This window comes from Puma concolor, chromosome D2 (assembly GCF_028749965.1).
Source record: "Puma concolor isolate L17-30 chromosome D2, mPumCon1.1.hap2, whole genome shotgun sequence".
NCBI classification, from domain to species: Eukaryota; Metazoa; Chordata; class Mammalia; order Carnivora; family Felidae; genus Puma; species Puma concolor.
Window position 1 is genome coordinate 76881148 of NC_141677.1, and position 71390 is coordinate 76952537.

The following is a 71390-nucleotide window of genomic DNA, read 5'->3' on the forward strand; positions in this document are numbered from 1 at the left end:
TAGGCTGTCAGTGATGAATTTTCTTTTCCCAGCACTGAACTCGTTCCCGAGAAGTATTTAACCACAAAGGTACCTGACCACCAACACCCCCGGGGGCCTGAGTTTGTCAGATCAATTCCTTCTTGAGCTGATTTGCCCAAGTGAATCTGTGGACATGCATGACCCTTCCCACAGAGGCCGGGCAATGACTTAAAATGTAAGAGGTGGCTCCAAGTTCACCTGGTGGCCTCGCAGGACGTTTAATCAAGATGCTCAAGGTGTCCGGTGTTTAAGGATTCTTCTGCGTGTGTGTGTGTGTGTGTGTGTGTGTGTGTGTGTGTGTATGTGAACTAAAACTTCAAAGCTATTTGTTTTTTTATGTAAGATTAGCCATCATGCAAAACTTACTGGTCAAGCAGTTAATAAAATACACATATCCCACGGAGGGGTTTTGCGCATTTCAGTCCTTACAGATAACAAAGCAATTATAAACCCTGCATGGTCCTGAGAGCAAGTTCCTTCGCTTCTGAAAGCCAGTCCTGCCAGCTCTTCGGGGACTCATGTGTTATAAATTCTCGAAGCCCTTTTAGCTGCAGTTTGGGCATCAGGCGGATCTTCTTCCTCTTCCTCGGTTCGCTTGTGTTTTAAAAACAAGTCAGACTTCAAGAAGCGGCTGTAGCTGTCATACTTCATGAGGTTGAAGATCTAAGGGGAAAATGAAAAAGAGTCTAAAGGAGGAGGCCAATCGGGCCGCGAATCATCCTATCAAGTGTTTATTTCGTACCTATCGGGTGCCAAAGAAGACACATTCGTACAAGACGCACAAAGCAAGTAAGTCGTGTCCTAGACCAGGAGGATTTCCGGGGTGGTTTCGGTCATTTTCAAATAGTCTCAATGGACGCTTAAATAACCACACGAACAAATCTACCCTTATTTTCCACGGAAGTGTAAATGCACACAGCATTGACTCACACCCTCGTAGCAGGAGGTCCGTTAAGAACTTCCACTTTATTTGGATAGGTAACACAGGGATGCCTTTTTCCAGAAACCTGAGATGGCAGAGCACCAACCGTTTCTGTAGAGATGGTCACATCGTAAAGGCCGCTGTCCTGTCAGATGATGCCAATATGGCAAGACCCCCAGAAGTCTGGAATCCAGGATCTCAAACAAACCTATTACTGTGCCAAGAAGCAAAATGGGGCTTGTTTAATGCAAGCAGGGGAGTGAAACCACAGCCCTAGCAAGGAGAGGCTCTGGGAAAAGGCTCTAATTTAAAAAAGCAACAGCTGGCTGCAGCCTGCGGCCACCTGCACACTCACACAGGCCCAGGAGCCTGTCTCTGGGAAAGAAACAACTCTCAGGACCCCTGATAGAGCCTAAGTCCTCGGATTAGAGTGCTGCCTCCTGCACCCCAGGGCAGAAAGTTGCCCCCTCTTCTTAGCCACGGCCCCTACTCCTGGTATCCGCTCTCCCACCCTCCCACCTGATCTTTCCCCATCCTCCACCCTTGCCCTACAAAAAAAGGCGGGGAAGAGAGAAGCAAACACAAAAGCATTTTCTGGCTGTCGAGGAGTACAGTCTCTTCAGAAATATCCCTCATCATCTCTCTCTCAAACCTTTCAACCGAATTTTCAGGACATTCTGCCGATGAAAAATCCACACCACGTACCCTGGTGTCTTCACTGACTGCACTACCATGGGCTCAACAAGTGGAAAGTTCCAGAGGCGTCTAGAATGTCGCTCACTGCCAAGCAGGGTTATAAAGTGGGTGGTAAAACCCTGACATCTTTTAAATTCGACCTCCCCACACACACACACACACACACACACACACACACACACACACGCACACACACACACACACACACACATGCACACACACACACACACACACACGAACTATTCTGAAAACTAAATGTCTGATGGAGTCTCAGGACTCAGAACATCTGCCTGGGGATGGGAGAACTGGACCCTTCCACCTTTACACGTTCATTTTCCCAAGATGGCTTCGCTCACAGGAGAAGCGCCTAAATCATTTTTGCTATCCTCAGAGGCCACGACTCGGGCAAGATTTAGGACTTTGTGTTTTCCTGAAACTCTTACACTATTGCCTGCCCTTCCCTGGGTGTCCCCTCTGGTCTTGCCTCGGATCTGCAGCTGTTGAGGAAGAGCACGCCTCCCGTAGGTCCCCACCTGGTGCCTCTCCATAGCCGTCACCTATTTTAGAGCAATCTTGCAACCCTGGACTGATTTTGCCAAGGTTTGGAGAAATTACTCGTTTTAAAACAACGACAACAAAATAGCTCCCAGAAAACATAAAAATCATAGCCAAGGGCAAGGCAGGGGATGAGGAATGCCGCTATCTATTCGTGGCCTCTCACAAAGGCGCCAAGCAGGTGTTACCATCCCTCACAACCAGCATTATTCAGCTTTTCCAGGCACGGAGCTCCCAGAGGGAACCCTGTCATGCCCACCTTGCTGGAATTCTGGAATGAGGCTCAGAGTGACTAGCGAGAACCCCTTCGTGAGTACCTCTCCTGGCACCCAGCCCTGCACCCCCTCCCACACCAGGTCCGCGGCAGATGGGACCCACCACTGCCAGCAGGATGCGGTTCGACCCAAGTGTCTCGTCTGAAGTCTCTGCGTGTGGGAGGGGAGCATCCTGTTTGCCTGTGGTGCCTCTGAGGCTCACACTTCAAAGAAGAGAAGAAAAAAGGCCAAGGCTGGAGGCACCCAGGGATGGAGGAGGCGGGGGCAGAGGGCAGGAGGTCGCTGCAGCTGAGGGGAGTGCTCAGGGGCTGGCAGGACTCAGCCTCCAGGAGAGGCTGCAGGCTCCTGGCACTCCACCGGTGCCCACAAGCTCGAGGGGAGGGGAGGCCGCAAACTATTTAACAGGAGCATAATGGCCACTCCCTGACATGGGCAGGTGTGAAATGCCCCTGAAGGCTCTCGGGTGAGGGCTTCCTCTGCCAAGAGCCTCCGCCTGCCTCCTGGTGCCGCTCCGGGTGCCGGAAAGTCACCAGGTGGCGGCTGCGGCCATCAGACCCTGGACGGGTTTGAAAAAGGAAAGGGACGTCGCTCCCAATGACAACATTTTCCGGGCGTGTGAGCTGCCTAATGGTTCATCACTGCCACCGGCAAATGGGTCCCCTGGGCACTGGCCTAGGAGCGCATGGCAACAGGCTGCTCCCATCACAGGGCCCCCCATGGGAGGTGCTCAGTGAAAATAGCTTGGAGGATAGAGCAAGCACCTAAAAATCCCTTCCAGGGGCACCTGGGTGGCTCAGTCAGTGGAGCGTCTCTTGGTTTCATCTCAGGTCATGATCTCAAGGTCTTTGAGATCGAGCCCCACGTCGGGCTCTGCATGGCACACAGAGCCTGCTTGGGACTCTCTCTGTCTCTCCCTCTGCCCCTCCCCTGCTCACACTCTCTCTGTCTCTCTCAAAATAAATAAATAAACGTTAAAAAAAAAATCCTTCCCAAGAAAGTAGCCAAAAACAGTGTGCTCAGCTGCTGACCACAGGCCACAGCCTCATTTATCACAGGGCAAATGGCCGTGACCGGGGTCCAGTAAATATTCGCCCCGTGCATGGACAGACAGCACCCAACATGCAACCACAGAGGGCGGGCAAAATCGACCAGGGCGGTACCAACTCTGCCTGGAGCACCTTCCAACCAGCCCCAGGGAGCACACAGAGTATTCTCTCATTTACTCCTCACGAGCCCCTAGGAGGACCTGACTGTAGAGAGAAGGAAAGAGGCCTCAGAGGTTCGGGGTTTTGCCCCAGCAGTCAGGGTACCCATCTGCCAGGGCTGTGACGCAGACCGTGGGGCTGAAACAACAGAATTTTCTCTCCTCACGGTTCTGGAGGCCAGGAGTTTAGACGACCTCTCTAGATGGCCTCAACTCAATGATTTTTTGACTTCACACGCTGGGCAGTGGCCACCACAGCTTGCAGTCATGCCCGGGACCACGAGAGCCAACAGCTCCTACGCCGACAACCATCCTACAGCCGTGCAGCTGTCCTGTTTTCACTTTCGGCACAGTCTTCGATGCACAACATGTGATATCTAACACCGCATTGTAAAATAGGCTTTGTGTTCCATGATTTTGCCCAGCTGTCGGCTCCTGTAAGTGTTCAGAGCACGTTCAAGGGAGGCTGGGCCAAGCTACGAGGTTCGGTACGTTAGATGTACTAAATGCCATCTTCAACTTGCAATATTTTCATCTTACTGTCAGGAGGTACCTCCATATCGAGTCGAGGAAGATCTGTACACGGCCGTCTCTCCCCTGTGTCCCCACACAGCCTTCTCTCTGTGTGTGGCTGTGTCCTCGTCACCTCTTCTTAGAAGGACACCAGTCATATTGGATTAGGGCCCACCCAATGACCTCATTTCACATTAATTACCTCCCCATCGTTAAACACAGTCACATTCTGAGGTACTGGGGCTTAGGACTCCAACGTCGGATTCTGGAGGGGGCCGTAGCCCTTCACAGCCCAAGACAGATGTGGGGGATGCAAACGCTGGCCACCTCAATCTCCAGCCCGCACTCCTAACCACTAGGCTGTCCTGCCACTCACCTGGCAGACCAATAGGACAGTCACTGAAAATGAAGTCTGTAAAGAGTTAAACATGAAAAAAATGTAATAATATGTGAATGTTATGTGACTGAACACTGAATTTTAAAAATTTAATAAAACAAAACACAGTGACCCCAAATATGTTCTTCAAGAGTGAATTTGTGGGCGAGTGGGAGGCACATGGGTGGCTCTGTCAGTTAAGCATCCAACTTTGGCTCAGGTCACGGTCTCACGGCGTGTGAGTTCAAACCCCACATCAGGCTCTCTGTCCTCAGCACAAAGCCCACTTCAGATCCTCTGTCTCCCTCTCTCTCTGCCTATCCCCAGCTCATGCTCTCTCTCTCTCTGTCTCTGTCAAAAAATAAACATTTTTTAAAAAAGAGTATTTGTGGGGGCACCTGACTGGCTCAGTCAGAAGAGCATGTGACTCTTAATCTCAGGGTTATGAGTCCAAGCCCTATGCTGGGTGTAGAGATTACTTTAAAAAAATTAAAAATGTTTAAAAAAAGACATGTATTTGTGTATATAAATGGGAAACAAATATCCCTAAAAGTCAGTGCGGTGGGTTGAATGGTGTACCCCCAAAGTGTACATCCACCTGGAACCTCAGAATGTGACCTTACTTGGAATAAGGTTAGTTGAGGATCTTGAGATGACATCATCATTCAAGGAGTGGTATCTTCATGAGAAGGAAGGACACCACGGAGGGACACAGAGGGAAGAGACCATAGGTCTGAAGACAGAAGCATAGATCTGAGTGATGCTGCTATAAGCCAGGAACACCAAGGAATGCTAGCCCCCGCCAGGAGGAGGCAGGAAAAGATTCCTCCGTAGAACCTTCCAGAGGGGCACAGCCTTGCCGACACCTTGATTTTGGATTTCTGACCTCCTGAACTTAGAAAATAGATTTCTGTTGTTTTAAGTGACTCAGTTCGAGATAGCTTGTTAAGATGGCCCTTGGAAACTAACAGTTGGCTTACTGATTTCAGCTCACTCCTACTTGAGCACGGAAAAGGAGATGGCCCGAGGTGTTCCAGAAGGTTCTACAAAACAAGGACTCTCAGATGGGGAGAACCGGCCTCACCGGGCCTGAACTGACAGCACACCTCAAGTTGTCTACAGGGAAGAGAAAGGAAGAAGGTGGAGACAAATCGAGCAGGGGGGGTGGGGAGGGCTCCAGGTAGGCGGACGGCATCAGAGCAGAGCTGGACAGCAGACAGACGGTCCTTCTGAGAGACAGGCGGCCGATGAAGCAGAAAACTTGAGTTGGCAGCTAAACTGCATTCCGTCCTTTTTTTTTTTTTTTTTTGGCCAAGGCAGCTGTGGCTCAGCAGGTTTCAGGTTTTGGCTGCCCCACATCTGTAAGTGGCATGCCTGGACTGTAAACTATTTAGTGTCGTCGTCTTGGGATCCATTCCTGCAGGCGACTGGAGGTGGAACTCTCAGTGATAAAGGCAAGGGAGGCTTCCCACCCGTGGGCATCCTTGTACAAGGTCCAACTACACAGCCATGCCCCCCCCCCCCCGCCTCCAGATCCCAGGGCGATGACTGATTAGGATTTGCCTTTCTGCAAGGGAAAATATCCACGCGGTGCTCCAACTGGAGGTTGTGCCGAATCTGCGGCTCCAGGAAAGGACACATTCCCCGAGGCACCCTCATCTGTGCAGAAAATGGGACGCTTAAGTAGGCTTGAAGGCTTCTCGGTGAAGATTACGTCCCTGTGTCGATTAAGTGGGTTTCAAGCCTAATCTTTTAACGCTTCTCAGACGATAGGAACATTAAAAGACCAAAACAAGCATCCTCCCTCCTTTTCAAACCACTCTGCTGTGTTATTTCAACTGGGTCCTTTAATGCAGCAGAGAGTTTTAGTAATGAGTTTTCATGTTTGCTTCAGGAGCTGGGTTCAAGAAGGTGGCCAGTGCTACGGTCTCTGAGCAGCACTTCTAGAATGTGCTGTCTCCCCCCACACCCAGACCCTCAGACATGCCTTCATACCTACACGTACAAAGTGTGAAAAAAGCAAGCCCCCTCCCTCCAGCCCTCAAGCCATGAAACGATGCAGAATCAGCTGGGCGTTGCAGATGCTGTCAGGCAGGGCACACACAGAGATGTCCCACCCCCCAAGTTCAAGACCATCTCCCCATCTTCTGAGTGGGAATGGGGTGAAATCAAGAGAAGGTCTGAGGGCAGCCTGCAGACAGCAGCTCAGGTGAGCCCTCGTCCCAATGTGCCAGGCTGGGCCATGGAAGTTTCTTGTCACCCTGGACAGTGCTTCCTGGACAGGCTTCCAAAGACGGATGCCATGCTGGGTGGGATCAGAACTCCAGAAAGAGGGTGGACATGGACGGAAAAGGAGGGAGGCCTGCCCTCACAGGCCCACGGGGCTGTGCTGTCTCACTGAGCAGGGGACAATTGGTCAAATGCTCAAATCCCAGGCCCAAATGACATGCTTTCTACATGAGGTGAAAGTATTTCACTTTTGCCTTTTGCCATAAGGAAGAGAGTTAAAAGCTATTCTAGCACCCACCCACCTTCTTCCCCTAAATACCTTTTTTTTTTTAATTTTTTTTTCAACGTTTATTTATTTTTGGGACAGAGAGAGACAGAGCATGAATGGGGGAGGGGCAGAGAGAGAGGGAGACACAGAATCGGAAACAGGCTCCAGGCTCTGAGCCATCAGCCCAGAGCCCGACGCGGGGCTCGAACTCACGGACCGCGAGATCGTGACCTGGCTGAAGTCGGACGCTTAACCAACTGCGCCACCCAGGCGCCCCCCCTAAATACCTTTTTAAAGTTACTAAAAAAAAATTTTTTTTTAAATCTCAAAGTATTTAAATACTACCCTTCCTGCCCCTGCCCCGCCCCTCATAAGGCAAACGGCTGTGGTGGACGCAGGGAGCCAACTTTTCTTCCATTTGAATGAAAACCCACGACCTGCCCTCTCTGGCTTTGCACACTGGAAAATGCCGATTTCGGGAGTGGACAAATCTTAATCTTTGGGGGCAGAGGTCAGCTGGCACCCACAAGACGGAGGCGCCCAGAATCCCCGGCTCCAGCCACCACCGCAGACTTGGAGCCGCAGGGGGGTGGGGGAGGGAGCGGACCCCCTATGACCCCGGAGGCATGGCGGCCCCTCCCTCACTGCTGGGTCCCCACCAGCCGGTCCACCCCTTCTTCTTGATGTCTAAAAAGGAAGTGTTTCTCTCTACTTGGGTTCTGGGGAAACTCAAAGAAACGACACTGCTAAAAAGGCGCCAGACGCACACGGTTCCTTTCTCTGTCAAGGATGTGGCTGGGAGCACTGACATCTCGATGAAGCCTTTTCTACATTGTTTTTAAACATCAGAGGCTGAGGGCTTCCTTTTCCGTGGAGGAGGCTGCCTCCATTGTGCCTTCCCCAGACAGACTTAGCACCAAGCCTGGGCGAGATTTAAGGAAGAAGAATGAGCAGCCTTGCTCCCCACACCCCCCCCCCCAACCTCCTTCATGGTCCAAGAAAGCCATGGTCTCAAGTTGCCATGTGCAATGACCTTGGCCCTTCCATCATCTCCAGTCATGCTCTTCTGTGGAATTCAAACAAGAGGCTTCAGAGCAAGACAGGTATATCAATAAGGTGGCGCTGAGAAACTTACAGGAGCAGAGTTTTGTTTTAAATCACTGACATGGCGCAATCTCAAGTCACTGAGCAGATTTCAAAGCGTTCCATTCTTACACGTTCGGGGAAGGGTCTGGAAGGATCCGAAACATGCAAGAGTTCCCACCAGGGAGTGAGAGGGAAGGCACGCCCTGGGGGGTTTTAGCTTCTTACTTCAGACCCTCTGGGTTATGTGAATTTTCTTTTCTTCTCAGCAGTGTACATGCAGTTATTTAACAGTTAAAAATAATTTTTAAGATTAACCTGCTCAGCATCGTGAGTGACACGGTAACAGGGTATGCTCACGGCTAGTGCTGGCTCAGTGGGCCCCTGGGCCGGCCTTGCTCCCTGGAGTTCCTAGCCCTGCAGGCGAGCAGGACACGTGCATCCAGCCCACTGAGCTGACAAGGCCAGCACAGACGGACGTTGTCATTTCTTGTACAGAGATACGCTTGCTAGGCTGCTGTGACCGGTTTGATCCCTTCATGTTGTAACTGGCTCTGGGTACCTGAGTAACTGAGGTTACTAGGGAGGTTCTAGAATCAGCCAGGCTGGAGGTGCAAAAGAGCACAACTGAGCCAGGGAGACAAAGTGGGAATGGAGAAGGTGAGAGCCCTGGCAGGTCTTTCAATGCCAAAGGCAGTGTCGCTGTAAAGCAAGTGTGAAAGGAAAATGGCGGCCCAGACCAGGAGGAGCTAAGAACAAATACCACTGCTTTGCGTGAGGCGGGTTCCCATGGGGTGATGGGGAGGTGGGAAGGGTCCGGCTGAGCCAGAAGCCCTGAGCCCAAGCTGTTTCCCCCTCTCCCAGCACTGTGACCTCAGGCTAGTCACATCACCTTCCCATGGAGCAAACTCTCTCACTGGTAAACTGAGGTGCCGGGTGCCACCTTCCCCAAGACTCCTCCAGAGTCAAATGAGAGGTACCCACGAAAGCACTGTGTAAACTGTGTAAACTTAATGTTTTCCCAGAATTCCAGTGTAGAAACCAGACATATACATTACTTGCTGCTTTTTAGTTGGGGACCTGAGGCACGTTGAGGGGAAGGTTGCGTGAACTCTGCTATGGTTCTGGAAGTCACATTATATCAGGATTTTTCCACCTCAGCACCACTGATACCTTGGGCCAGAGAACTGTGTCCTGTGTGGGGCTGTCCTGTGCGCATATTTAGCAGCATCCTGGCCTCTACCCGCTAGTTGCCAATGGAGCCCCCACCCCAGTTGTGACAGCCAGAAAGGTCTCCACACACTACCCAGTATCCCTAGGGGGCAAAATCATCCCCAGTTAAGAACGACTGCATGAAATTAGAGGCGCCTGGGTGGCTCAGTCGGGTAAGTGTCCAGCTCTTGGTTTCGGCCCAGGTCATGACCTCATGGTTTGTGAGTTTGAGCCCCACGTCGGGCTCCGTGCTGTGTGGAGCCTGCTTGGGATTCTCTCTCCCTCTCTCTGTTGCTCCCATGCGCGCGTGCTCTTTCTCTCTCTAAATAAATAAATAAATAGACTTAAAAAAAAAAAAAGAACTGCCTGAAATTAAAGTTATCTTCATGTGACGTTCTAAAGGACACACGCAGTTAATACTTACGGAGTAAGTAAGCACTAAGTAAGCACTTCACGGATACGACTGCGTTTCATCCTCACAACTGCCTTATCATAACCTCTGTTTCAAAACAAATGAGGAAACTGAGGCATACAGAGGGATTGCATCTTGCCCAGTGTTTCACAGCTACTAAATTCTAAAGTCGAAGAAAAGGCGGACAAAATCAGGTCTAAGGAAATCAGGTGGTGGCTAGCAGGCAGCCACTTTTTAACATCAGGTTAAAAAGGTTTATGGACATTGAAGGTTTGTAGACTGCTTCGCTGTGCAGCTCCGAGAGGGAACAGAGCTTGCCAAAACCCCATGTTACAGACGAGGACACAGAGGCCACACTAAGAAAGGGACTCACCGGGGGCCAGACGGAGGCCAGACTGGAACATGAGCTCCCCCTTCCCCATCCTGGCTAACCCAACATACAGTGACAATGACAGTAAATCTGAGCTCAGCACCCAGGAAGCGATGGGCAGTGGGGGAGGGGAAGACGGCAAGTGTCAGGCCATCGGGGTACAGATGATGAGCCTCGGTGAGGAGGCTGCAGGTTCACAGCTGGTAGAGATGGCCCTGCACCGAGGTACCATCGCTCTCTTGCACGGGCTGGTGAGGGACAGGTACAGCTGGAGCCGGGGATCACAGCCAAGGTGCCCAGCCTTTAAGAGGCCCAAATCTTATTAGCCTAACTGGCACATTCTATAAATAGTGACCATTCAAGAGGCAGCTTGAATGGTTGGCTCAGTCGGTTAAGCCTTCAACTTCGGCTCAGTTCATGATCTCACGGTTTGTGGGTTCGAGCCCCATGTCAGGCTCTGTACTGACGGCTAAGAGCCTGGAGCCTGCTTCTGACTCTGTGTCTCCCTCTCCCTCTTACCCTCCCTGGGCTCATGCTCTGCCTGTCTGTCTCTCTCTCTCTCTCTCAAAAATAAATAAACATAAAAAAAAATTTTTTTTGAGGGGTGCCTGGGTGGCTCAGTCAGTTAAGCATCGGATCAGCTCAGGTCATGATCTCACAGTTTGTGGGTTCGAGTCCTGCATCGGGTTCTGTGCTAACAGCTCGGAGCCTGGAGCCAGCTTCACATTCTGTGTCTCCCTCTCCCTCTCTGCCCCTCCCCTGCTCACACTCTGTCTCTCTCTCTCTCTCTCTCTCTCTCTCCAAAAATGATTAAACTTAAAAAATTTTGTAAATAATTTTTTTAAATAAATAAATAAATAAATAAATAGTTACCATTCAAAATCCTTGGGAGTAAACTGGTTACCGCAGCCTCGGGGCCTAACCCCTGCCAGTCGCTCCTGACTTACTTCCAGCCACACTGACCTCCTCCAACACACCTAGTGGATCCCCACCCCAGGGCCTTTGTACTTGCTGTTGCCTCTCCTTGGAAGGTCCTGCCACCTTTTCACCTGTCTTCCCCTGACCACTCAGGTCTCAGTCACCTCTTCAGGGAGCCCTCCACTAGCTCCAAAGTAGGCCCCTCCCAGTCACTCTTAGCCCATCACCTGTAGTCTTTCCTTCATAGCACCTGTTCTCTGTCTTCACGGTCAGACGGGTGCCGATTTCCTTGCTGCACACACAGTTCCTAACACGGTGCCTGGCACATAGCGGGGCTCTCCCTCAATATTGCAGCATAAGGGAGTGAAGGAAAGAACAAATAACCAGCAAACCAACCACAACTGAAATAGACCTGCTAGTAGTGCATTTTTAAGAGAAAAAAAAAAAAAAAAAAAAGACACTGCAGGAAATAGCACTTCATTGAAAAAAACCAACTCTTTGTAAGGTTGCCTCCTCCTTCCTGCTTCCCACAACTTAAATTTGTCCAACAGCAGCCTTTGATTCTAGGCTGAGGTTCCAAGGAAACAGCCACAGAACTACCCCCATCTCTCCTGGCCTTACCAGCATGTTCTGAGTACACGACTGGGCCATGTTTGCAGAACTGAGTTAAATCAGAGAAGGAGGGGCACCTGGGTGGCTCAGTAGGTTTAATGTCCGACTCCTGGTTCCGGCTCAGGTCACGATCTCACAGTCTGTGAGTTCGAGCCCCATGTCAGGCTCCTTGCTGACGGCATGCAGTCTGCTTGGGATTTCTCTCTCCCTCTGCCCCTCCCTGGTTTGCTCTCTCTCTCTCAAAAAATAAATTAATAAACATTGAAAATAAATAAAATAAATCAGAGAAGGATCTCTCCACTTCCATAGGTTTTCAAAGTAACCGTTTAAAGTTTAATTGTTTGAGAAAGAGAGAGAGAGCACATTCGCAAGCAAGTGGGGGAGGGTAGAGAAAAAGACAGAGGGAGAGAATCCCAAGCAGGCTCTGCAGAATCCCAGCGCGGAGCACGATGTGGGGCTTGAAACCACAAATCTCGAGATCATGACCTAAGCCAAAGCTGGACATTCAACTGCTTGAGCCACCCACGCGCCCCTCAGAGTAAGAGTTTTATGCCCCAAACTTCTCTTAAGATCTCAAACTTAAGATATTAAAATGTCTATGGGGCGCCTGGGTGGCGCAGTCGGTTGAGCGTCCGACTTCAGCCAGGTCACGATCTCGCGGTCCGGGAGTTCGAGCCCCGCGTCAGGCTCTGGGCTGATGGCTCAGAGCCTGGAGCCTGTTTCCGATTCTATGTCTCCCTCTCTCTCTGCCCCTCCCCCGTTCATGCTCTGTCTCTCTCTGTCCCAAAAATAAATAAACGTTGAAAAAAAAAAAAAAAATTTAAAAAAAAAAAAAAGATATTAAAATGTCTAACCCGTTCTTCACAGAATACGCTGACCACAATTTAAGTTTTGCCTGACGCTCTGGGGTATCAGGATCACTCATGGTGTCACCATCCCGTAGCACAGGGATGCCCCCGGGGCGGTGCGTGGGGCTGAGGGCCCCCGCGCTTGGTGGCTCCAGATATCGCTGTGCTGTGGTTTTATGCTGACTTTCGCTTTTCTGTCTCCTCCCTGCCTGTCAGCTGTCGCCTCTTGCTGTCCAATCCGCTGTGACCTGAGGACCAGAGCCCGCTAGAACTGTGTGTAAACCAAGAGTAAATAGGACTTGAATGAAGACCCGAGAAGATGCACGGATGTCAGGTCTGCTCAGGGAGGATTTGCCCCCCTTCCAGGTTCCAGCTGCACCCTAAAGCCCACGCTGCCCTATCAGCACCTCCAGGGCTGGAGTGCTGCTGCCGTGACAAGGGGCTGAGGTTCCCTGGAGTCTTCCTGGTGAACGGGATGCCCGGGGGCACGAGGCAGGCTGCTCAGACGGCACTGCAATGAAGCCAACAGCGTGGAAGGAAGCCAGAGCCGCTGAGGGGATGGGGGGGGTTAAGTTAGGTGAAATCTTGTGGTTCCAAATGCGCTCCTCCCAGCTTCTAACTCCTTCACTCGGAAAAACAGGGCCTTCCTGGGGGCCTTCTAGGAGCAGAGAACCACAGGCCATGCTGAGCACACATGTTGAGGGTTACCAGCAAGGCCCCTGAGAGGCAGTTTTCTGAAGTGAAACAGAACCCAAAGCCCTTCCCAGGGACTCACTGTGGAATCAGCTCAGAGTCCAAATACTTTGTTTTCACCCCGCTGTACCTTTGGAAGATAGTTAATGCCTCTTTCTCCCTCTCAAATAAATAAAATTTTTTAATGTTTATTTTTCAACGTTTATTTGTTTTTGGGACAGAGAGAGACAGAGCATGAACGGGGAAGGGGCAGAGAGAGAGGGAGACACAGAATCGGAAACAGGCTCCAGGCTCTGAGCCATCAGCCCAGAGCCTGACGCGGGGCTCGAACACACGGACCGCGAGATCGTGACCTGGCTGAAGTCGGACGCTTAACCGACTGCGCCACCCAGGCACCCCTAATGTTTATTTTTGAGAGAGAGAGAGAGTGCGTGAGTGAGCACGAGTGGGGGAGGGGCAGAGAGAGAGGGAGACACAGAATTCAAAGCAGGATCCAGGCTCTGAGCCGTCAGCACGGAGCCTGACGCAGGGCTCGAACTCACAGACTGAGAGATCATGACCTGAGCCGAAGTGGGACGCTTAACCAACTGAGCCACCCAGACGCCCCTCAAATAAATGAATTTTAACAACAGCGTACAAAAATACTTTCTTTACATTAAGAACTCTGAGGGGCGCCTGGGTGGCGCAGTCGGTTAAGCGTCCGACTTCAGCCAGGTCACGATCTCGCGGTCCGTGAGTTCGAGCCCCGCGTCGGGCTCTGGGCTGATGGCTCAGAGCCTGGAGCCTGTTTCCAATTCTGTGTCTCCCTCTCTCTCTGCCCCTCCCCCGTTCATGCTCTGTCTCTCTCTGTCCCAAAAATAAATAAACGTTGAAAAAAAAAAAAAAAACTTAAAAAAAAAAAAAAAGAACTCTGAACTGCATTGTGGCACAACAGTTACATGCACGTGCATGTACGTACTTATAGGAAAGAAAAGGAGGGAAAAATCTAGAGATCAGATGTTATTTGTGGGTTTTTTCCCAGGTATGGAATTATGAATTTTTTTCATCTTTATATTTTGATTTCCCAAGCTTCTTTGGTTAAGCATGTATGCCTTTTATAGTTAAGTAAATAAAAGTAACCTTAAAACATCTTTTTGTCACTTAAAAAAATCTGCCTCTGTCCCTTGTGGCTCCTCCCAACGTATGCCCGGTTCGCAGAAGCCCAGCCCCATTTTGAGACGTGCTGCAGACCTAACTGTAGGAGGTCTGGGTCCTTGGGAGCCCGAGGTCCCACCGTGTGGAGGGACGCCAGCCTGGTGCATTCCTCACTGCTACCTTGGCTCCTGCAGTCCCAGGAAATGGGATTGTCTATTCACACAGCCTCCAATCTGTCTGCATCAGTTGGTCTGTTGGGGCTTTGAGGAGCTGGGAGAGCCCTCCAGGCTGTGAGCCCGCCACAGAGAGTGCGGTCTTTGAAGGCAGGTGGACCAGAATGAATCTGGCCTCCAGCACTTCCTGCTACCTGCGTGACTTTGGAATAACAAACCACTCAGTCTCCCTGAACCTCGCTTTTCGCATCATCAAAATGGGAATAATAATAATACTCACTGGAGATTAACGAGAGAATACATGCCAAGTTGGGCATCAGGCACTGACAGGCACCCCTGAACAGTAGATACTGTTAGTACTGACAATACCTAGAACATGGGGCGTTCAGCACAGGTTCTCAACCCTGGCTGTACTTTAAGGTTTATTTATTTATTTTGAGAGACAGAGAAAGAAAGTGCGGGCAGGGGCAGGGCAGAGAGAGAGAGGGTGAGAGAGAGAATCCCAAGCAGGCTCTGTAAGCACGGAGCCCAATTCGAGGCTTGAACTCATCAACCGTGAGATCATGACCCGAGCCAAAAGCAAGAGTCGGGTGCTCAACCGACTGAGCCACCCAGGCGCCCCTTTAGCTGTACTTTAAAGTATCCTAGGGAGCTTTAAAAGACTCTGAGGTCCAGGTAGGATAGATATCCTTAGACGGCTACAGCCACAAATTGCCTTTTCACTATATACTCTGCTTCCTTTCCCTCCATAAATCCATGTCCGTGGCATCCTTCCCATTGGTTCCAAACCACCACCTCCAGGAAGCCCTCAGCACGGCTACCACACTCACTGGAATTCCTTCAATGCCAAAATTTGATTCAGGATTCACGCGGAATTTGCACCTGCCACTGTGTCGGTTGGAAAACATTTGTCAAACCACTTGTCATATTTGTATTTTCTACCTGTATACTTGTTTCCTAATCTGATGCTGAGGAAAGATGGGGCGTCCTGGGTGCTGGGACATGCTCTGGGCTTGTGCACACTCCAGGCGATCACAAAAGGGCCAACCAATGCATTGCACGGTTCTTAGATTGCAGTCCCAGGACCTGGAGCATCAGAGACCTTGTTAGGAAGGCAAAGTCTCAGGCCACCTGGGAACCACGAAAGTTGAAGATTACCTCTGGGGGTGAGGCCCAGGGTCTGTTTTAGCAAGCCCTCCAGACGGGCTTGCTCACCTTTGAGGGCTGCTGAATTAAGCTAAAAGCTAATTTCCAACTGTGTGCCAAGGAAGGCCTTCGCCCCCTCAGTAAGGCTAGGGTCAGCAGAAGTTGGATGTTCGTCTGCGTTCCATCATCTACAAGTGTGCAGATAACATTTTATAAGAACAGAGCACCCTCTGAATAGTCACATCTGCAAATTCCCGTCTAAGAAATCTCTGGAGTGTATTTTCATCCCTTTTCCTATTACCACTGGCGTATCTCATAAAAAAAGCTTGCCAGAAAACTAATTTAGCCCTCAGAGGTCCATTTTTTAAACTCAATTTTTCCTGCTTTAAATGGAATAACGTGCCAAACATTAACCTTTTCATTATAACTCATTATGAACTAGCTTATGGTCTTGGGCCACCAGAAATAGGCGGCAATGTGTAGATATTTGCATAAAAACAGCCTCAGGTCCCCTACTGCTTTGAGTGTTGCTTTCTAGATTTTTCTGTCTGTTCCTACCTTCAGCAGTTACATGCTGCTTCCTCAGTGTGGGCTCCTCAGATAGCTCAACCTCCCTTCTAATCTGGGTTGAGAAGACAGATAACCCTGTTGGTTCAAACTATGTGTAGACCAAAAATAAGCAGGCCTGAGGGAGGTTCCTACGGATCAGATTCTGAGCCTGGCATTCTAGTCCCCTCTCGTTCACTGACCATGGCCCTTCAGTGTGCCTCAGTTTACCCAGCTGGAGGGGGCAGCTTCTGGGGTGTCTAACATTTAGTTTTAACTGAACTCTTCCAGCCTGGGAATAAATGTCAAATCAAGATGCAGGTAGGAAAGTTAGGTTACCTGGTCCTGGAGTTTCTGGAACATCAGTGGGTGTGGTTCTTCCAGTATCTTCTCATTGAGCCGGGACTGCCCCTCAACGTTGACTTGTGATGAGGCCTTACTGGACAGAAAGGTCATGTAGATCTCTTTTGCCTTTTCCTGCATCTGGAGGAGACACAGGGAGCCTGTTATCTGAGAGCCCAGCCCTTCCCACCTGAGCCCAGTTCTCTACTCTGGCCAGGCCCAGAAGTTGCCATTGCTGCAAGAGAAGCAGCTTCGTAGCCCCTGGGGGCTCTGGCTGCTGCCTCGGGGCTACGCTCTACCTGGGAGGGCTCATGCTTGGCCTAGCCCCTTCCCTCCCTCCTTCCATGCATCTGTACCCACACCTCCTGTCCGGAAATTGCTACACTATCCATTCGGAAATGAAGACAGAAAGAATCCTGGCCCAGAGTGAATGACAATTCTACACCATTCAGGACCGTCCTATGAAGTCTCCAAATTAAGGACTCAATCATTCATATATTGTTCAATCATAAAAAGAAATGAAGTTCTGATACAGGACACGGCACGGAATAACCTTGGAAACATTATGCCGAGTGAAAGAAGCCAGTGACTAAAGGCCATATACTACACGGTTCCATGTGTATTAAATAGCCGGAACAGGCAAATCCATAGGGACAGAAAGATGAGTGGTTGTCCAGGGCTGGGGGAAGGGGGAGATGGGAAGTGACTGCAAATGGGTAAGAGGTTTCTCTTTAGGGTGATAAAAAAGTTCTGGAACTGGAGGGTGGTGACGGCTCTACCACACTGAGAATGTACTTAATGCTGCTGAATGGTATACTTTAAGATGATTAAAACAGCAAAAACGAGAGCCCTAAAAAGCGATTAAGTGGTAAGATTTATGCTGTGTATATTTTACCACAATTTAAAAGCAAGTTAAACCATGCACACAGATACCAATCTAGCACCTACTATGCCCCAGACACATGCTAGGGGTTTTACATCCCTGAGCATCCAGCAGAGTGTCATTTCCTGTTGGAGCCACTTCCATGATGAGGACACAGAGGAGAGGTTATGTGGCTTATTCACACAGAGGGGAGGTTATGTGGCTTATTTGAGGAGACTGCAGGGAGACTGGGGGCTATTTGGCTCCAAAGCCTTGCATTCCCCCAATTCCACGCCTGGTGAGATACATCACCCCCTCCAGGTATACAGTCTGTCACATTCCAGGACACGGATTCTTTGGTACTGGGATGTGGGCATAAGCAAAGGGGAGAATGCTCGCTGCTCACACTGAGAGCAGTCCCGCTGGAAAGCATCAGTCCTAAGTAGATGCAGGCCCTTAAAAGGCTTGTGAGCACAGCTGGACGAGGGGCACCCATCGGCACTCACATTGCAATGAAAACCTATGTGGCTGGAGCAAACAAAAACACTCACGGTAAGTGCTCTGTCTTGAAAACAGCAGGGCATCCCCGGAGGGTTCTATTTTCTCCCAAAGAAAGGAGGCACCTCGCTGGCAGCAAAGATGGGGCTTGGTTCTCTGAACATTACAGCCTGACTAGTACTTCATCCCCCAGAGCTGGAAACAAATGCTTCGGACATGCAGCCAAGGAGCCATGATGGGGGTGGGGGAGGAGGGGCCACGGGGGCTTCGTGGGGCCTAAAAAACTGCCATTCTCTCCAGAGAGCCCATCTGGGATCCCACATAGGCTGCAGAGCTGGGATCAGAAAGCCCAGGCTCTGGAAACCTTTGGCCTTATAGAAACCACCAGAAGGCTTCACTGCCTGGTGCTTGAAAGGAGGGGGAAGGCAGTTCTGTAACCTATTTTGGTTCCAGGCACTAGTTGACAAAAGACGCCATGGGACCGAGGCCTGACCATCCTGTCCTCCAGAAAGAAAGTCTGGACCGTATATGCAGGAAGACTACCCATGTGGGGGCCAACGCCCAAGGCCATGGTGTCATTTCTCGATCAACTATTACTGTGAACAATTAATTGATGCCAAACTCAATGACGCAGCTTAAGTTAACCATGGCTATTCTGAGGGACAGGCCTGGAGATGATCAGAGACCCAGATAGGGCAGCACTTTGGAGTTGCTTGCCTTTCAAAGACCCCCCACTCCACAAAGTCGTGAGCTTCACTCCCACCCCACATTCTGTCAGGGAGGAACATTCTTGGAAAACCACTTCCTGCTTGAACAATACTTTGCGAAAGTACACGAAATTTCAGCTAGTCTGGTGAACTCCATGCAGAGCTCTGGAAACAGAAATCTCTTTGGGTCTCCCCTCCCCCTTGAACATTCACACACACACACACACACACACACATTTTCCAGATGAGTCCAGGCTATCCTGGGTCTTCTGCATAGGAGAAGTGCGATGAGTAGCCTGAGGCTCGGAGGGGCGGGGGGCGGGAGAGGTGGTGGAATTGGGAGAGGAGGCGGGTCGGGGGGGCCTGTAGGTATCCAAGCCTGTGGGTGGCTCAGCACCACCCTGAGGTCCCCAGCCACCCCTCCTGAGTCTGGCTGGGAACGATGTGGGGTCCCCGAGGCACCCAGCCCAGGGCTGACCCGGCCCATGGCTGCCCCCACCTCCGACTGAACACATACAGGGGACCGGCTGCAGTAGCAGAGCTTATCTGGGCCAGGATAGGAAGCGTGACTGAAAAGGGAAACCCTCAGACTGCAGACCACAAGCCAGTCACGGGAAGGCCTGGTGTCCATGCTGAGAATCTTAACAAAAAAGAAGAACCAGGTCTCTCGAGTTATTCTGGTAGATGTTCCATAGCTTTGTTAACCCTATCCTAGCTCCTGTTGGAACAGGAACAGAACATCCACCCCTGGGGAGCTGCCCGGGCCTACGGCTCTGGTTGTGATGGCCAGCTTCTCTTCTCCAGCCTTTACGGCCTCCGCCACAGCACCTGCCTTGCAGACAGCACCCCTGCCCAGCATCTGGCCCTGCCCCACCTGGGCCCCTCTGATGACTCCTGGCATCAACCTGAGGACTGCCTGTGGGCACGTCAATACTCACAGGAGCTTCTTCCAGCCACCCCGAGAGTCTGGGGCCCTTCTTCCTGCCTGGCAATGCGTCAGCCATAACAGTGCTCGGGCAGAAGTCAGCAGTCAAACGCCACTCCCCACAAATGCATGGTTAGGAGAAGCAAGTTCGCTTTAACGTCAGCCCCAGAAATCTAGCCAGAAGAAGGACAAGGCAGCAGCACTGCGAAGCTCAGAAGATTGTTGCTTCGTATGGTCTGGCTCCTCGTCCTCCTCCATTAAGTGAGCTGAAACTTTTTCCATTGGGAAAATAAAACAAAACCTCCTTCTACTCCACGTGCCCCTGGAGTCGATGACTTCCCCACTCATGACTTCTGGTTGAAACATCTCCAAGGAAGAGCGTGCATTTTGTGTCTCCATTTTCTCTGTGCCGCCCCTCCCTCCTCAACCCACTCAGCCTGGCTTCCTCCCACCTGCCAGCTGGGCCTCCCAGCAGCTCACTGATGGCACCGGTGCCTAAGCCCCTCAGACCTTCTTCTGGTTCGCTCTCTGGCCGCTGGCCACCCTCTCGGGATCCTCTAACACCTTCGTGTTTCTATCTGTCTCCTTTGTAGGCTCCTGTCTCTCTGTTCCCCCATAAATTCCAGGGTTCCCGGACTTCTGCCCTAGGAAGACTGCTTTCCTAACCACATGCTCTCCCAAGATTTCAGCCCACCCTCTCCCCTCAACCTCCTGACCATATAGAGCCAACTGACCTCTAGAAACGTGGGGCTGGATGTCCCGCAGACACCTCCAGCTTAACAGCAAGGAATGAAGTGGCCCATCCTGGCCAGCAGGTCCTGCAGTCTCTATTCCCAGAAGCTGGGACCCACGGTCCCCAACACCTGTCACCAAGATCTATTCGCTCTGCCTCATGCACATATCCACCTGGCCTGTTCTCCACTCCCGATGCTCTGCCAGAGAGGCAGACGACGGGAGAGGCCACCCGAGAGAAATAAAGGGTCGAGCCACTACCTTCAGTCATAGCAGCTTCAGACAAAGAATGAGGCGAAGAAAATATCAAGCAGATGATTCGAGAATATTTCCGAGAACTGGCTCAGGAAATGGAAAGCAGTTGGAGGGACAGCAGATGACTCTGCAGAAAGCAACAAGAACAAATCTTTACCTGCAGGCGTGGGGAGGGAGTGCCGGCAAGGAAGGTCTGAAAATGGCAGGAACTCAGGGCATCAGGTAACCCAGACGGAGGGATGAGGAGGACAGCAGAAAGAAGCCACTAAACTCCCAAGTCTCTGAGCCCCCAACCCTGAGCTGTTATCCCCGTCCCTTCTCCATGGGAGGCTAGACTTTTCTCCTCTACAGAAATTGACTCAGGGTGGGTGGGGGTTGGGGGGGGGGGTTGCCTGGGTGGCTCAGTCAGTTGAATGTCTGACTCTTGATATCAGCTCAGGTCTTGATCTCAGGGTTGTGTGTTCAAGCCCCCCCACTGGGCTCCACATCCAGCATGGAACCTACTGGAAAGAAGGAAGGAAGGAAGGAAGGAAGGAAAGGAGGGAGGAAGAAAGGAAGAAAGAAAAATATTGACTCAGGAAAGCTGCAGAACAGAGGCATGAAGAGGACGAAGATGAGACACCAAACAGTTAAATGGAATTCTACCATAGGCCTACCAGCAAAATCGTCCCAACCCAATGCATTGGAGATACATATGGTTTGTAAGCATATCAGGCTTGTGGCCACCAGGAAGAGACTACGGGGCCCCAGTCTAGAGAAAATAAAAGTAGAAAAAAAATTCTACAGAAGGATGTGGAAATGAAGTTGAAATCTCCAAAAGAGAAGTAGGAACAAAGAGCCAAAGAGATTAAAAAAAAAAAAAAAAAAAAAAATAGGAGGGGGGAAAAAAGATAAAATGAAGGGCTCAGTCCAGGCGGGGGAGAACCATCACTGGGAAAGAGGCCAAAGAAAGTGGAGGGAGAGGAGTCACAAAAGGTAACGATAAACATAATAACACAGCATTCCCCAGAACTGCACACTGCCAGATTAAAAGGCTCCACCAAGTACCCACACGGTAAAGGAACCCCACCCCATCCCCAAGCCTCTGACTGTACAGTTTTAGAATATTGGTGACGGGAGTGCCTGACTGGCTCAGTTGGTGGAGCACGTGACTCTTGATTTCAGGGTTCTGAGTTTGAGCCCCACGTTGGGTGTGGAGATTACTTAAAAATAAAATCTTAAAAAAAAAAAAAAAAAAAAAGAATATCAGTGATGAAAAGAACCTATACTATTCCCGAGGAGAGAAAAGCAAAAGAAAGCAAACAGGTTACATATAAAATTCTAATTCCTGACAAAAACGGAAGACAAAGGGACAGCGTTTTCGAAGTTCTGAGGGACTTTCAACCTAGATTCAATGCTGTGTTCTATCACATTATCAGTGAATGGGGAAAGTAGAAAAAAATTCACTCAACCGGATCTATAAATGTCCACCTGTCACGTCCCCTGTCTCAAGAAGCTACTGCTGGCCGTGCTGTACCAGCATGAGGGAGTGACTCAGGATGGAGGAGGGTCTGAGTCCCCAAAGCAGGCGAGGGGCCAGGGGATGCTGGTGGCGGCTGAGGAAGACCCAGGGATGCCTGGGTGGGAGCTGTGGTCAGAAGAGGATGGCCCTGGGTGAACTCCAGCTGCAGAGATAAACCAAGAGGCCCGAGCCCATGCAACACTGTTGAGAAGCGTTTCAGAGGCCTACTGGAGACTATGATGTTTTTCACGTTTATTTATTTTTGAGAGAGAGAGAGAGAGCGAGAGCATGAACAGGGGAGGGGCAGAGAGGGGAGGGACAGAACCCGAAGCAGGCTCCAGGCTCTAGGCTCTGAGCTGTCAGCACAGAGCCCCACGCAGGGCTCAAACCCACGAACCGTGAGATCATGACCTGAGCCCTTCGGCTCAGCAGCAGACAAGAAAGAATAGTCTTAACCGTGAAAATACAGTCAACAGCGATGTGAGTAAGTGAAAGCTTAGCTATAGCAAGAGGAAGCTGGTAGATAGCATCTAAAAGTGCTGAGTCAGCTCAGAAGGAACAGGGGCGCAGGGCAGGCCAACGCCAGACCTAAACCACACCGGGAGCAGCTGAGCTCCGGTCAGACCAGCCTGGACCCAGCCAAGTTCATGCTGAAAGGCACAGCCCGAACCACAGGGAGAATGAAATCTGGGGGGATGCTGTGGGGTAAAGGGAATCAGCCCATCTTACTCCTGAAGGAACACGGGTCACTTTTGAATTTTTATTTAGGTTTTTTTTTAAGTCTGTTTATTTATTTTGAGAGAGAGAGAGAGTAAGCAAGAGCAGGGGAGGGGAGAGAGACAGAGGGAGAAAGAGAATCCCAAGCAGGCTCCGTACTGTCAGCTCGGAGCCCAACTTGGGGCTTGATCCCATGAATCATGAGACCATGACCTGAGCTGAAACCAAGAGTTGGATGCTCAACCGCCTGAGCCAGCCAGGCGTCCCCACTTTTGGATTTTTAAATATTTTTTTAAAATTTTTTAATGTTTATTTATTTTTGAGAGAAAGAGAGAGACAGAGCATGAACAGGGGAGGGGCAGAGAGAGAGGGAGATACAGAATCTGAAGCAGGCTCCAGGCTCTGAGCTGTCAGCACAGAGCCTGATGCGGGGCTCAAACTCACGAGCCGTGAGATCATGCCCTGAGCCGAAGTCGGATGCCCAACCGACAGAGCCACCCAGGCGCCCCCAATAATTTCTTTTTTAATAAAGAATATGGCATTTAGCCTTTTAGAAAAACCTTCACTGGTACTTTAAATAAGAAGCTCAAACACTCTGAACCCTGGATCAAATTTTAGTGTTAAATAATATACGATAAAAATCATAAATACCATAGACCCCTCTCCCCATAACTCTGTAATTCTAAAACACTGTAAAAATGCAAGGTATCATTATACTTAATTGCCAGTGCAAGTTGCTCTTGGAGCAATGGCTTTTACAAATCTGTACAAACCGCCATATCCATCTCAATCTCTGTCAGTGAACAAGCCCAGTATGCACATGCTGCCAGATGAATGAATGAGTGAAGGAATGAATGAAGGAAGGAAGGAATTCAGGGATATCCAAAGAATGAACACTTGGTTGGAGCTCATAAATGCTGCCTGTTTTTTTTTAAATTTCTTTTTAATGTTCATTTATTTTTGAGAGAGAGAGAAAGACACAGAGTGTGAGCAGGGGAGGGTCAGAGAGAGAGGGAGACACAGAATCCGAAGCAGGCTCCAGGCTCTGAGCTGTCAGCACAGAGCCCGACGCGGGGCTCGAACTCACGAACTGCAAGATCATGACCTGAGCCAAAATCGGACGCTTAACCGACTGAGCCACCCAGGCGCCCCAGTGCTGCTTGGTTTTAGAAGACAGACCCATCTCTCATGATAATTCATGGGGAAGAGGCACTTGATAGAAAAATTTCAAGCCATAAAGACATTGGGAAGGGAGAGAAGTGCTTTAAACGCTGCCTGAGTATGAACACCCCAAAAGGTACAACCACCCCAGGAACCCCAAGGAGGGCAGCGGTGTGGGGCGTCACCCTCCCAACTTCCTAAAGCCCAGCATCCCTGCCACACATGCACAGTGTCAAGACCGTCCCGATCTAAGGGGCCTGCCAGGAGGCGAAGCACAGGCCAGGGAAGACAGGGGAGCACAGCACTGTTCCACTGTTTAGAGTTCTGAGAATACACGTCCGTCCCTAAGGCTGTAACTGCAGTGTGAGGGGAGGGGAGGGGGGTGGGCTCCCATCCCAGGTGGGTCCTCAGGTGCCAGCTGACCTGAGTGGGGAGAACCAGAAGTCCACACTGCACCAGGCTGCTCTGGGTACTTGGAGACAGTGGGGAGAAAACAGACAACCATCTCAGACCCACAGAGCCTGCATGATAGAGGGACGAGAAGACAGTATCGAAAGGAAATAAAGAAATAAAGATGCCAAATAAGTTGGTAACTGCTCTGGAGAGTTCTAGCTGGATAATCCTAGTAAAAGCATGAAACAACAAGCCAGCACAGGTCCTATTTAAAATAATGGGGCAGGGGCACCCGGGCGGCTCAGTCACTTGAACATCCAATTCTTGATTTCGGCTCAGGTCACGATCCTAGGGGCATGAGATCAAGCCCCACATTGGGCTGAACGTGGAGCCTGCTTGGGATTCTCCCTCCCTCTCTTTCTCTCTCCTCCTGCCCCTCACTCCAAGTTGTGCTCTCTCTCAAAATAAATACACATTAAAAAAAATAAATAAAATAACAGAGGCAAAGTAAGATTCGCATCCATCCTGCCACCACCTCGGCTCACTGTAGAGTTGCCCCCTCCACAGACTCCCCGCTGGACCAGACGTGACAAGTCTTGTGAAATTCGCTTGGGCCCACTTCCCACCCTCCACTTTTTAAAATTAGTGGTTTAGAGTTGACTCCTGGTTTTACTTCCCCTGTAGCCAGACGCACTAGAGAATACCCAGGCCCTGCAGTCGGAGACCTGGGTCTGCACCAAGCTGGGCAGCCTCGGCAACTTCTGTGTAACCTCCCAAACCACAGCCCACACATCTGGAAGGATGGGGCCAGTCATGAGGCTCAGTGTGATAACCCAGACTGACGACTGAGCCACACGGGCCTCACCGATGCTTCCTCTCTCCCTCCCTCCCTCCCTCCCTTCCTTCCTTCCCAACACCATCTGCATTCACTGCCCTAGACCAATCGCCAGGCACGTTCCAGGCTTAAGGACACTAAACCTCCAAGGGGTTTTAGGCTGGGCACCAGGAGAAGGAGTGTGGCGAGGGGCTCCCAGATTCTGGAAGCTCTGTCCGTAGGGTGTGGATGTGCAACCCGACACCGGGGCTTTCCAGTGTCCACCTTGGCCCCAGGCTCTCCAGGTGTGGGCTCCCCTCCCTCCCCAGCCTCACACAGCAGAACCACCCTGCCCCTCAAGCACCACTGTCCCGCCACCCATTCTTCCTTCGCCCTTCTCGCCAGGCCTTCCTCCTCACATGCTGGCCCCTCTTCCAGGAACACTACCCCCACCCCCAAAGTCCACTTCGGTGTTACCTTCCCCACCGACCCCCACCTGTGTTCCCACAGAACCCACACTTCCCATTTCTCTGCTCAGCACACTTGGCAAGGCTTATTTAACAAGTTGCTTCGCCAATCGATGCCTGTTCCCTAAAGTAGCTCATCTGTCTTGTCCCTGGGTGTCTCTTCACAAGGCCTGGCCCTGAGCAGGCATTCCACAAAGATCAGGTCAACTCGGCTGAACCAAAGGACAGACCAGCCCGGTGTGCAGGGAGAGCGGCTTGGGGGACCTCAGAATGCTGGTCCAAGTCCCAGCTCAGCTGCAGGGGGATCTCAGCCTCCTGATGAGGACAACGTGGCAGGGGGGCCAGGGGAGAGGGCTGGCTGATCTGTAGGCCCCCCTCACCCTCAACACACAAAGAATACGGCAGAAAAAATGAACATCATCTGTTTGCCTGCTTGACTGTCACCCCAGGTTTTAGACTGAGGCTGGGCAAATCAATTACACGGTGCAGCATTTATGAACAGTGGTACCTGGGCCCTGTCCTGGATATGGGGCCAAAGGGAAACTGAGTGCTTCTGTCTCCAGGGTGGCATCCTAGCTTTCCAAGGCAGGCCAGGCCATCTGCTCCCTTTTCCCCAGAGGCCATTCACTACCCGGGAGGCTCAGACAAAGTCATCCAAGGAGGAGAAGAAGCTTGAAAGAAGCAAATGCCAAGAGTCCTGCCTGGGAAGGCTTTCTAGGCTGACCTAAGAAATGTGAGCTAAAGAGAACAAATCTTAGCATCCGTCCTTGCCCCCACTGAGAGGAAAGCAGCAGAAAGAAGGCCCCTTTGCTCCATCTTGGGAGAAGTGTGTCTGAGTCAGGAAAAGGCTTTGTTTTTTTTTTTTTTTTTTTTTTTTTTTAAATTTTTTTTTTTCAACGTTTATTTATTTTTGGGACAGAGAGAGACAGAGCATGAACGGGGGAGGGGCAGAGAGAGAGGGAGACACAGAATCAGAAACAGGCTCCAGGCTCTGAGCTGTCAGCACAGAGCCTGACGCGGGGCTCGAACTCACGGACCGCGAGATCGTGACCTGGCTGAAGTCGGACGCTCAACCGACTGCGCCACCCAGGCGCCCCAGGAAAAGGCTTTGAATAAACCAATGATGAACACTTTCCAAGTTGTTGTCTACAAACACATAACGGCTGCCGGCCTCGTGGAGTCCGGCTTTTGGAGACAGAGGCTCAAGACCGGCAGCCCACAGGCTGCATCTGCCCAGGGATGTGTTTCATTTGGCAGGCAAGGTTTTCCATCTTTTGAAAATCAGTTCCAACATTTATAGAATCGAGTGGTTTCATAAGAATCCGAACGCCCAATTTCTCTGGAAAACCAGGCAGTACCGGGCTGAAGAAGGTAGGAGGGGCCTCAGGAAGAAAGGCCCGCCCCTCAGGGTTCTGGGGGCAAGGGTGGGCAAGTGAAAACGTAGGTGGGCAGAACTCGAAGCATGGGGAAGCCCAGAGAACCACAGACCCCCAAGCGCTCACTGCCAAAGTCAGCTACACTCAGCCGCAGCCGCTGGAGGCAATGCTGGCTGCCCACAGTGGCCCCAGTCCCCACTACTCCCTATAGCCTCACACCAAAAGCCTTGCGGATGCATGTTCCTCACCAGCCCCTGTAGGCATTTAGCTGGGAGCCTCTTAGACATACACAGGCACAGGCTTCACAAACACACCCGATCCACAGGCCTCCTTCCCCGTAATCTCCTCCACCTCCCCTCGCACTCAACCTTCAAGGACAGGAAATCCACTGACGTCAGAATTAAAGGCGACCTTCTGCAAAGAGCACACATATACCCAGGAGGACAGTCAGAAACTCTCTCTGTGGGACCCCTGCCAATGGCAGGATGTTTTGTAAAGATACGTTGAATAATTGACAATCTATCTGATTTGAGTAGCACTTTTATTGCCACAACATCTGCTTATCCTTTTACTACATCCGTACAAAATGCCAACACGTCAAACTCTGGGGAAGCATCCTCGTAACTTATTCGCGAAGAAAAAAATCGTGTGCGATGATGAACTTGAAACGACATAAATTGTCATTTTTGCTTTAAATATTTGTCCATCTGAACTGCTCCATTTAAAACTTAACACACTTTTTAAAACTATTAATATTTGATCCACCCAAAAGACCTAATCTGAAGCTTCAGTCTTTCCCCAAATCCAATATAGATCTGATTTCTTTAGGCAATTTCTTTTCTTTTTAAACAATTTTTTAATGTTTATTATTTTTGAGAGAGAGAGCATGTTGTGCGCGCATGTGTGCGCTCGAGTTGGGGAGGGGCAGAGAGAGAGGCAGAATCCGAAGCAGACTCCAGGCTCCGAGCTCTGAGCTGTCAGCACAGAGCCCAACACGGGGCTGGAACTCACGAACCATTAAGATCATGACCTGAGCTGAAGTTGGACACTTAACCGACTGAGCCACCCAGGCAGGCACCCCTCTTTAGGCAATTTCAAAGCCTATTGGCAAGGCAGCTGAACTATTTTTTTTTTTTTATTCTTTTTTAAAGTTTATTCATTTTTGAGAGACAGAGGGAAACAGAGCGCAAGCAGGGGAGGGGCAGAGAGAGAAGCAGACACAGAACCTGAAGCAGACTCCAGGCTCTGAACTATCAGCACAGAGCCCGACGCACGGTTTGAACCCATGAACCGTGAGATCATGACCTGAGCCAAAGTCGAATGCTTAACTGACTGAGCCACCCAGGCACCCCAAGGCAGCTGAACTTTATAAGGAGAGAAAAAATTATCAAGAATGTGATTACAGACTGGAAGAAATACCTGCTTCTTATCCTGTGTTTTCTTAAAATCTTCACACGCTAGCCAAAATAAAACATTTTCTTCACTGAATTCCTTTTTTAAAAATTCCTGTGAGTAAAAAGAAGAAACAACATCAAGCAGTATTCCACTTTAACAACAAACAAACAAACAAACGAGCAAACAAATAATGTGTTTCTCTCCAAGGACTGGTTTGGCAAAATTCAACAAATGACTATGGTGCAGTCACCCTGCGAAAAACTCCATCCTGAAAATCAAAGTGCATGTTTAATGTTAAAGCTAGAATTTCATACACATTTGAACTTAATGACTTTGACATTGTGAGGAAGAGTAAAAATGAAGCAAGAATCTACTCACTAAGGCTAAGCTGGCAATAAATTACCAAAGAGTAAATTAAAGTAGGAGATATATTAGTTCCTTCCAGACAATGTTTAAACAAAGTACATTCTTCTAAAATCAGCCCCATTTTTTTAAACAAAAGGAAAGAAAACCTATTAAGCATGTCTGAAAATGCCACGATGAAAACGATTTTAAGTTGGAGGTGAGTTTTCGTTTGGCAGACGCTGGGGAGTTAGCAGTACACCCTGTTATCCCGCTGTGCGCAGGAAAGCGTCCTCCGTGAGATCCAGACAGGGCTCGCAATGGCCTGGTGTCCGGGAATGGCAGTAGACCAGCCCGTCACCCCTCCCTCGGCACCAAAACAGGGACCGACAGCATCAGGGCTTGCCCTGACCTGGCCCAAGACTTAAAGACAGGAGTTGGTGGGACTCAGGCAGATACCGGGCATTCTCAGAAGTCACACGCGGTTCTTCTGACACCTGGGGTTTCTGCGAGCCAGAGCAGCTCTTTGTCGGCAGGACTGACACTTCCCATCCATCCACCCTCCTCTCTGGGTTCAACCTCACTTTTCTAGCTGGTGTCCACCCCTCTCACTCTATTAATAATGAGTCCTGGGAATCCCCAATGCACAAGGAACAAACCTTCACATCAGAGAGACCCAGACCACCCCCTCCCAGGTGTCACAGAGCTGGAAATTCTTTGTAGATTCTGCCAGCGAGCACGGTACCTCATCCCCATCACCCCTACCCACTCCCATCCAGCCAGATGAAAACCAGAAACAGTCTGTGTATGCCCCTCAGTTCTGGTCCATGGCCATCCAGGAAAGCCATCTTGGCCATGACAACTGAGAAGTCCTTATTCTCAGTGTTAAACAGTGTTTAACATTTTCAGTGTTAAAAAAAAAAAAAAACCATCCTGCGTTTCCCCCACAGACATCTAAACTTCTTCGTGGGTTGCATCAATCCCGGTCAACAATGAAAAAGGCAAACCCTAAATCTTTTCACGCCTTCTGGGTCTTCAAGCAGATTCTCCAGAGAGGCTGCCCATTTGGCTGTGCTCTTGGGGTTCTGGTGGCTGCTGCTGGGACTCCCATCACTGCTGTGGATGTCTGCAAAGCAAAGTTCAGGATGTGTTTGTGGCTCAAAGATACTTTCATTTTAAAATACCTGCATATAATGGTCATCAAAATCATCATCATCATCAAGATCATCATCATCAAATGTATATTATGTGCCAGGATAATTATATTCTAGGCACTTAACCCAGGGAAATCATTCCAGTCCTGATAATGACCTTATGAAGTAGGCACTGCCATTTTCTCCATGTTACAGGTTAGGGAAACTGAGGCTCAGAGCAATGACAAAAGGGCCTTGCCATTTTCTACCACTCTCCGCCCATCCTTCCTCCATCCACGTGACCACTGGCCAACCCTCAGGCAGCCCTCAAGTCTCATTCAAGCCATCTTCCCAGGGGCTCCAACTCAATGGCTACTCCTTCCCCATGACACCTTGTGCACAGTCTTGTGATTATCGTGCTGTGTTGTGATTATTTGTACGACTGACTCAATCGTCTGAAAGCTTCTGTATATCTTTACCTTGAATCTGCAACATGTGGCTCATTGCCTGACACATAAATAAAAGTATGTACCAGGGCTGGGATGGAGTGGGAAAAGGGAGCACTGGCTGCAGGTGCAAAATTTCAGGGGGTTGCCCCCCCCCAAAAAAAAAAACCTCAGGCATGAACATAAATGGTATCTTCATGCATGATTTTGAAAAATCAAAATTAATGGAAAGAATTCCATCATGAGCAAAATATCAAAATTTTATTTTATTTATTTTTTTTTTTTATAAAATTTTTTTTTCAACGTTTTTTATTTATTTTTGGGACAGAGAGAGACAGAGCATGAACAGGGGAGGGGCAGAGAGAGAGGGAGACACAGAATCGGAAACAAGCTCCAGGCTCTGAGCCATCAGCCCAGAGCCTGACGCGGGGCTCGAACTCACAGACCACGAGATCGTGACCTGGCTGAAGTCGGACGCTTAACCGACTGCGCCACCCAGGCGCCCCAATATCAAAATTTTAAATAAAGACAGGATGGGTATTACTGATTTTTCGTTTTGCCTCAGGCTCCAGTATGGCTCAGCATCACACTGTTCCTCTGTGTGTAGACTGAATGAATGAATGACTGCACCTGCACATCTGATGCATTCTCTTCCTCAAGACACCTGCAAAGTCCCTTGACTGAAGGAAAGGGGACAGGGGACCTCCAGCTAACACACTGTGGCTACTCGCCTGAGAGGAAGTGACAGCACAAACATGCCTCGTTCTCCAGAGTTTGGCCCCTTCCTGGAGTCAAGGAAAAACCATGGAATGCCACTTCGGATGGGCCCAGGTTCCAAACCCAGTTCGGCCAATTCAAACTGTGTGGTAAGGGGCAACATTCTGTGTGGAAGGTAAAGATAATCCTCCTATCTCTCCCATTATCCAAGGACTAAAAGAGGAAGCACACCAGCCATCTAGAAGCTCACACTGCACTCTCAACAAACGTTAGTTCCTCTCTCCTCTTCCCTAAAATAATGATCTATCAAGTGAACTATTTTTATACCTAATATTTTTTTCTCCATTGCCTTTTTGTTTTCAAAGTAGAAACATGTATCTATAAAGAAAAGTTTGAACGTAGGAGAAAATAAGCTTTTAACTAAAAAATCGGCAAAGCAAACCATTCGAAAAGGATAAATGAAATAAAGTCTTATGAATATTGATTGCTGCAAATAGCCAGGATGCCATACAGTTTAAAATGTTTTTGCTTTTGTTCTTGTTGTTGTTTTTAATGTTTATTTATTTATTTTGAGAAAGAGAGAGACAGACAGAGAGACAGAGAGAGCACAAGCAGGGGAAGGACAGAGAGAGAGGGAGACACATCTGAAGCAGGCCCCAGGTTCCAAGTTGTCAGCACAGAGCCTGAGGCGGGGCTCGAACTCACGGAGCTGTGAAATCATGACCTGAACGGAAGCTGGATGCTTAACCAACTGAGCCACCCAGGTGCCCCTCAAATGTTTTTGGAGGGAAGTCATATCATGATACATTGTACTTAATAGTAACTCAGCTTCCATGATCTTCCATGTTCTATTGGGGATCAACACACGTGTTAATTTCTCAAGCAGCTGACACTGTCTCCCAGCATCTGGGAAAACTACCTGGATTTATTTTATTTATTTATTTTTAAAGTTTATTTTTATTTATTTTAAGAGAAAGAGAGCAAACAGGGGAAGGTGTGGGGGCGGGGGGGTGGACAGACCCCAAGCAGGCTCCTCACTGTCGGTGCAGAGCCTGATGCAGGCCTTGAACTCACAAACTGTGAGATCATAACCTGAGCCGAAATCAAGAGTCAGATGCTTAACGACTAAGCCACCCAGGCGCCCAACCACCTGGATTTTAGACATTCACTGGCTGACTCCGGCTGAACAAAACAGAAGCCAGAAACCCCAGCTGGGCGCTGTGTTTCAATACGCATTGGTGATGGAGCACATAAGAGAATTATTTGGGACAAATCTATTCCTCTAATCGCGAAGCAAACTCACTCGAACACATCACAAATGGACCCGACGTTTCTCTAAAGTGAATCTTCAGTTCGTGGATATTAAATTAGTCCCCTGCTCTCTTTGCAAATGCTAGAATGGCAAGCTTCTAAACACCGAGTTTCTTCCCCACAAAGTATAAATCAAGTTAAAAGGTCATTATTATAAGAAAGTTCTGCAAGAGGGTTCATTCTGCCAAGCATTTCACCAATTTACGGTCCTGTCCTTGAATACAGCTTGACAATTTACTCCATTTCCTCAGCAGACCTTCTCTTAAGTAAATAAATGCAGAGACACAAGTGGGCTATTCCGGGAACAGTCTTAGGCAGCCACAAATTCCTCTCCGTGTCGCAGAACACCTACTTTGCCCATAAGTTTTCAACCTAGGTCTGAAAGGATTCCAAGACTCCTGGCATTCTTTTCAATAATAAACCAAACCACCCTTGGGCTTTCGCTGCCACACTGTCTTGAAAATAAATACACTTGGTGGATTCTCATGTAGCCAAAAGAGTTAACCAGATTGTCTGGTTAACTGAGAGAGAGGATATCTGGCCCCACCATGAGATAATTGTACCTTCCCTACCCTTTATTTCATACTCTAATCATTTGGCATATTAGGCTTCTGTGCCAGCTTTCACTTGAACAAAAAGTCTTAGAATTCAATGCCCACTAGTCTGGTCTAGTCCCCTTATTTTCCTTACTGGGAAATAAAGGTTCAGGGGGTAAAATGAACTAGAACTCCTTGATGGAACCAGTATTGGGACTTACGTGTGAAGGCGACTGTCCCTATAAGGACCACCTCCACAGAACCTCAGACTGCTCCAGAACCCGGGGACTTTGCAAAATAAATGGCCCTTCCTCTCAGTTCTCTGTGGGGCTACCACCTCCGTGCCACCAAGAGTAAAGGAATACATCTCCCACGACACTGTTACAGAAGGGCACGGAATTTCCAGAGCTGGCTCAGAAAGGACACCAAGATATAGCTCACTACTCTCCTTGGCCGTGGTTACTAGTGCCTGGCTTTGCTGCCCTGGACAGAGACAAAATCCGGGGCACCCGGGAGCTCAGTCAGTTAAGTGTCAGACTTCAGCTCAGGTCATGATCTCAAGATTTGTGGGTTCGAGCCCCGCGTCGGGCTCTGTGCTGACAGCTCGGAGCCTGGAGCCTGCTTCGGATTCTGTGTGTCTCCCTCTCTCTCTCTCTGCCCCTCCCCAACTCGTGCTGTCTCCCTCTCTGTCTCTCTGTCTCTCTCTCAAAAATAAACATACACTATGAAAACCAATTTGACAATAAATTATATTTTTAAAAAACAACAGGGGCGCCTGGGTGGCGCAGTCGGTTAAGCGTCCGACTTCAGCCAGGTCACGATCTCGCAGTCCGTGAGTTCGAGCCCCGCGTCGGGCTCTGGGCTAATGGCTCAGAGCCTGGAGCCTGTTTCCGATTCTGTGTCTCCCTCTCTCTCTGCTCCTCGCCCGTTCATGCTCTGTCTCTCTCTGTCCCAAAAATAAATAAACGTTGTTTAAAAAAAAAAAAAAAAAAAAAAAAAAAACAACAACAACAACAAAAAAGAAAAAAATAATAAACATGCATTAAAAAACAAACAAACAAACAAACAAACAAACAAGTTCCTTCTTGCCTTTCTGCCCACCTTCTGCCCCAACCACCCTGACCATAGCAATCTTCTACCCACACTGTCTGCCATGTTTTCTCACTTTCCCCAGAAATATTGGTTTGAATTTTTCCAAGACTTCCTGATTGTCTTTTAAAAGCCTGATGGAGGCTTCTGGCTACGCCTGTTTTTCTTAATCCTTCTTGATTGGTAGCAACATGCATAGATAGCTCTGGAGAGAGCAGCATTTGCATACTCCATTCATTTAATGATGTATCTCTTTTCCAAGTCATTATCCTGACCCTCCAGCGAGACTGAGCAGAGGCCCGCCCCATTTGGTACTACTCTAGAGATTGCCCCTTAACTCGGGGTATTTCTACTCAGGGTCCCCTGCTCAGGAGACTTTCACTACTTCCCAATGCACATATGTAAAGGCGTCCTAAGATAAGTTCACCTTCAATGTTACAATCCGTCCAATAATTATTTTTTTTTTTTTTAATTTTTTTTTTTCAACGTTTATTTATTTTTGGGACAGAGAGAGACAGAGCATGAACGGGGGAGGGGCAGAGAGGGAGGGAGACACAGAATCGGAAACAGGCTCCAGGCTCCAAGCCATCAGCCCAGAGCCTGACGCGGGGCTCGAACTCACAGACCGCGAGATCGTGACCTGGCTGAAGTCGGACACTTAACCGACTGCGCCACCCAGGCGCCCCTCGTCCAATAATTATAAGAAAAAGAAATAACCTCTCTCCATAGCAAGCAGGTTTACATCTGAACTTAAGAATAAAACAAAATCAAGAGTTCCCAGCTTCTCAACTCCCGGCACTTGGAGCCATAAAGATGTAATATTCCCCCTTTGCTTTTTCATTGACAAAAGTTGCCGGTTGGGGTGGATTACACAAGAAAGCAAGCTTGGAATGCACAGGTGGGAAAAAACAGTCAAACATATTTTTCTAGCAGCTTTAAGATCACTCAAGCTAGTAACGAATTATTGCTGATAACATTTGTTTGTTTCAATTTTGTCCAGATCTGTTTATCTTTTCTTATTGTTTTTAGTTCACCTATAAAACATTTTCGCAATAGAAAAAAATTTTTTTTAATTTTTTAAGCTTATTTATTTTTAGAAAGAGAGACAGAGAGCAAGAAGGGGAGGGACAGAGAGAGGGAGAGAGAGAGAATCCCAAATAGGCTCCAGGCCGTCAGTGTGGGGCTTGAACTCACAAACCGTGAGATCATGACCTGAGCTGAAATCAAGGGTCAGACACTTTACTGACTGGGCCACCCAGGCACCCCTGGAAAAAAATTTTTTTAATCTCCTGGGCTCTTTAAAGCATTTCAGATCGGGGCGCCTGGGTGGTTCAGTCAGTTGAGCATCCGGCTTCCACTCAGGTCACGATCTCACAGTTCGTGGGTTCAAGCCCTGCATCAGGCTCTCTGCAGACAGCTCAGAGCCTGAAGCCTGCTTCGGATTCTGTATCTCCCTCTCTCTCTGCCCCTCCCCTGCTCGCTCTCTGTCTCTTAAAAAAAAAAAAAAAAAAAAAAAAGTTAAAGCATTTTAAATCAAATTTTTGTAGGCATAATACTTATTTCTCAATAAATTTATCTTCACACTAATCTATCATCAGCTAATAACAACAGTGAACACTTATAAATTGCTTATAGTGCGCTGGGTACTGTTCCAAGCTTTTTCTGTGAGTTAAATCATCCACTTCTCACAAGGACCCTGTGGTGTGATTAATATTATCCCCACTTCACAGATGAGGAAACACAGATGAAGCGTGGTAACTTGCAAGGGTCACCCAGCTAGGAAAGGGGCGGGGGGTGGGGGTGTCAGGGTCCAAGCACGACCTTCACCATGAGACTCCAGTGCCATTTTTAGTTTTGACATCTGCTGGTCCTCACACTCACCAAGGCCAGAACATAGCAGCCTTGAAGAGAAAGATACCATCTGCACCGCGGGGAAAGCCTGAGAAAACTGAGAAGAAATTCTACGTAGACAAAAACCCACACGAGACCGGGCCAGCATCATCTAACACTCAAACACAGTGTCCATACACTCTCCATTTACATTTATGCGGTTCTATGTGGTTTCTGGCTTCAGTAAAAGCCAGTATTTCAAAGATACAGATGGCGGAGGCTGGTTGCTTGCAGCGTATTTCGTAATGCATTATTTATAGATGCTATAATGTCATATCTATCAGGGGCTTTCGCCAGACATTAACTCCTTGGAAATCCATACTCAAAAGGCATCCGTAACACTCATCGAAACTGAATGCTTGCAGCCTGGATTCCTGCTATTAGTCTGCAGGAAGGTCTGGGTAATTATCCTGCCTAGACAGTTTTCCCCAGTCAAATAATGTTCTAATAAAATCTCAATACCAACTTCCTCAAAGCAGAGTCAACGTCCAACATCAAAGAGTCTATCCTAAGTACCCCCCAAAACTTACAGCATCATTAAAGAAAACAAGCCAAATATTCAAGCCTAGGAAGAGGCAGAAATGTTCACTCCAAAATTCTAAAGTGGTTTGGTACAACACACACACACACACACACACACACACACACACACACGCACACTCACATGCCATACTCCCATAAATATTCAAGGAAAGTGCACCCCCAAGAAGCTTATTTAAAACTTCATATCAACTATGCCACATCAAACATATTACATTAAAAAAAAAAAAAAAAAGACTTTTTCTTTTTTCCAAACTTAGAAGCAGAGAATCAGTTTGTTACAACTGGTGATCTATGTAAGGCTCCAGAGAAACTGGGTCATAGAAACACTCTATCTAAATATTACTTAAGTGTTTTTCGGCTCCAGTATCTAACTTCTGAGAATAACTATCCTTCAAGCATGCAATTCCCTTGGTGCAGAGGTCTGTATGAATGGCAATTAGCAGAATATAATAACAAAAATGAAAAAGCTTAAAAATAATCCTACTAATAGCAAGCATCAAAGACCAGAGAGGGTGAGAGGGCTGCAGAGGGTTGGCTGGGCTCAGAAAAGGCATCATGGCATTTTTCACGTGAAGCCAGAGACCTCAGAGAAAGCTGACTGCTCAGGCAGTGCCTCCAAAGGTCACCTGTGCACCTGTGCCTGCACTCCTCGCTCCCCCCAGCCCCTGCCCTGCCCCGCTGTCACCCGGGCAACACACAAGCTGAGGTCATCACCAAAGGAGGTGGGGGTCACTCCTTACGTTCCATCCTCCAGGGTCCACTTGAGGAGCTTCACACAGCCCAAAAACCCACTGCCTTCTCAGAGACGCTTCATGGGAGACAGGCCAGGGGGCTGCGGGTCTCCTGAACACCCTTGGGTCTGGAGGAAAAACAAGCCTCCACATCCTCTTTTGAGTGGACTAAACAACAGATGGCCACTGGTTTCCAGTTTCTACCAGAGGGAAGGAAATAAGAACGCCAGACTGTTATTTGTAGACTCCCTAGAATCTTCACTTTCTAGGCAAAGACCCAGAAAAAATAAAATTACCCAGGAGCCCTATCCTGGGGGTGAAAATGAAGACCCTGTCATTATTTTCTTCACTTCCCAGAAGCCCCTGTGCTTCCCCTGAGGGCCTGACAGTCGTGCATAAATGTGCCCTCACTCCCCCGCCGCCCCCCGCCCCCGCTGCCCCCGGCCCCTATCGAGAGGCAAGTAAATGACATCACCCCCTCCAGGATCAGAGAGACTGTGCATTTCTTGAGTAAGAGCTGCGTCGTCCTCGGGGTCAGCAGTGCCTGGCGCTCATGGTCATGTTTACATTGATGAACGTTTTCTGATAGATTGGGGGCGAGACAGTGAGGATGACAGCTGTAAAAATAGCTGCTTGACTGAGCACTTACTATATCCTGTCTCAACTTCCCAGTGACCCGTAGAAGTCGGGCTCATCTTTGGCCCATTTTACAGAGAAGGAAACAGAGGCACAACGAGGTTCAATAAACCGGCTCCAAGGAGCAAGCGAAGAAGGAGACGAGGTAGGATTCAACCCCAAGTTGGCATCAGAGCCTGGAAAGGGAAGGGCAGTGACAGACGCAAGAAGTAAAAGGCGGGGCCCTCTTTCTCACGGAACTTAAAATTAATTGAGAAGGTGAGACCAGGAGTTCCCAGATGGCCGTCTGCCCACAATGCCACAGGCTGGCACGGAGTTTATTTCACTGGTTCGTGAAGAAATGAGAAGAAGGATAAGGAAATATTTACCAAGTGAGCTGTCTTGATGCAGTAAGGACAGCCCTGGGTTATTCTTAGGAAAGAGATCATTATATTTATTTACATGGTACAAAATTCAAGAGGCCGAAGAGGGAGCACAGTAGAACAGGGCTTCCTCTCAGCTCTGTCCCTTGCCTATCCAGGGCCTCTCCCTAGATGCAACAACTTCTAGAAGATTCCTATCAGGACATTTCTTTTTAAAGTTTATGTATGTAAGTATGTATGTATGTATGTATGTATGTATGTATGTATGTATTATGAGAGAGACAAAGAGAGTGTGAGCAGGGGAGGGGCAGAGAGAGAGAGAGGAGATGGAGAATCCCAAGCAGGCCCCATGCAATCAGTGCACACAGCCCAACACAGGGCTCGAACCTATGAACCGTGAGATCACGACCTGAACCAAAATCAAGAGTCGGATGCTCACCGGACTGAGTCACCCAGGCGTCCCCAGGACATTTCTTTACACAAGATTATATCTTTACTATTCAGGGCGTTAAAATGCCCTTTTGTTCATGGGATGATAAAGATGACTGATGATGGCTTTGTTTATAATGTCCTGACTGGAGAAAGGAAGAAAGGGAAAAAAGGAAGAAGGGAGATAGGAAAGAAAATTTAGCAGCTCCCCATTACATACATACATATATATATATATATATATATATATATATATACACACACATACATACATATTTCAGCTCTAAATATATATTTTTTAATGTTTACTTATTTTTGAGAGAGAGAGAGAGAGAGAGACAGAGTGTGAGCAGGTGAAGGGTAGAGAGAGGGAGACACAGGATCCGAAGCAGGCTCCAGGCTTCAAACTGTCAGCACAGAGCCCAATGCAGGGCTCGAACTCATGAACTATAAGATCATGACCTGAGCCCAATGCTTAACCGACGGAGTCACCCAGGTGCCCCACCCCAAATATATTTGAACAAAATGACCAAGTGGATCCTGAGCGAGGCCATGCAGATAGCTCCGGACTTGGGTCAGGGAGCTGAGTTCTCTGGTCTGTCCCCTCCTAAATGGGCTGCTTCTGTCAAGTGCCTGCCCCTTGGTGGCCTCCACAGCTGTCCAGGAAAAGACAAAGTGGACAGGCTGCATTTCGGGGGCAGAGAGGGAGGGAGGCATGAGGCTGGAGAGAGCGGCAGGGAGCAGGGAGACCCAGCTTTGGGAGAAGACTTAGGACAGAGGACACCCTCGGGAAGCAAAGGGGCAGAAGTGGGAATGCCCAGCCGCCCAAGGGCACAGCAAGAACGGGGAAACGGGGCCAGGAGAGAAGGCGGGCCAGATGAGGGGTCCCTGAGCACCGTGCAGAGAGGGCAGCACAGCTGACCCACGGGCACTCGGCAAGGCCTGGAGGGATGCGAACTGGCTTAGAAGGGAAATGAGTCCCCAGGAGCCTGCGTGGGGCTGTTTCCTCCCAGTGGACGCCTCCTGACAACTCTTATCAGGGAGCTGCTGCTGTCGCCTGCCCAGGCCCCCTCCGCCCCCACCGTCCCTCCCGGGGCCTGCTGCAGTGGAGAGCTATCTGAGGGAAGCAGAAGATACCAAGGAGAGTAAATTTAGTACAATTTAAACAGCAAGCTTCCGAGCCCAGTGCCTGAGGCGGAGGGCATTACTCAAGCCCAGCGGGGGAAGTGGCTCAGTTCATCCAGGAAGTCCCAGGAAATGGCCCCCCCAGGCACCTGCTTAGGTTCCCCAAATGCCTAACAGCGACAAAAGGAGACATCCGTCCCACACAAAGTCAATGAAGGCATAAAAAAAAAAAAAAAAAAAAAAAGAGCATCATTAGCACCTGACCCCCACCGTCTACAGGCTGCTCTTCTACAGGCTGCTCTTCGTGGCATTCAGAGCTGGCGCTGACCACGTGGCTGACCACACTGGTTTAAATCAACACCCCTCCCAGCCCCGCCACTCTGTCCCTGCGTTGCTCTCCCTGAACCCACAGTCCTGGGCCAGTGATGTTCTGCAAGGAAAGTTTCCCTGGGGGGCCAAGACTGCCCGGCTGCTGGGTTTTTAAAACAAAGACGTTAAATTGTGATGCTGACTGTCACCTCTAAGTGAAAACTTAAGCCCAGCAATAAATCTGAAACTGGTCCCAAGGGTTTAATGGGATCATGTACAACAGGCCCCCCACCCTGGGGAGGGCCATGGTCTGTCTGCCTGGCAGGGTGGGGATTCCCTCAACGGGTCACCCCTCAATCTGCTGGCAGACAGAAGGCTGTGGCTTTGGCTTTGCTTTTCAGGTGAGTAGCATCATCAACAGCATAAGTGGCTGTGAGGGGCAAAGGGTGGTCAGAGTCCCTCAAGGGGTCCTTGCACTTCGGTGGCATCAGAATCACTGGGGGCACTTGTTGAAATGCAGCCTCCTCTCCCTCCCACCTTGGGTTCCCACGACTGAACCAGTGGGCCCAGGGTGTGGCCTGGGAAGCTGCATTTTATTGATGCCCTCCCCACCCCCAGGTGGCTCACAAACACACTTTGAGAAATCTCAGAAAGCAGAATAAGGAACAGCATTTTGAGCCTCGGAATTAGGGGTTAGGAACTCCAAATCCTCAGCTTGAAGAGCCTGTCTCCAATACGGTTTTGCTGAAAAGCAGGAAAAGTCTATAGTAGATGGTTCTGGGAGGCAGGAGTGTAGCCGGGTCCATATCAGGGGTCTGCAGGAGTGGATCCAGCACTTGTGGGGCTGGAAGCTTATACAATTTGGAGAGCCACTTTAGGAAAAACAATTCAAAATGACCAAATAAAAATGTTGCACAGGGTCTCATGGATCACTTGGCTGGCTTCCCGGTACCTCCACCCCAGGCCCACAGTCCCCCCTTCTCACTTGACTCCTTCTTTTCTCACTGCTGGATGGTGATGCCCAAATGGCAGGGCCTCATTTGCCCTTTCCCATCAGTGGGGCATACTTTCAACCTAAAAATCCTAAGGACATTGGGCTCTTAGAGGTCAGGCATCAAATACCCATCCATGATGCTTAGCTACTAATCTTTGTATTTGTGACCGATCCCTATTTCATAAGGCTGAAAAGTTGCCTCCCTATAAGAGGTACACTCCACTGGTATCCCTAAAACTGCCCCAGTCTTTCTGGAGTGAACCTACACACATATAACACCCTCTCTCCAAAACCATGTATGCCCCCAAATGAGAGCAAAGTAATGAATAACTCAGGCAGAGAAGTTCAGAGCAGCTCTGTTTATCGTAGAAAAGGGGGAAGCTAACCATTATTATTCATTTATTACGTGCCAGGCAATGCACTGGGGACTTCATATGTTTTAGTGTGTTTGATCCCACAACTCTATGAAACCCACCTTACAGGCGGGAAAACAGACACAGAGGTGTGCTAGTAAACCGGCTCTCCTGCGGGGGGAGGGCAAGCTTGATTTTTAACATTTGTCGATTTCCATGGTATAAATACCCACCAACAGCCAATTTCAAGCTATCCATGACTTAGCAGCCAGTTCTCAGATTTCCCGATAATTTAGCAATTGGCTCAGAGGTCAAGTAACTTGCCCAAGATCACTAAATGATAGAGTCAGGGCGGGAACCAGGAGTTTAACTCCAGAGTCCAGGCTCTGACTACCACTCCCCAGGCCTGTGAATACTCAACAACAGGGATCGGCTGAAATGAACCCCCACAAAGGAATCCTCTGACCCTCAGACAACATGGCAAGATTTACGTGACCACTAACACTAATACAAGCTCTTTACCATGACCCTATGAAGTCCTACTTTATAAGGATTGTCCTGACTATGAATGCAATGATTTGCATAATGGACGGGAAACCAGCTCCATGTAAGTGCTCAAAGAGGGATAGCTATTTTATTCCCATTTTGCAGGTCGTTATCTGCACAGACACAAAGTTTCCACAGCAGTGGAGGTGGGATTTGGTCCCAGCCTGTCTGGTCCCAGTTCATCCTCTTACCTGCAATGTCCTTCATAAAATATGATAGTCAGTGAGAAGAGGACACGGACCAACCAGCACAGACTCTTAGCACCATGAAGAAGTCAGTTTGGGAGTGGAACACTGCAGAAAAGCCTCCCAACTCCAGAATCAGGCAAACCTGGGTTTCAGATTCTCCATCGCCTCCTAAGTGTGACTTGGGGCGAGTTACCTAACGACTCTTGGCTTCCGTTCCCTCCTCTGGAACGTGGCCAATACCAGGAGACAGTACCTGTCTCATGAGGTCGTCCTACGGGTGGAGAGACAACACAGAACTGGGTGAACAGAGACCCGGGCCCACATGATGAGCTCAGAGGGGCACAGCTATTATTCTGCACAAAAACGGTAAGATGGTTGGGATCAAAGGCATGGTCCCGTCTCCACCGTGGATTCTTTGTCCTATCAAATTGCTCCGAATTGTGGCTCAGGCTGGTCCGTTGGGACAGCCAAGCCCAGTGCACGGTAATGTCAGCGCTCCCCGGCGCCAACTACAGATGTGCATTCTCCACCCTGCTGTTCACCCTCCTCGGCGCGCCCACATTTGGGCTCCGCAGCGCAGAACTGAAGGCGCCGGGCAGCCCAGGCCCCGCTGCCAGTCCGGTGCCCCGGGGGTCCGGTCGTGCCTCCTCTGGGCGCCGCGCGGGCATCATTCGCAACGACGCCCGCAGCAGACAGAGAGGCAGAGCACTCCAGGGGAGAAGGGCCCCGCGCGACGTTCTGCTTTCGGATCTAGAGCCCACACTCCCTGCAAAGTTTGGGGTGTTTGGGATCTCCTTTCTCCTCGCAGACCATCACTAAAAAGAAAACTGCTGTTGTTCCCCCTTTTGTCCAAACTTCCTCCCCGCAGCGCCTCTGGGGGGGGGGGGTGGAAGGGGGGGGGGGGGACTTTGCGCTCCCGCAGCGACGGCGGCCGCAGGGACGCTGGAAGGAGCGAGGAGAAGTGGCGCGGTCCGCGGCGACTCTCGTCGGGTGGCATCGCCAAGCCGCGCCCGAACACAGGACGGAGGGAAGGATGCCCGGGACCCCGGGCGGGCAGCGGCGGCCGAGGCGGCTCCTCGGGGACCCCGAACCCCAGCCCGCCGGCCCGGGAGCCGCTTACCTGACGGCGGCCGCTTCCTGCTGAGCCGGCTCACGGCGCGGTTAAACATCGCCGCGGTCGCCCGGGGAGGAAGGAGGAGCGGCCGGGCGGCGCGGCGGCTGAGCCTGAGGACTGAGGGGAGGTGGAGGCCGAGGAGGAGGAGGAGCCGGCTCGGCACCGCCCCGGCGCGCCCGCCCCCGCCCCGCCGCCCTCCTCCCAGCCAGGCGCCGCGTGGCGCGCTCGGTGCGCCCTGCCCGCCCGCCCCGGTGGGGGCCCCGCGGTCCCGCCTCGGGGTCTCGGGCGGGCCAGGGCGGCCCCCGGGCGATCAAACGCCGGGATCCGACCCCGTGCGCGGGGTGGGGCTCACTGCCCCGAAGGGAGCCCGCGCCGCCCGTGGCTTAGGAGCTCTGTCCTGGCGCCCGTGCGCCCCGGGGCCCCCCGCCGCCCAGCGGAGCTCGCCGAGGAGGTCGCCCCGGGCCCCGCCCCGCCCGCCTCGCGACTCGGCGTCCAAACCGGTCTCCCGCCCTCTTCCTGCAGCCGCGGGAAACGGGCACGGCGGCGCGGGCGCACAGCGCTCCGCGGCTCCGCGCGCCTTGGCCGGGCGGTAGTCGGGGGTCCCCTCTCGCTACACGGACCCGGAAGCCTCGGCTTCACGGTTCTGCAAAACCCGGGCGCGGCCCACGGCCTTCGCCTTCTCGCCCCCGGGATCCAGGATCCCCGAGGGCCCGGGCCTGCCCGCCCCGCGACTCCGCGGGTGCCGGGCCCTCCCACGGCCGCGAAGCCGGTGGCGCGTCGCCAGGGTCCCGGCCGCCGGGCCGCGCGCGCAGCGAGCCCAGCCGAGCTGCGCTGCGCGGGCGCCGGAACTTGGGCGCCTTCTGCCCGTGGCCTGGAGGTTCCAGGAGCGGGCCTCGGCGGAATTCTGCAGGAACCCTCCGGGTTCCAGCGCCGCGTGATGCCTCTGCCCCCACAGCGCGGCCGGCCGGGGACACATCTCTAACTTTGGGGACACGTGCTGCAGCTTCCGGCAGGGCCTTTCGCTCAGCGTTCGGGATCACTCCGGTCCACGCTGCGCTCCGGTTCCGATTTCTCCTCTCCCACCACCAATCACCTGCTCAGCACCACCACCACCCCCCACCCCCCGCTCTATCTATTGTCTCCTTCCCCTGCAAAACAGCCCCAAAGGGAGTGTCGTTAGCCTCATTTTCTTGAGCGTTCCGTTTGCGAAGCACTGTCTTTCTGGAGAGTCTTATTTTTCTCCTTGTGTATCTGGCTTTGTCTCCAAATTGGTCTTTATTTTTAGCTGTGCTAATTGCTATTTTTCTAAACCGCTCCCCAGTCGCCGGGCCCTGCCACCCGTCCGTTTGCAGTGTTTTCACTAGCTGGCACTTTTCTTTTGTATCTTCTATTCTGAGCTGCCCGGTGCGCTCATTTTTCCTCCCGCCTTCTACCCACCCGTTCGGTCCCAGTTCTACCCCATCCCGGGCCTCCTGTGGCTGTTTTCTCATGTCAGTCCTCACTCTTGAAGCCTCTCAAAGCCACTTTCCTCGGAGTGTTTCTGAGCACCCCCTGTCCCCGGCTGCCAGGAGAGATCGTGAAGACGACTTGGGTTTTGAGCTGCGCTGGAGGATGGAGGAGATTATGGTGACCAGGAACCAGCTCAGAACCAGCAGAAGAGCTTATTATAAAAACCCGCCTCCTCCTGTTGTTGGCCTCCTCGGGGGCTGCCCTCCCCGCAGCAGGCTTCCAGACCCTGGTAACATACTTCAAGCCCAGGAACGCCTGGGGGGGCTCAGTGGGTTCCGTGGGATCATGATCTCATGGTCTGTGAGTTCCAGCCCCGAGTGGGGCTCTGTGCTCACCGCTGGGATCCTGGAGCCTGCTTCGGATTCTGTGTCTCCCTCTCTCTCTGCCCCTCCCCCATTCAGGCTCTCTCTCTCTCTGTCTCAAAAATAAGTAAACATTTAAAAAAAAAAAACCAAAAAACAAAAAACATACTTCAAGCCCAGGCAGCCACTTCCCTCTTTGTAAGAGCAGGACTTTTGAACTCTGGCAGAATCCTGGATCTGAACGAGGCAGCTGTATTCTCACAGCAGTGACAAGGGCATTTGTGCAGCACATGTCCCCCAGAAAACTGCTCTGGAGGCCAGATTACAGGTAACATAACAGGTCATTGTAACACAGGAAATACGGAGACGGGCACAATGGGTGAGCATAGCTAAATATGCCAGGTGCCAGGCCCAGCCCCACAAGTGTCCTGAAATGCCCTGGTGTGGCGTAGGACATGCTCATGAATGCCTCCTGAGCTACGAGGGCAGCCAGGCCTTCCTGAGATAAGGGGAAAATAGCACAGCTTCAAATCTCTTTCCCTGTCCTGTTGGCAAATCAAATGATGAGTACAAAAATAAAGACCACGGGACCATGGGGGTGCCTGGGTGGCCGAGTCGGTTAAGGCACGGACTCTTGGTTTCAGCTCAGGTCATGATCTCATAGTTTGTGAGATCGAGCCCTATGTGGCACTGTGCGTCAGCACGGAGCCCTATTGGGATGCTCTCTTTCTCCCTCTCTCTCTGTCCCTCTCCCTCTCATGCTCACTTATTCTCTGTCTCAAAATAAATAAATAAACTTAAAAAAAAAAAGACCATGGTCAAGGTTTAATGTACACAGTTTAAAACTTCTGTTTGGGGACATGAAAAGACTGTCTTAGTGAAGTTGCTTTAAATATCTGTTTTAAGTGTCTAAAGATCCAAAAGCCAGTTTTCAAGGTGCACATACTGTATAGAAGACCAAGAATACAAGTATAGAGCCTCATGATTCCTAAAGCTTACCAAAAGAAAACACACACACACATACACACACACGATGAAGTTCTGCCTGCAGTCTGCATGTGGGCTGAAGGGGCCCACCATCCAGACAGCATCACTCACTGTCTGTAGCTCATCTCAAGGCTTCTCAAATCTGGCCAAGAAGAGGACAAGAGGTTTGGCCCCTCCCTACCCCCACTGGTCCCACCTTTGGTTGAATCCTCATTTGGCCAGGCACGGAGAAGAGCCTAGGATGTCAGAGTGATCATTGACTTCAGAGTTCAATGTGATTTCTTGTTCTACTCAGAAACTTAAAAAAAGTAGTAAGCTGTGAGTGTATTGTAGCATCTCATCTATTTTACTAGACAGATTATATTTTAGAGTCTCTCATAAAGAGTATATACTAGGCCATATGAGGCAGGTGAGGTACACAGTATGATAAATAGATAAGTACCCCACTTGGAGTCAAGAGACCTGGGTACCAGTCCTGGGCATGTTGCCAACCAGCTGTGTGTCTTCAAAAACGGCCTCATGGGATTGGACAAGGGAAGGATGCCACCTACATTCTAAGGGTGTGGCGTTCGCTAGCAATAAACAAGAAAGCACCTGGCAAAGTGCCCAGCGCATGTAGGCACAAGAATTTACTGGAATCTGAATTACTCTTGCTCCCCCTTACAGTGCTGCTTTAGTAAACTTTAGCCTATACACAGTGAAAAGTGGCATTTTCTAAAGAAATTATGGGGAATCCGCAGGGTTAGTAACAGTGTCATGCAACTGACAGGCACAGAGAATAGAGGAAAGTAAATTGTTACAACCTCTCTGGAAGGCAAGAGACGCAGATGTGTTAAGATGCATATTTGGCAACATGTACAAAAGCTTTCAAAATGTTTATGCCCACGGGACCAGTGAATAATTCTACAACTGATAATTTATGCCAAAGAAAGACTAAGAGGTGCAAAGATTATGTGTACAGTTGAACATCCTAACTTTTTTTTTTTATCAATGCTATTTGTAGTGCCCTAAATGCTCATTAACAGAGTGACTAAGTTACAGTACATTCGTACATTCCTATGATGGGATATTTAACAGTTGTAAGTACTGGTTTTTTTGGCTTTTGGGTTTTTTTTTTTTTTTCATTGAAAAAAATCAGGATACAAATATAGAGAAAATTTTCAGCAGGGAAGAGGAGGAAATACAGTCCAGTTATGGATTGAAAGCTTGCAGAAAACTATGCCAAAATGTTGCTAGCATTTAAAAAAAAATTGTTTTAATGGTTATATTTATTTTTGAGACAGAGAGAGACAGAGCATGAGCGGGGGAGGGGCAGAAAGAGAGAGGGAGACACAGAATCAGAAGCAGGCTCCAGGCCCTGAGCCGTCAGCACAGACCCAACGCGGGGCTCAAACTCATCAACCGCGAGATCATGACCTGACCCAACTCGGACGCCCAACCGACTGAGCCACCCAGGCACCCCGAAAATGTTACTAGCATTTATCTCTAGATAGGCTAAGTGGTGGTTTTAATTTTCACGTTACATTTTCTAGTTTTGCAAAATTTCAAATCAGGGAGAAAAATCAGCAGTTGGAAACTGGTCCAAATCTCTACGGGGTTGAATCTACCAGTGTTTAAACCCGTATGTTTACAGTGTCAGTGTTGCTGTCTTTAAACTCTTCATTCCCCACGGAGGAGCAAGCAGACGCCAACGGCCTTTCCCATGTTTGATCTCCCTTGCATTTTAAGTCACACGTTCATGGCATATCACAGCCAGAGGGATCCTTGGAGGTCAGGGTATTTACCCTGCAGATCAGGAAACTGAGGCCCAGAGAGCCTCAGCGAGGATGTGGTGCTACGTCTCCTGAGAGATTGGAGCCTGTTCCCCCCTACGCCCCTCTTGGGCCACTCTCCTGGTTTTCCTTCTGCCACATTTGCTGCTCCCACGTCCTCCCCTTCTTCTTACAAGTGGGCACCGTACCCTTAGTCTTTGGAGCTCTTCTCTTGCACACTTACTCCCTTGATCATCTCGTCGAGTCTCATGGCTTTTAATACCATTTTTGTTTTAAACAGACTTTTTTTAAGAGTAGTTTTAGGTTGACAGCAAAACTGAACAGGACATACAGAAGAGTTCCCATATATGTCTTGACCCTCCATGTGCACAGCCCCCCTTTATCAACCTCCCCCTACCAGAGTGATACATCTGTCACCACTGATGAACCTACGCAACACATCATAATCACCCATGTCCATAGGAAATTCCATTTTCTAAAAAGTTTATTTAGGGGCGCCTGGGTGGCGCAGTCGGTTAAGCGTCCGACTTCAGCCAGGTCACGATCTCGCGGTCCGTGAGTTCGAGCCCCGCGTCGGGCTCTGGGCTGATGGCTCAGAGCCTGGAGCCTGTTTCCGATTCTGTGTCTCCCTCTCTCTCTGCCCCTCCCCCGTTCATGCTCTGTCTCTCTCTGTCCCAAAAATAAATAAACGTTGAAAAAAAAAAAGTTTATTTAATCTCTATATCCAACATAGGGCTCAAACTCATGACCCGAGGTCAAGAGTTGCATGCTCTTCTGACTGAGCCAGCCAGGCGCCCCAAATCCCATTTTTATACCACAGAACTCCCACACTGGCCTGGACTTGCCTGCGTGGCATCTTCCCTTGGATGCCTAGTGAGACTTCTCGAACTGAGCGTGTCCAGAATGGATCTTCCTCTTCCAGCCCACACCTGCTCCACCCTACAGCCTTCTCATCTCAATTCAGGGCAACTTCATCCTTCCAGTTACTCAGACACACTATGTGGGAGTCATGTCTGATTCTATCTCCCAAAGACACCGGGAAGTCTATGCTTTCACCCTTTCCATCTCCATGGAAGCGCCTTGTCCGGGGCAGGACCGCTGCAGGATCGGAGCAGCGGCTGCCACAGGGCCCCCTGCCTCCGCCTCCCTGTCGTCTGTTATAAACCCAGCAACCAGAGGGATCACTGAAACAAAGGAAGTCTCACCACATTGACCCTCTGCTCAAACTGCACTGGGGCCCCTCCTGTTGCCCCAAGAGAAAGCCCAAGACCTTATTAAGACCGACAAGGCCCCACGTGACCAAGACCTCCGTTCCTTCCTGACCTCCTTTCCAGGTCTCCCTGGCTGCCTCCCGACTCCTCTGCTCCCACCTAACCTCCTCCGTATCCCTCAAAGGCCTCCGCATACTCCCACTGCATGACCTTTGCATTGGCTGTTTCCTTCTGTCTGGAATACACCGCCCTGGGTATGTGCGTCGCACACACCCCCTCAGTTTCCTCATGTCCAGATGTTGCCTCATCAGTGTTTCAAATGGCAACTCTACCCCCTGTACTTCCACACCCCCTTTCCTCCATCCCTGCCATGGGTTTCTGCAAGGTGTGTATCACCTTCTAGCATACCACGGGTTTGTTTGTTTGTTTTGGAGGCAGAGTTTTATTTTTTACTTTTATTTTATTCTATTGTATTGGGGGGGAGGGGCAAGGGGAGAGGGAGAGAGAGAGAATCTGAAGCAGGGTCCACACTCAGCACAGAGCCCAACACAGGGCTCAATCCCATGACCCTGGGATCACGGACTGAGCTGAAATCACGAGTCGGACGCTCAACCAACTGAGCCACCCAGGTGCCCCTGGTGTACTACATTTTACTTATTATGTTTGCTGTCTGTTTCTCCGTACAGCACACAATAAGCCTTTCACACGATAAGCACTCAACGAAACATGTTAATGAACCAAGAGAATCCTGATCTCCTCCCTCCCAAAATTCCACTAAGGTGACAGAAAAGCCATTGAAAACAGGAAGCTATATTTTTATAGTAAGGTATAAACTCACCTGGACAAGGTGCATGGGAAAGGAGGCTATAAGGGAAGAGAGATTTCGGTCAATCTGATAACAGGTAGAAATGCAGAAACTGTTAACTCAGAAATTCCACTTCTTAAGCATCTGCCCAAGAGAAATGGAAACAAATGTCCACACGAAAACTTGTGTATGAATGTTCATAGCAACACTATTGATAACAGCCTCAAAGTGGAAGCAACCCAAATGTGCATCGACTGACAAATGCACAAGCAAAGGTACTTCGGCTCAGGTCACAATCTTGCAGTCCGTGAGTTCGAGCCCCGCAGCGGGCTCTGTGCTGACAGCTCAGAGCCTGGAGCCTGCTTTGGACTCTGTGTCTCCCTCTCTCTCTGCTCCTCCCCAGCTCACACTCTGTCTCTCTCTCCCTCAAAAATAAATATTTAAAAAAAATAAAAATAAAAAGGGAATGATGTCCTGATGCATGCTACAACATGGATGAAACTTGAGAATGTTACATTGGGTGAAAGAACCATCAAAGAATAGCACACATTTCATAAATCCTAAGTGGGTACGATCCCATTTATATAAAGTCCAAAATAGGCAAATCAGTGGAGACAGAAAGCAGATTAGTGATTACCTAAACCCAAGGCAAGGAGAGAGTAGGCAGGGACTGTTGATAAGTACAAGCTTGCTTTGGGGGATGATGAGTGTGAGCTGGGGAGGAGCAGAGAGAGAGGGAGACACAGAATCCGAAGCAGGCTCCAGGCTCTGAGCTGTCAGCACAGAGCCTGATGTGGGGCTTGAACCCACGAACCGGGAGACCATGACCTGAGCCGAAGGCAGATGCTTCACTGACTGAGCCACCCAGGCGCCTCTTAAGTATATGTTTAAATAGGTGAAGTCTGTGGTATACAAATTATATTTCAATAAAATGTTTAATCTTTTTTTAATTTATGAAGACAAAAAGAAGGGTCACATACAACAGTTCAGAACTCAAACCACCACTGGCCTTCTTGGAAAGCTACTGGAAGATGTGCTGCAACAAAAATGGGTAAATGCAAAAACAGAGGAAAACAGGCTCCTGGGATCAAGGGACCCAACATGAGAGAGTGGCAAAATCCCTGTTGGTGTATCGGGTATGCAGCAGAGCAAGGCAACCAATCTAGATGGAAGCATCACAGTGAAGACTCCAGGAGCCTCATTTGATGAGTTTGAATGTTTAGAAATAGTATTGAGATGCATATGGTAAACCTGCTGCTGGATTTGGTTAAAATTAGTGACAAGTATATTGAAAACTAAGCAAAGAAGCATCAGGCAATTATTAACTCCAGAGAAAAAAACCAAAAAGCACAAAAGAGAAAAATCAATAAATACTATTCTCTGAAGACTTTTATATATTTGGGGGAGGGAAATGAAGAGAATAAAAAGTAAGATGGCTAAATCCTCATCTACCCTAAGGGGAAGTCAGTAGAAAATTCTAAGGTTTTTGTATTAAAAAATAGCATCACTGTATATTGTTCATAACATATGGAGGTAAAGTATCACAAGAAACCATTCAAGAAAAGGGTAGCCTCTGAGGACTAAGCCTGGGAAGGGATGATGAAGGGGAGTGCTATTTTTCATTGGCTGTTAGTACCATTTGACTTTTTAAACTCATACATATACATCATTTTAATGAAAATAAAATCAGCTTTAAAAAGTTCTAGCAATCACCACCTGCCTCACACATAAGGAAAGAGGTAAGGCTTGGTGATATCAGGGTGCCTGGGTGGCTCAGTCAGTTAAGCATCTGACTCTTGATTTCAGATCAGGTCATGATCTCATGGTTCGTGAGTTTGAGCCCCACATCAGGCTCCACATTGACAGTGCAGAGCCTGCTTGGGATTCTCTCTCTCTCTCTCTCTCTCTCTCTCTCTCTCTCTCTCTCTCTCACACACACACACACACACACACACACACACACACACTGTCTCAAAATTAACAAATAAACTTAAAATATAAAGACTTGGTGATATCACTAATAATGGTAACAGCTAGATTTCACTGAGCACTTACTACGTGCTCAGCACCATTCTAAGTGCTGTTTGAAATACTGCTTACATTTAATGACCCCTTGGAGGGGTCTTAATTCTAGACTGCCTCTAAGGGTGGTTAGATCACCAACTGCAAGTACAAGTGTGGCTCTTTGTGGATAAAAAGCACACATATTTTCATTCGATCTTCACTAACATGGTGATATGGGAGCTTATCGATGTAGAAACCATCTCTGAGAGGTCTGGAGAACTGCTCAATGTCACGGGTACAAGTGAAAAAGCAGGGCTAGACTACATGTCTCTTGGCTCCCGGTACTCTCCATGACTGCCTCCCATCCCCTAAAAAATGATTTTAAAAGATCTCTGTTCCAGGTGTCCACTTTGTAACACTGTGCCCTCCTGTTATTTTTAAATATTAAGGGAAAAAGAGCTTGGCATTTCCAAAATTCTTAACCTGGACCTTCAACTCTAGATTCAAAAAACGTCCTCTGAGGGGCACCTGGGTGGCTCAGTCAGTTAAGCCTCCGACTTCTGCTCCGGTCATGATCTTGAGATTTGTGGGGTCGAGCCCCGCGTCGGGCTCTGTGCTGACAGCTCGGAGCCTGGAACCTGCTTCCGATTCTGGGTCTCCCTCTCTCTGCCCCTCCACCCACCCTCTCTCTCTCAAAAATAAGTATCAAAAAACAAAACATCCTCTGAAAAGCAAAACAACCCCCCCCCCCCCGCCAGAAGCACATGGGTACACACACACTCACACATACATATAAGGCATGGCCATACATAATACTATTCTGGGGTTTCCTGAACAATCGCACTGCAACACACATCTACGGAGGCAACTGGGTCGCTGCCACTGTTGAGACCTTTCCAAAAACTTCCCCTTTGCAGTGTCGCATTCTCCTGGATATAGTGAACAATAGCTTGTGGACCTAACTGGTTTGGGGAAACCGCCAAATGCTATCTGATGAAAATCAGAAGAACGCGGCGAGTGATACGGCGGCGAGGTGTTAGCGTGGGGACAGAAGACACAGCTGTAGAATCGCTGGGCCAACTGACTGGTATGGCTTATAAACCAAGCCCAAGATTGACTTCAAAAGAATCAGCATTTGGGAAGAAAATTACAGTTGATTCCTTTTAAAGACAAAACCACATATTTCACATCTTGGATATATAAAATCAGGCATGGTTAAAGGAGAATGACTTTATAAAAGCAAAAAGTTACATTAGTAAAGTTTATGGCCATTATGTAATACACCCACAAGTGTTTCTTATTAAACTTAATTTAAAAAATGGACACTTTCTGAACTAATCAACCCCATAAGATAGAGTTCAGTAAAAATCATATTAAAAATCATTTTCAACCCAAGCCTAATTGATATGAAAAATGCAAAAGTTTTAATGATTTTTATTAAGTCTTCTGGTTATTCATTATGCTTATAAATTAATCTCTAAAACTCTTGAAAATGCTTTTTAAAATCATAAAACCCACCCGAGATACTGTTAGAAAGCAATCTAAAAGATGTTAAAATGTTTCCATTTGATTTCCAAGTACCTTTTGATCAGCCATCGAATTTCACCTAAAAGCTATTTTATGCCTGCTTTACATGTGATTGTAGAAAATATGTCAGAAAAGGTAGTAAACACATAAGAAAACCATCTGCCAAAAACACAGGGACTGCAGATCTATGTCGTTGTTTCATAAATTTTAGCCACATGGAAACTTCCCTGAATCACCTCTTCCTAGATATACAGTGGCCAAGTTCTCTGGAAATGTTGACCATGTTCTTAGGTGCACAAGTTTGGTATTTTTATCAGTGTTAAAGCACATTACATGTGAATTTTTGCACCCTAAAGAAAAAAAAAAGCTGAAATAATATACAAAGCCATAATTCAGATTTAAAAAAAATTTTTTTTTAAGTTTATTTATTTTGAGAGAGAGTTTGTGTGAGTGGGGGAGGGGCAGTGAGAGGGAGAGAGAGATTCCCAAGCAGGCTCTGTGCTAATAGCACAGAACCCAATGCAGGGCTCAATCTCAAGAACCATTAGATCATGACCTGATTTGAAACCAAGAGTCAGACGCTCAACCAACTGAGCCACCCAGGCGCCCCTATAACTCAGATTTTGTGAATATACTTAGGGTGGAAAAATACATGTGTCTATATGTGTATAGGTGTGTATACACAAATGAACACATATAGATACATGTATATATATGTATGTATATGCATATATATGTATACATACTTAAATGAGGTTGTAAGCAAGCTGAAAAACAAGTTGGCACAGCAGCGAAATGCATTTTTTAAAGTTTATTTATTTTTTTAGTAATTTTCCCACCCAAAGCGGGAATCAAACTCACAACCCTGAGATCAAGAGTTGCATGCTCTTCTGACTGAGCCAGCCAGGCGCCCCACAGCTAAATGCATTTTAGAGACAACCTATACAGCTTACATCTTTCAAGAGTAGGCATCAATTCCACACAGAGATCTGGCAATCGTCAGATCCAAAGTGTAAGCCCAAAGATCTTTCCATAAAAAGGAGATACCTGTATAGGGAGGCAATACCACAAATTTCTGGGTATCAGTATCATTAGATGATCTCTATTGATAAAGACAGAAGATTCCATTAATGGTACTTAGTTTTATATGCTTTCAGTCACAGATACCAAAACACTTTCTTTAATAACTAAATCCCACACATTTACAAAACAGGCTATAAAGTGCCATTTTGGATCCAGTCCATATTTTGAAGAGATTTATAGATACAGGTAAAATTTGTTGCCAGGCACTACTTACAACCTTCAACAATCTTTTCCAGCTGAGGCCAAGTCTGTTCTCAGCCACCACTATCCTCAACCTTTTTTAGTCATGGTCACCAGAAAGTTTTTTCACCCTTAACATAAACAGCGGTAAATCCTCCAAGTGCAAACATACCATTCTTGACTTTATAGGCTAAATGGAGACTGAGCAGTTGAGGAATAAAGGCCGTTATCTGCTACATTTTTGCAAGCATTTAGAACTTTGTAGTATTGGATCCACCTTATTTCTTCATGTCTAATGTTTTTATGCATTTAGATTAAAAATACCAGTAGATTAAAAGTCAAGAGGATACCCACTCATAAGTTGGGAGACTAGCTGAGGTCTTAACTCTCCTAATGTCAAATACCTAAGTTCTGTCATATAAAATGGACACTTCACAAGCAAAGATATGGAAGGGTAGCGTTTTTCAAGAGGAAAGGGATCTAAGAACACTCACTTAACAAAAGGAAAGCTGAGTAAGTTTGCACGGGGATCCAGATTTGGAGAGCAGTGGACGAACCTGAAAAGTAAACAGTATCTAGACAGAAGCAGCAATGGCTCTTCTACTTTATTAACTACTTTTAAATGTGATCTATAAAATCTAAAAATCGTATACTTTACTCTGGTGTAAATACACAACACAAAATTCACCATCGTGGCCATTTTTAAATGTACAGTTCAATATAGTTATTATTTACATTCACATTGTCGTGAAACAGATCTCCAGAACATTTTCATCCTGCAAATCGTTAACTATGCCTGTGAAACAATCTCCTTTCCCCCTTTGCTTCAGCCCCTGGTAACCACCATTCAATTTTGTTTCTATGAATTTGACTACCTGAGAAACTTCATGTAAGTGGAATCATTCAGTTTTTTTCGTTTGTTTTTTTGGTGATTGGCTTATTTCATTTAGCTAATGTCTTCAAGGTTCACCCAGGTTGTAGCAGGTGCCAGCATTTCCTTGCACTTAAGCCTGAATAATATTCCACTGTCTGTATATCCATTTTGTCTCTCCATTCATCCACTGATGGGCATTTAAGTGGCTTTTACCTCTTGGCTGTTGTGAACAGTCCTGCTGTGAACATAGGTGTACAAATATCTCTTTGAAAATCTGCTTCCAATTCTTTTGGATATATACCCAGAAGTGGAATTGCTGGATCTTATGGGAATTCTATTTTTAATTTTTTGATGAAGTTCCATGCTATTTTTCACCGCGGCTGTATCATTTTACATCCCCACCAACGGTGCACGAGGGTTCTAATTTCTCTACAGCCGCACCAACACCTGTTAGGTTTTTTCCCCCTTTAAATATATATAGACAGTTTTTACATCCATGGTAAAGTTTTCGATTTAAGTTACTGAATGTTGAAAAAAACTGGAAATAACCGTCCAAAACTTTTCAAGTATTTCAAAATGTATGTAGTTGACTAACTCATTGCTCCCACATCTTTTAAACATTTTAACTTCAAGGTCTTTTTTCTTAATTTTAGATTTCTACTTATTCTTTCCTTAGAACACCCTGCCTCATTCTAGTCCATCGGGAAGATGAAGAAGGACCATTCAATAGTCAACTCAGTAACGGCTGACAGTGACAGAGAAGGGGAGGAGAGGGCACCGGTGTGACAGAGGTGGAGGGGATGGATGAATCTGTACCCAGACTGGCCTCTCCTGGAGATTTCCTTTCCAACCACTGCCACAGCACCTTCAGGGACACCAGTAGGAGCTCTTAGGAAGCAGTGGACTTGCCTGTTCCCCAGGATCGCTAAGAACTGCGGCTCCTGTCCCCGGTGGTCACCACCCAGGCTGCCGGAGGAAGCTCTCAGGGGCCTACACTAGACGTCGGGACATATCCAAGAGACATGGTGGGAGGTGCAGGAACTAGGTCTTGGAAAACAGAATGGCCAGTACTGCTCCCTTTATCAATACATTTGCCTGATTCTAACAGATACAGTTAGACCACTGCTCCAAATTTGTACACAGGAATCTACTTCCCTTCTGTCCCAGGTCCTGCTTTATTACTTGCCATTAAGCCCTTTAAATAACAGTTTGCAAATTTGCCTCACATAAACCCATTTATTCACCCAACAACTGTTAATTAAGCACCTAACACCAGGCCACGAGTGCTAAACAAGAGACAAAATCCCTACCCCTGTGGAATTTATAATCTAGAATATCATTAAGCAAATAATCACATAAATACGTGCCTAGCGTCTCAAGGATCGTAAAGAAAAATACAGGGATAATGAAAGCACAACTGAGGGACAGTTAAATTACACGTAGGTGCGTAGGGCTGAGGCGCCGTCAGAGATTTCTGAGAACAATGACTGGCCGATGGAAACAGCCAGGTAGGCAGTGGCAGAAGAGCCTTCTAGGTCAAGAAGGCATATGCAAGGGCCCTGAGGTGGGAGGGCTCAGTGAATAAAGGAAATGAAAGGTAGCAGGGGTGACTAGAGCTTGCTAACAGAGAGAGGGGGGTGGAGAGAGGCTGGACGGGCAGGTAGGCGCCTGGTTGTGCAGAGCTGTAAAGAGACTGCAAAGCTCTTGGGATTTTATGCTAAGTGCAATGGGAAGTTATTGAGGCACTTTCAGGCTACATGTTGGTAGGTGTTTTTTAAAAAATAATGCAACGGTTACAGAATAATCTCTAAGATTTTTTTGCAGTGAATAAAGAAAGGTGCGGTACAGGGTACTCCACATGCTATCGTTTCTAGGGGAAAGGAAGAATAAACGATATGTAAGTGCGTATCTCTGGAAAAATACAGGGCACCAGTAACACTACAGGCGCCTCTTGAGATGGGAACTAGATGGCTAGAAGAGAGTGGGAGGAACGGTTTTTACTGTGTATCTTTTTGCATCTTTGAATTCTGTATCACGCCTAAAAATTTCCTACGGAGCAGTAAATTAAATTAAAAATTGAAAAAGTCACTCTGGTCATTGTGCTGAAAAGACGACAAGGGTTAAAACTTAGGAAAGATACCAGAACAGTTAAAAGGAAAAAGACTGATGCTATCTACCGTTGGCAACGTGAGGAGTAAGTGCAATTTTCACATGCTGCAACTGATGCAACCATTTCGGGAAACCGTGGGGCAGCACCTCCTGAAACTCGCCAGACACATATGGCAGAACGCCGAATTCCATCCCCAGGAATCTACTCAACAGAAACAAGTATGTGTGTCTCCCCAAGACAGGTATAAAAATTCATTACAGCACTAAACATTAATCCCAGATGGAAAGCCAAGTGTTTTAATGAAGAGTAGAAGGGATAAATTGTGGCACAAACACTACAGCACTGAAAAACGCGGCTGCATGCAGCAGCTCACAGCATTAAGATCGAAATCCGATACAAAAGGATACATACTGCTTAATTCCGTGCTTATATAGTTTGACAATAAGCAAAGTCATCTATGGTCACACAGACCAGGCTACCAGTTATGTGCGGGGGAGAGTGGAGCTAGCCAGAAGGGCAAGCAGGCTTCTTGGCTCTGGCAACGTCGTTGCCCAATTTCGGTGACGCTCGACTGTTCGCTTGGTGAGAGTTCGGAGCTCTCCGGTGGAATGTTCTGATACATACGTATGTCTAGGAGGTAGAAAGCTCCTGCAGACGAGCAGAGGGAAGACGGCAGCTGGGCTGGGGGAAGAACAGGGAGTGGGTGAAGAGAAGACCTATAAAGGACAGGCTTTTGTTGTTTCCGCTTTTGCATTTTGTCACCGATCTAGTTAAGTCTAACAAAATCATCGGCAAATTCAATGTCAACACAAAGCATTTGCTTGAAAGAGGCAATAAGTTGGAGTAAGGTTATAAATACCTGTGGGTAAACGCAAGCAATTTCCAGGTATGAGGACTTAAAACCTTTGACAGCACAGCTACATTCAGGGCACATTTAAGACCCAGCCAAAAACCAAGAACATAGAATATAAGGTCTTCGATAAACATTTACTCTTCAGGATAGAAGGGCAAACCAAATTTTAAATAAAACACTAGTTTAATCGTGCACTCACTCGGTGGACACCATGCCATCAAGGGCCAACGGTATTCAGATGGCTTGTGTTCCTGCACGAGTCTTTCGTAACTTGTTTTCTCATCCTGTTTTTAAACGACTAAGAAATTGCCTCGTGCTCTAACCAGTTTGATCAGTCGGTCCTCGGCAGCACACCGGACTTTCGAAGTCTATGTGCTATATATATACTTGCCACTTTCAGAATCCCAACTGTGTCACTTCCTATGGTTATTTCCAGGTTGTCTGTTCTACCCAGATGCTGCCTGTCCAGGAACCCAATTCTGCCCTGCTGGTTGCCTCTCTTCCTAAAAGTAATCCTCCCTAAATTATCTGGCACCACGGCCCAGTTACCATTCTTGGAAGAGTGCTACGCTGGGGCAGCTATGGTTCCTGCCTGGTGCACCCAAGTACATTCCCATCGGGAATACATCCTAATCACCTGGAAAGATGCTTGGCAAGCTATACTGGGTAGTGATTACAGAGATCATGGACTCCCAAAAAACTAGTTTTTCAGGAAAATACGTGACCATGGCCATTAGGGTTTTCTTTCCTAGACAAGAGTTAGAAGGGGAAAAAAGGAACCCATGCCAATTAACTTTCAGATTACATTCATCCACCACCGTGGAGCTGCAGAATCTACATTTTGACAAGCTCCCAGTTGATTCCGATCAAGTTCTACTCCAGTGGAACACCAGCTGGCGTCTGGTTTTAAGAGGGAGACTAGAACATGTTTACCTCCACTTCCTCAATCGCACTCACGGCATTCCACACTGACTTAACATCTACCACGTGCCAAGCACTGTTTCGTAAGCCCCAGGGCTCGGGTAGTTATCAACAGAAAATCCCTGCCCCCGTGGAGCTTACATTCTAATGGAGGACAACAGACAGAACCAAAGATACAAAAATGGCAATCTGGAAATGGAAGTTACCCATTTTTAAAAATAAAAGATTCCCAGTTGTAATACTAAGTGTGGGTTTTTAATGGTATCTTAGTCCCATTTTACTAAAAATGCTCAAAGGCAGTATTTCAACACCACAGCGTGTGCCCAACATTCTAATAGACACGTAGATACATCAATAAATACACATGTACTTAGGGACCTGAAAAATGATCAGGACCCATAAGACAAAGGTGTTGGTAATATGTTATTTTTGAAAACCTGGTAAGTCTCTTAAGTCTTCCTGGTAAAATGTGCATATGGTCTTAAATGATTTAAGTATCAACACTGAAGCCCTGATCACAATGGTTTGCTCCTGCCCAGGGCTGTCCGTTCCCACGTCAATACTCTTCCCAATCAAGGACCTCTGCCCCCTTTATTATCCTAGTCACCACTCCTGTCCCAGTCCAAATCCTCAGTAAACAGATAACCAAGTATGAGCCATGCCATATGCTAAAAATATGTGTGACCATATGCTAAAAATATAACCTAGCCAAAGGAAACTAATTGTTTTTACAAGTTTAGTCTGTTTCAAAAAGAAGCAAACTAAGATTAGACGGGCATTCTCAATTTTGTTTAGCTATGTGAAGATTTATGAATTAGCTTTATTTCTATGAGCAAAAGTAATCATATAAAGCCACATATGAAACAATTCAACTCACAACCCTTTAACCAGTAAAATGAACTGTGAAAATCTAAAATGTACACACTGTTAGTATCAACTTTCAGAACAAGGTCAGCTGCATATGGCTACATTATTTCATGCATTGTGTCCAGATGGTTTTGGACTTTTCTTCACTGGTATACCAAAACCCAAGGAAGAAAGATTGGAGAAACACATAGAGGAGGGAAAACCAAAACCAAAACCAAACAAAAAACTCACAGCTGGGCAAGTTATGGTATCAGCTGGCTGTTTATATCAAAACCTGAGTTACCTCAAAATGCAATTTCCTGGGGCGCTTGGGTGGCTCAGTCAGGTAAGTGTCTGGCTCAGGTCATGATCCTGAGGTTCGTGAGTTCAAGCCCCATGTCAGGCTCTGTGCCGACAGCTTAGAACCTGGAACCTGCTTCAGATTCTGTCTCCCTCTCTGTCCCTCCCCCGTTCACTCTCTCAAAAATAAACAAACATTTAAAAAACAATAAAAGCAATTTCCCAGTATCACCTGATAACTAGGTTCTCTGCAAATACTGGCCAGTTCACCAGCACAAAGCAAAGTCCCAACAGGAGATGTGCAGGTGAGCGGAGCCCAGGTGCAGGATCAAGTGGACGGCTGTACCACATGCCATTACTTTCCGACAAGCAGCTACCCTGCCTTCCTCAAACAGCCAGCCCAGAGAACTCCAGTCACATTTGTCTGGCAGACTTTCCAGCTGACTGCAAAATATTAGATGGATATCACTTTCCCAGAGGAACAACTCAGAGAAACAATGGTTAGTGAATTACAAGAATACAATTTGGAAAAGTTAAAATTCAGCATCTGCAGTAGAGCTGAGAACACTGAGGAAACCATTTCATACATACCTTTTGTCAGCCATTACCCTCATTGACATTGTTTAAAAACCAAACTGTGAACGCCATGTGGATTAAGCTCTCTTCCCTCGAATAAAATCCTTACCAGATCAAAAAGCCAATTCCCATTAGTGCCTCCACTCTTTTGCCCAAGATTACCAAAAAAAACCCAACTACACATCCTGCCCCCTTCATTTCCTAGATATAAATTGAACTTCCTTCGCATTTAGGCAATTCTAAAACCAGTCATTCTTGCCCCAAATGAGATGTTTACACAAAGTACCTTGTGAATTATTTTCTAGCCTATCTGCATTAATTGTCAAAATAGACCTGATTTAAGTAGACTGGAGCCCGGGTTTCATACTAACCTGTACTAATTAACCACAATCTGAAATAACACATTTCTTTGAAGTCGTAATTATTCACATAATTTTCTTGTTTCAAAATAGAATAGATGGCAATCTAATTCATAGTAACCTATTTGGACACGGTAAGTAGGACGCTTCATTACTACACATAGAATTCGTTATTTAACAAAACCTGCTCGTTTGGGCCACTTAAGAGAAGGCTTATATAAGCTAAAGTCTAAATCATTTTTGCATCTTTCCAATGCATACTAAAAAGATGTAAAATGTATTCAGTGGAAGCCCAAATGCTGATTTTTAACTAAGAGGTAAGATTTAATTTGAGCATACTTGCTGGAAAAGTGTCTATAGACATTTTTTTCCCCATTTTTTTCTGTTTGTTGAGTGCAACCTTTACTCGTGGTAAAACAATGGTTTCCATTGTCTGGGGATTCTAAATTAATGGAACTTTATTAATATTCAGTAGAGCACACATTTTTAGAAAAATGCAAATTTCTATTACTCCATATCCAGAAATTAAATTTTAATTCAACAAAGCTAGTGGGACTTTTGACACTTATACGGAACACAGAAATAGATCCTGAATATATGTGCATTCCATACACCTTACTAATAACTTAAAACAAAATTGCTTATTTCATGGCAGCCTGGAAGGAATAATTAAGTAATAAACGACAATAAGAAAAGCCACTTATCATAGAGTCTAGTCTTTATTGAAAGACTTACTTCAACTGTGGTTTACAGCTTTGGCTTATGTTGGCCAGTCATTTTAGCCTCTCACTGCCAGCAACATAAAAATCAAGTGGGAATGGCATGGGGGAAGTGCTAGGAGAGAGCTTATTAGAGCAAAGATGGCAGTCAGAAACACATCACCAAAATAAATCTCAGAATCATTAAGAAATAAACATTTTCTTGCACGCCAAAGAATCTCTGCATTTTAATGAACATGGAAAAGGCAACGATTCTTAGGCTTAAACTGATCAAGATAGCACTGACTTCACTTTGTTATAAAATAGACTTGAGTCTGTGTTAGCTTGACAGTTGTGTTTTAAAATGGTGCGTTTCATTTGGATAAGTAGCTTTGTATTTTAAAAACCATTTAATATGAAATAACTTCCATTAAGTGAACTGATCATGAAATCTTTCTCTCTTTTGGATTGAGACGAAGGACACTTCAGTAATATGTTTACTATGGCGATGTAACTAGTCTGGGTAATTTTATTAAATCAGAATATACAACCAGGAAACACTGCAGCTACATGGAGCTGCTATTGCAAAAAGGTATTTAATTTACTGGCAGACCAAAAAAGGCGAACTGAGAATATTGGTATATAAAAAAAAGTCTTTAGTTGTTCAAGTTTCACATATATTCAAGAAACTTTAAACTAGGAAGCATAATTGATATAATGTGAGTGTTCTCCTTATAAAATATAAAGTAACTTTTCCATAACATCCCCCAAGGACACTAGCCATAAACAAATAATAAGGGTAGATTTTATACAGAAGAGTGTCACAGGACTCCTGTGGTTAACACTAAAGTGCCGTAACAAATCTGGCCCAACGATGAGCTTCAGACCCTGCAAATATTCACGTTCAATACATTTGACTGTTCTCCTAAATGGGGGAAGAAGAAAAATAATACCAAAAGTATTGTGGTCACCAATTTATAAAACCATTGTTATTTTAAAGCTAATTGTAAGACTTCAAAAGTTTAAAAAATAGTAATTTGTGGGTATTAATTGCATCTTACCACGTAACTGGTAAGGGTTTTCTCATCTTGGTGCCCAGGCCTCAAAGCAGCATTTCAAACACACTGCCTAAACATTTGCACCCTCTAGCTGTCAGAAGTCAAATACATACGATTTTACCTTGGGATAGAACTTTGAGGCTGATTTTATCCACATAGTCTGAAAAACACCCCAGAAGCAAACTTCAGTCTTCCATATCTACCTAACTGGTTCGTTTACAAGCTCTGCACACATACAACTCAGCCTCTGCTCAGGCTTGTCATCCCATGCACACGACCCACAAAGAAAACAAGTTAAATAAAAATAAAAGTCACAACTCTGTGTACTACTTAAGCTGAATATCCAATTATAAATTGGTACATCAAACTGTCTAAATAAGATGTTTTAGCAATCTTGTTAAAAAAATTCTTGGGCAAAATATATCTAGTTTTAAAAAACACCCCAAGATTTTTTAAAAACACTTGTACTATACAACTTATAGGAACCTTGAAATAGGTTTACAAGGTTTTAATCAAGGTATTTACATACCAAGTGATGTAAAGAAAAAGAAAAAAAAAAAAGAAATCTAATTTCCAATGACATTTTAAAATGTACTAATGCATCAAAGATCAAAGATTTGTATGAAATTAAAATTAAGGCCTTTTCTGTATAGTAATTTGTATAATTTTAATTTTACATAGTAGCCAACCTTGGAAGTGTCAGTCTTAAACATTCTTATCAATCCATTGCATTCAATGCAGTGGAGAGTGTGAAGTGTTACTTCAAATAATTACATTGCTGCTACTTCTATGTTGAAGCATGCTTTTTAAACACTGTAGTTATTCAAATATTTACAATGTATATCATTTTAACTTCATGTAAAAGCACAAGTATGACTGTCTGATTTTAATACAAACACCATACTTGGAATTTCCCCCCAAAATGAAATGTAATTTACTACAATTTTAATAATCAACACTTTTTAAAGTTTTAAAAATATGTCTTAAATGTGGACCACCAACATTTGCTCAAGTAACTCAGATAATGCTGTTCCTTATTTAGCTTGAAAATTTCTTTATCAGTCTGGCTTCGGTTTCTTTAGGCATAAAGTATTTCCTCCAAAGCGACTCCAAAATCATGCAATTTCTTCCAATATCACACTTTTTTCCTGCTGACTTCAAATGTGGTCCACCTCAAGGGAGGGGAGGGGAGTATCAAGGTTCAGGATGAACTTATGTGTGATTCCCAGTTTTTCACGATCCTCCCTTTTTTTGCTCTTTTAAAAACACAGTGAGTTAAAATACTGAACAGCAAGATAAAAATGGAATAGTATCTAAGAATCAAAACGTATTACCCATTTCTCCTATTATATCAAAATTTGTAGTCAGAATTGTCTTTATTGACTTTATTTTAGTTTTTGTACACAAAGAAAAATCATGTTCATATCCATCATGAACAAAAACTTAAAAAGGCAGAACTAGAAGACATGTGTCCTTCACCAAAGCAAAGCTGTGCTAAAGGTTCCAAACATTTCAATTTTTAAAATAAATATTTTCATTTTCCGATGTCTACTTTCACGTCTTCAGAGTGTCACAGGAAACTGAAGCTATCATGAATTACAATTTTGTTTAGAGTCCCAGCTCACTGTGTTTGGTAACTTGCCATACCATATCCAGCTTGGTTAGGAGGAGGTATTACAGGGGGAGGAGCTTGTCCTTGGGGAGGCTGAGCACCAAATCCACCCATCCAAGCAGCAGAAGGTGATTGACTTGGGGGAAACAAAAACAAAAACATCTTGAGCAAACAAAAGAAAAACTTATCTATACATTTATACAAAAGTCAAGCAGAGCCTAATCACAGAATAGACAACAGGAAATCAACACACCTACAACAAAGAGCAAAGAAAAAGTGACACGCATCCACATATATAGAATACATATCCCAGGATTAGTGTTAAACTTTTGTTAAGATAATCACAACTTAACACAGTAACTTCTCTGAAGAATATCTCAAAACTGGTATTTATAAACTGACAGATCATCTACCTATCCTGTACTGCAAACATGGGACATCAATTTAAGAAATTTAAAAAACACAAGTTCATGTCGGAAAGAGAAGAAGGAACCAGTCAAAAAAAGATCTGGGCTGGCCTGGGAAAAGGTGCAAAGGACCAACCTACTCTATGAACAAACAGGGGACAAAAAGGAAGCTACTTTGTATCACATACACCTCTTAAGACTTCTCACACAAGCCAACAGACATAAATCATTAAATTTCTGAACACATCTAGGCAAAGACCTTTTCCACGCAAAAATTAACAAGGAGATCAAATAGATTAGAAACGTCAGTGAAGTTCTACCAACTGCTGATAGAGATGGTAGGACACGCCAAATGTTACCCCAACCTTCCCTCTCACCTACACAATAAAAAGCAAATGTTTAGCACCATAATCACTACTCGTAAGGTTCCTATAAGGCTTATAATGTCAAACAGTCTGATGAATTTACTTTAAATAGATTCTCCCTAGAAAAAGACACTTTTTTTATCTCTTTTGTCAAAACCGGATCTGTTTCTACACTGGAAAAACCCAACAACTCACTCTACTCCGAATCCTTGCTGGTTCCATGGTTGCCCGTATACTCCGTAAGGCGGGACTTGCCACCCATTTGCCATATACTGTCCGTACTGCTGTGGGTTTCCATAAACCTGGCTCCACTGGCCCCACTGGCTATAGTCGACCTAGGAAAAAGCAGAGCACTGTTTCAGGGGCTAAGTAAGAAACACAGGATTTGAAGAAAGTGGGAGACAAGGAAGAGAAAAACTAAGTAAGCACCCTTATGTGAATAGGACTCTGTTATTTATCATTGTCTAAGTTTATTGGGGTGGTGACACCTGTGGAAAGAAAGTATTAAGATTCAGTTAATACCGCAAAATAATCACTTTTGAAAAAGCATTAATAAAATCAACTGAAAGCAGCTATAGGCTTTTATTTTCTGTTTATTTTACAGAGTTTCTAAAGCTTTTTTGTAGATATGTAAGACGGAAACCTTAAAGAGTGCTGTGAAAAATCGAATTACCTGTTGGAAGTTTTTAGTCATATCAGGAGATTCTTTACCCCAATAGCATTTAACAACATGTCCTTCAATAGTAGTGCCATTCACCGAAACAATGGCATGGGCCGCACTTTCGTGGGTTGAAAATCTAAAAGAGGAGGATATGAGGTTTTTGTCTTTTTTTTAAAGAACTTATTTAACACAGTAAATAACAGAAAGTCATTAGTTCCTATCTGTCAACACTTGGTGTAGACAGAACTTGAAATAAGTTCTACATTGCAAAGAAGTGCTAAAGTAACAAACACTGACGCCTGAGGGGATCAAAGCATGTAACTGAAAGGAACGGGTCAAACAGAAGAGTACCCTGTAGGTAGGATTTTACCTGACAAACGAATAGCCTTTCTCTGGAAAAACTCTTATTTCCATAATTTGTCCAAATGGCGAAAAAGTCTGTCTCATAAGCTGATCTGAGAAACAAAAACACAAAAATAAAATACTTAAGGTTCAGGACCCCAGTACGACGATGCAGCCCCGCAGAGAAGGGGAGGCGACAATCACACACTGTACCTGTTAACCCAGAGGCAATTCCCCCACAGTACACAGTACAATTTTTTGGACTTGACTGGTTTACTACATCTTCAAATCTCAACTGCTTAGTGTTATCTATATGCAGAAAGGAAACAAAAATGTTGATTGTACATGGAGTATAAAACGGATTACGACATACTGTTAAGATACGCCCCACTGGGCGAGAAAATACAATTTTTTTTCTTGACACTATGATTTGATCTCTAAAATCAGCTGGTTCACTGCTCCAAATATACTAATTACCAAAGCCCAGTCACTATCAGAAAATTAAATTCAAGATGAAATGAGGCTCACAGTACTAATTTAAATTTTAAGAAATGAAGACCACGCTAATTCATGATTTTTGTGACATATCCGTAATCTTAACATACATAGTAGACAAATCTTACTTTCTTGTGTACTTTTAGGTGCAGGTGGTTTACGTGTGGCCCAGTTGGTTCTGATCTGACGACCACCCAACCACTGACCTCCCATATGCACAATTGCATTTTCTGCATCCTACAGAGAAAGAACAGAAAGAAAGAGTAATTACAGACACAGAAAACTGTGGTATATAAGACTCAGTAAGATGAAATAAAATGCTGGCACTGCTGATCCAATAAATCTTTTCAGTAAATGAACTCGCTAAGCATCCTAAGTATACAAACCTGAACTAATATCACAAAACAATGATCTGAACTTGGATGAATACATAAAAACTATCTTTATTCACAGCTTTCAAATTACAGCATTTTTCAGCATTAAGGGAGCATAATTGAAGCATCATAATTCAAGTACACGAGGAAAAATCATAATCGCACAGACTACCAAAACAGGAGAAAGCAGGAATCCCACAACACAGAGCTGTTCACAAATATCTTAATTTAGTGGTTGATCTGAAATGTAACTTTTACTGAAGAATATACAGAAACTCTAATACTACGGCCTAAATTACCTACCCCCAAAAAATCTACATTCTAGTAACAACAGATTATGGATGGCTGTGACACAAGCCTGAAAACTCATTTTCAAACAGAAGATTTCTGCATTATGATTCAGAATGCTGCCAATAAAGCTGAGTTTAATTATCACAACTAATGTGAATATGAATCTAAGCAAAGAAAGAATGCAACTCCTATTGTCCGTCTTGCTGCTTCAGCCACCTGGATAAAACGTAGGTAATTTAAGTTGCTGAAACGTCTAAAACGTTAATACCAAAGCCTGCTTTATTATTTGATCTTACACTTAGTGCAAATGCTTAGCTATTTTGGTGACTCTTTCTTAAAGAATTTAGTTTTCTTTTCCATAATCTGCTATAGTCATTAATATCCTAGCTACAAAAGGATGAATAATTTAAAAGTTAAAATGAAGATTTTCATGGTTCAGACTATATATAATTGAACTTCCCTCCAAATTCTGAGATGAGCTCATATGTCCTAGTCTTGAGCCTGACTTCCAACACGTCTTACCTTTACCAATACGTAAATGCAACTGCAGTAATACTCTTCCTTAAAACCAGTCTATCTTTTTCCAGTATTTATTTCCAAGAAAAAATTATTCTCTACTACTAAAACCTACAAAATTACACCAAAAAAACCTATGGCAGTCAACATCTAAAAACATTCAAGATTCAGAATAATTAACGACTAAATTTTTTATTAAATTTACATTAAGTTGAAAAACATACCAGTTTGTTATAAAAAGATACAAAACCATAGCCTTTGGATTTTCCAGTTGCCATGTCTTTAACTACTCGGGCATCCCTGCGAAAAGAAGCACAGCTAAATGAGGGAAGTAGGAGTCATCCTCAAAATAAAAACTAAAAGGAACCACACACACTGTATTGTGAGCATTTTTTTAAATAAAATTCCAGTTAGCCCTAATTAACTACTGCCATTCCTGAACTCTCCCTAACGCTTCTTTACCTGTTAGAAAAAAGCAGTAAGACAAAAACATGTAATAAACATGCAACCTAATCAAATAGCCTGCACTTTCTAAACTAAATGCTCAAATTTGAAGATTAATAGGAACAATAGTTTCCTTTTCTAATATTCTATTGGCTAGTGTCCTCTAAGGTTTACTGGCTCTATAAATTACTGTAACAATGCTAACTACTTTACCATGCAATCTCTAAATAGTTAAATGTCTTCTGCCTAGTGATACAAAATATATGAAATATTAAAAAATTGAAAAAGAGGTAAAAATAGGAATTAAAAAGGCATACATGGCCTGTTAACAGATTTCTTTATTTTTCTTGGTCAATTCTCTATCATCATTTTGGAGTTTGGGCAGCTGTAAATTTTGAAAAATTGACATTTTCAGAAATTTAAGAAAGGAGAATAAAAAACTAACAACAATGCTAAGCACACCAGTACGAAAACAACAAATTTACACAGAAATTTTAGTGAGTAAGTTAAAATGATTGGAAATATAGAACTCCACTGAATATAGAATGTTAAAATGTAAATACTAAAATATGTATATATAAATAATGTATAATAAGAATAAATAGAAATGAGAAAAAAATCTACAACTGAGTTCCAGTGTGCACAGTTCCTTGCAGTTAGCCTTCAAGATCCTGTCCATTCTTATGAGCAATTCTGCAAAATAACCAGAATGCTATTACTTTTAATTGTGACTTGGACTTTAGAAAAACTGCAGGTCTCAGGTATAAATAAAGATTGAAAAACAGCAACCTGTATCATTTTTTATACTGATTTTTAAAACAGTACTACTTACCACATTTAAAGATTAAAAAGCAAAGCAAATATCAAAATAGAAAATTAAGAATTAAATCTTTCTTTCAAATAAATCTATAGAACAACAAATTGTATACAGAAAAGTATTGTTGTTCTGAGTTGAAACACATTCCTGTAAAGTAGTACTACAAAGTTTAATTTAAATCTACAGGAAGTACATAAACATTACACGAATTTTAATCAGAAAGATAAATTGTGATAAACATTTTATAAAACTTATAAAACCACTTTTAATTTTCCAATATATTTGATCATGTAACACATAGTGAAATTTGAGCGTTAACTTTGCTAAAAATCAAACCACATTTGGGCCCTAACTAGCAGAATCAAATACCACTAACAAAGAAACATCTACTAATTAATCCCACATTTATGGCTCAGACAATGAAACATTTTAATATTGTAACAGTACTAACTTTTGAGTTAAAATATTAAAACACATTTATCATAATTAAACATGTACATTTCCAATTCAACCACAATATACCCAAGGATTTACCTACTTTTCCCAATTTATAATTCCTTCTATAAAAATTTAATACACAGCATACATCACATTCACTTTTGGTTAACCACCAAACTTTAAAAACATTTGACAGAAAGTTGGACTTTATAATAGGCTTTACCACCCAAACATCTGCTTCAAAGATAACAAACAGAATCACTTAAAATTTTTTAACATATTATACACAGGATTAGATGAAAACAAGACCCCAAAACACTGAAATGACATTAACATTTTCAACAACATCTACTAATCAAAAAAACAAAACAAATCAACCAACAAACAAAAAAAAATCACACTAACTAGGGAAAGAAAATCTTAGTTCCGGTACAAGTTAATCATATACAATTGTGCCTATCACTACTGAATATAGTACTGATTGTGATACTTACGATATTTTACCAAAGGGGGCAAATGCTGATTTGATATCTTCTGTTGTAATTTCTGGACTCAAATCCCCAACAAACACGTGGAAGTGATCTGAAATCAAAGCATTTGGTAATCAAATACTTAAAGTCAGCTCCTAAGCCTTTTTCAGGTAACACTAAGGGAAGAGAAACCCTATTTAAGCTGGTAGCGCTGCCGGGATAATTTGAGAACTCTTCCACAGTGAAATGCAGCAGAAGTACTTACTGGAAGTATCTTTTTTCTGGCTACTTGGTGTTGTTGCCCAGTTTACTTTGACCTCCTAAAAATAAAGATTATATTTAATACAATTATTAGGCACGTCATTATGAATTATAACACTTACCACTTATTAAATCATTGATAATTTTTGTAAAAACACTAGGCTGAATAAAGCAAAACCATCACTCAGCACAGCTGAATATTTGTTTAAAAACTCGCTAAAAAAGAATACAAGCTAATTCGCCATGCAAATATACACACTTGTGAGGTGCCATCATTCTGTCATCTTACCTTTCCCAAAATTTTTCTCCCATTCATAGCAGCTAATGCAGCAGCTGCATCTCTGTGTTCATAAAATTCCACAAAGCAATATGGGTCATTGCTTGTATGCTGCAAAACAGAAAATCCAACAGAAGAGTTGACCCTTCTGCTATCGGGTTGCTGAGAAGAAAATCCAGGAAAAAACATTACTGACAGCTAGGAATGTACACGGTGAGATTGCATCAGCTTATGAAAGCCTAACACTTATAAAAATAAGATTTATAGCTACACCTGACTTTGCACCTCAGAATACTGTTGTACGCAAACAGAACCAACTGAGCGCTATAGAATCAGGACTATCTCTGTTAAATCAAAATACAGAATGCTGGTGGAATACGTTAAATATAAAACAGAAGTTTATATCAGACCAAACAAAACCTTAAGTTTAGATCTGAGATAAGGACCACTCCTTACCACGGCTCTTCTCTCTCCCAACATTATTTCCAAAAGGATGAATT

At 46.3% G+C, this 71390-nt stretch overlaps 2 protein-coding genes across 11 annotated transcripts in view; both read right to left on the bottom strand.

Annotated features, from left to right (window-relative positions):
- Positions 1–214: 214 nt before the first annotated feature.
- Positions 215–43226, bottom strand: RGS10 (regulator of G protein signaling 10). 3 transcript variants are annotated; one of them, XM_086680999.1, is made up of 5 exons: positions 43152–43226; positions 29701–29819; positions 28376–28462; positions 16546–16689; positions 215–684 (listed from the first exon to the last, which is right to left on the bottom strand). In XM_086680999.1, exons 1-5 carry the CDS (start codon positions 43198–43200, stop codon positions 538–540), a joined length of 546 nt encoding a protein of 181 aa, XP_086537125.1. In that variant the 5' UTR covers positions 43201–43226; the 3' UTR covers positions 215–537. The 3 variants fall into 3 exon arrangements, with proteins under 3 accessions (XP_086537125.1, XP_086537124.1, XP_025774122.1); XM_086680998.1 differs by lacking the exon at positions 43152–43226 and adding an exon at positions 37099–37257 and having other exon boundaries at positions 29718–29819; XM_025918337.2 differs by lacking the exon at positions 43152–43226 and adding an exon at positions 37099–37222.
- Positions 43227–62064: 18838 nt separating this feature from the next.
- The window catches only part of TIAL1 (TIA1 cytotoxic granule associated RNA binding protein like 1), a 21785-nt gene continuing 12459 nt past the window's right edge, over positions 62065–71390 (bottom strand). For 3 of the 8 annotated variants that reach the window (XM_086681001.1, XM_086681003.1, XM_086681004.1), the window contains 10 exons: positions 70903–71052; positions 70618–70672; positions 70377–70464; positions 68408–68483; positions 67131–67239; positions 66721–66816; positions 66536–66620; positions 66178–66301; positions 65700–65839; positions 62065–64868 (listed from right to left, as the gene is read on the bottom strand). In XM_086681001.1, coding sequence (XP_086537127.1) covers positions 64742–64868; positions 65700–65839; positions 66178–66301; positions 66536–66620; positions 66721–66816; positions 67131–67239; positions 68408–68483; positions 70377–70464; positions 70618–70672; positions 70903–71052 — 1050 coding nt within the window. In that variant the 3' untranslated portion in view covers positions 62065–64741. Of the gene's footprint in view, positions 64869–65699; positions 65993–66177; positions 66302–66535; positions 66621–66720; positions 66817–67130; positions 67240–68407; positions 68484–68944; positions 69267–70376; positions 70465–70617; positions 70673–70902; positions 71053–71390 lie in introns of those variants that run through there. The other 5 variants (XM_086681002.1, XM_086681005.1, XM_086681007.1 and 2 more) reach the window with 4 other exon arrangements.

Bases quoted from the DNA above. Each gene is read 5' to 3' on its own strand.
- RGS10 (XM_086680998.1), bottom strand. From the start codon at position 37,242: ATGTGGAGGCTTGTTTTTCCTCCAGACCCAAGGGTGTTCAGGAGACCC. The intron at 29,820-37,098 runs GTAAGGAGTGAC...TTTGCTTTGCAG, and splicing joins TGGACCCTGGAGGATGGAAC to ACATCCACAGCAGTGATGGG. The intron at 16,690-28,375 runs GTATTTCTTCCA...TGTCTCCTCCAG, and splicing joins AAACACAGGATAAGAAGCAG to ATGCAGGAAAAGGCAAAAGA.